The sequence below is a fragment of the Pogona vitticeps genome, chromosome 6 (assembly GCF_051106095.1).
Source record: "Pogona vitticeps strain Pit_001003342236 chromosome 6, PviZW2.1, whole genome shotgun sequence".
Taxonomy (NCBI): Eukaryota; Metazoa; Chordata; class Lepidosauria; order Squamata; family Agamidae; genus Pogona; species Pogona vitticeps.
The window spans coordinates 113684594-113745847 of record NC_135788.1 but is presented as its reverse complement, the minus strand read 5'-3'; the positions used below and the strand labels follow the sequence as shown (position 1 = coordinate 113745847).

Genomic DNA, 61254 nt, shown 5'->3' with positions numbered 1-61254 from the left:
TCAGCTGTTACACGTCTTGCATTAACCCAGCTTCATAAATTCTTATTTTCTTAGTACTGATTCTTACAATTACTTATAGTCTTTGACTGCTTAATACAAAACTGGATTTAACAATTCTTCCAGGTTTATCTCCAAGCTGTCAGGATCCATGCATATTTATAATCAAATAACTCAATGGAGTATTTAAGAATTGCCTTTCTCTACAGGCTTCCTTTCTGTTTGAGATCCAGTCTGAAGTGCTTGCAGCAATTCCATAGAACATCATCTACATGAAACTGCTGGGAGAGGTTCTCCAGAGTTTTGGGGCAAAGTGTCACCAGTATGCAGATAACACTAAACTCTATCTCTCCTTCTCATCTAATTCCAATGAGGATGTCTTGGATGTAAACTGGTATCTGATATCAGTGCTTGATGAGGGCAAACAAACTAAAAGTTAATCCAGACAAGACAGAAGTGAACCTGGTCAATTTAAAGGCATAGGAGGGAACAGGGATACAGTCTTTGCCAAATTGGGTTCTGCTCTCTCTGAAAGCTCAGGTTTACAGATCAAGTGTACTCCTGGATTCTTCCCTCAGCATCGATGCCCAAATTTGGCCAGGAGTGTTTTTGCATAGTTAAATTTGGGGTGACAGCTGTGCTCATCCCTCAAGATGTCTGATTTGACTACAGTGAAGTGTGCCTTAGTTACATCCCGCTTCCATTACTGTATCGCATGCTGTGTGGGGCTGTCTTTCTGGTTGGTTCAGAAATCTCAGCTGGTCCAAAATGGAGCAGCCAGACTATGGACTGGTCCCAGTCATAGGGAGCCTATAACGCCCCTGTTGAAACAACTGCACTGCCTACCAGTGCGTTCTCAGGCCAAATTACAAGTGTTGGTCCTTACCTATAATGCTATGTATACTTTTGGTCCAGGCTACCTGAAGGACAGTATCTCTCTGTCTGAGACTTCTCAGTCTTTTAGGTCTTCATAGGAGAACCTTCTCTCTGTCCCATTGCCAGTGCAGGCACGGTTGATGGAGATACAAGAGAGAGGCTTCTCTGTGGCAGCTCTCTGGTTATGGAAGGCTCTCCCTCGGGAGTTCAGGCTGATTTCCTCTCTTTTCTCCTTCCACTGACAGCTGAAGACCCATTTTTTGAAGCAGGCATAGGTGAGTCCCTGAATATTATTTTTAAATTCCAATAGTTTTTAATTTTTACCTGCATTTAGTTACTCAATTGTATTTTTATCAATGTAAAATTAAATTCTTTCTAATGTTGAACTTATTATGTTTTTCTTCTTTTAATAGTATGAGCCTCATTGGGTCTCCTTAGCCTTGATTTTCTTAGAAGGGGTGACAATTTAAATTAAACTTTTATGATAAAGGTCCTAGAAGAAATGGACTTTGGGGACAATTTCTTATAGTAAAGTCGATATGCACAACAGAAGGGGCACAGGTTATTGTGAATAATGAACTTACTAAAATGTTCAAGATTTGAAAAGGGAACTAGAGACGGCTGTCCACTGTCACCACTCTTGTTATATTGGTCTTAGACGTGCTAAACAGAAATATACGGAAAGATGAGAGGATGGCTGCTGTTAAAATAAAAGAGAGGTTTATAAATTGAGAGCATTTGCTGATGATGTATTTCTGAAGTTAGAGTACCCTAGATATGGAATAGCGATAGTAATGTCTAAAATAAAAAAAAATTGGGACACTTGCAGGCTTTAAAATCAACCAGGGAAAAACTAAAATATGAGTAATAAATGCGCAAGTAGAAGATCAAACAAAATTAATGCATAAAAAAGATTTTAAAACAGAGAGAAAAGTGAAATAGGAGTTGCATTGACTAATTAAAATTGTACGTTGTTTGAAAATAGCTATGTCAAGATTTGGAAGGAGATTAAAAAAGGATCTAGACAGTTGGGAAAAGCTCCAGCTATCCTTTCTCGACAGAATATCGATGATTAAAATGAATGTTTTACCACAATTGCTTTTCTTATTTCAAATACCAGAGTGGTAGAATATACCAGTTGGGCAGGATATAAATCAAATAAATAAATACATAAATTAAAATTCCCAACACTAAAATAAGAAATTCAGTTTAAAAACCAACAAAAAAGATATAGCTGATTTTCTATGGGTTAAAAAGAAAAAGAATATAAACTACTGGTGAAATATGATAGAAGAGGATGAACAAGTTAGAGACTGCATGGTAAAGTGGGCATAACGGCCACACAAAGCCCTTGAAATGGCTGAAAGGGGAAAACTCTCAGAGCTTCTCAAAGGCAAAAGTCGGGTGGAGTGAAAAATAACATGGAACCCCATATGGGACAGTTTGTTATATAAAGAAAAGATTGACCTAGGAATATACAGTGGTGCCTCGCTTAGCGAGTGCACCGTATAGCGATGTTTCCATATAGCGATCCCTTTTTCGGGATCGCTATACGGAAACTCCCCCGATCTTCGCAATGGGGAAAACCCGCATTGCGAAGATCGGGTATTGCGGCAGCCATTTTGGAGCCGCCGAACAGCTGATCGGCGGTTCCAAAATGGCCGCCGGAAGCCCGGAAATGGCTGCCGGCAGCCGTTTTCGCGCCGTGCCCTCGCTTAGCAAAGGCGCGAAAATGGCTGCCAGCACCTGGAATCTCGCTGAACGGGTAAGTAACAAACGTATTGGAACGCATTAAACGTTTCCCCTACCCGCTTAGCGATGATTCCGTATAGCGAGGGTTAATCGTATAACGAGTGCCCCATTTAACGACGAATTCGCATAGTGATGGCATTTTTGCCATCGCTTTTGCGATCGCATACCGATGTTGCCTATGGGGAAAAATCGCTTTGCGATGTTTTCCCCATAGGCACCATTTTCCCCCAGCTGAGCGGCGGGAGCCTCCGAAGCAGCTCTCCCGCAGCTCAGCTGGGGGAAAATGCCTGCGGTGGCCTTGGAAGGACCCTTCCGAAGGGTTCTTCCGAGGCCACCGCCGGGATTCCCCTTCCCCGCGGCCGGCTTCCCCGGTCATGGTCGGACTCTCAGGTGTCCGATCATGCCTGGGGTAGCCAGCCGCAGGTCGGATCCAAGCCGCGGGGGGAGGGTGGTGGGATCCAAGCCCGGGATGCCTGAAAGACATCTGGATCCCACCACCCTCCCCCCTCCCCCCACGGCTTGGATCCGACCCACGGCGGCTGCCTAAGCCATGGCTGGACTCTTCGGCAGCCGCCGCGGCTCGGATCCAAGCCGCAGGGGGAGGGTGGTGGAATCTGGCTGCCTTTCAAATATCCCGGGCTTGGATCCCACTCGCCGCGGTGGGAGGGTGCGAGGCATGGCCGGTGGGGGGGAGATCGGATCAGATTCTGCCTATCTTCGGAGCAGCCCGGCTGCTCCCAAAGGGCTGCCCCGACTGTGCTTTTAGCAGTGGAGGAGGTGCCCGGTGGAGGAGAAAGGCCAGATCAACTCCTGCCTTCTCCTCCACCGGGCACCTCCTCCGCTGCTGCAAGCACCATCGGGACAGCCCTTTGGGAGAAGCCGGGTGGTGGGGGAGAAGGCAGGAGCCGATCCTGTCTCCCCCCCCCCCAAGCTTCTCTCAAAGCACTGGGCCCAATGGTGGGGGAGAAAACCGGATAATCCGTTCCTATTAGAACGGATTATCCGGTTTTCAATGCATCTCTATGGGAAAACGTGTTTCACTTAGCGATGTTTTCCCATAGCGATGTGTTTTTTGGAAACAACCTCGCTATGCGAGGCACCACTGTATGTATAGTTTAAGTTTCTTTGATGTACGGTGGAAATACCTTATTTGTGGGTGGCTGTTTTTCTTCAGTTTGGTGTTGTTTTCTTGGTTTGATGACTCTTGTGATTTCATTTCTGGAGTAGCCATTTGCCTGTAGGGCCCAATTCAAATGATTGAGTTCAGTGCTGAGAAACTGAGCTTCACAGTTCCGATTTGCACGGTCTACCAGTGTTGTGATTATGCCTCTTTTTTGCTGTGGGTGGTGGTTGGAGTTTTTGTGTGGGTGGGTTTTCTGTAAATCTTGTGTCCCAGTCGGAGGTCAGTTTGTCACTTAATATAGCATTGAAGGAGCCATAGTTGAGCTAAGAGAGAAATCATCACTTCATTTACAATGGAAAATACTCCCCTTTGTTCCCAAATATAAACCCACTCTAAACGTATACTAAGGATGAAAGTCAGGGAGCAAAATGTTTCCTTTTTAATCTCCAGAGGAATACTTTCTTGTACATTCACTTGGTATTATGAATTCTACAGGTGGGAGTCATTGCTAGCCAAGGAGTCCAGTTTAAGAAGGATGCAAGTAAGATCCCTCAATGAGGTTACATTTATTTAAACCTATGGATGTACCTGAGGTATATTGTAGATACTGAAAATGTTGGCCATCTGCATGGAGTTTTCGGAAGTGAGCCCACAAATAGCAGCCACCACTTTCTCCTTCTTGCCACAGATGTGATTGGGGGGACGCCCTTCACTCATGAAGAGAAGATCCAGGGTATTCCCGCAGGTTCTCCAGGGATTAAAAGAATTGTCATCAATCATACATGACCTGAAATGATTGAAGGCCACAAAAATGGCCATGTGTATCCTGTGGTCCACAATCGTACCTCGTTTGTCGTGGAGTGTAGGTTTGTTCCTCAATGTTAACATGGCACACAAGAGTGTTAACCGTGAGGGCTGCAGTGCGGTCTACAGCGGCCTTCAATCAGTGATTGGTCACCAGAGAATCCAACTGAATAGAATTTTGTGTTCCTCAATGTTAACACAGCACACAGGGGTGTTAACTGTGAGGGCTGCAGTGCAACCTGCAGCGGCCTTGAATCAGTGATTGGTCACCAGAGAATCCAACTGGATAGACCTTTGTGTTTCTCAAAGTTAACACGGCACACAGGGGTGTAAACACAGTGCAGTCTGCAGCGGCCTTGGATCGGTGATTGGTCACAAGAGGATCTAACTGGATAGGCCGAGTGTTCGTCGATGTTAACACGGCACACAGGACTGTTAACAGCAAGGGCTGCAGAGGCCTTGAATCAGTGATTGGTCACCAGAGGATTTGATTGGATGGGCCTGAATTTTTCAGAAAGATGGACTAAATATTTCTGATTGGGTTTGGAGGTCTTCTTGGAAGACATCAAGGGGAGCCTCCTTGTGGAGTTCGAGCGACTCATTGGCAGGCATGGGACTTAGCTATGCTAGCCCCTATGCTGTGGCGGGTAGTGTGGAAAAAAACAGGTATTTTCCAGTGAGTCCCACTGTAAAATCGGGTAAGCTAACAGCACATCAGATCTCCCAGCACTGCGGGCTGTGCGATTACAGTGATTGGGGGAGGGATGCACTGGGCCAGTTCCAGACCAAAAGTCGTCAACTAAAGATGGCTTGAGGTCTGGGGGTGTTTATTAGCAGCTGGTCGGGTTCCTGCTGTCTTCAAGATTGTGAGAACTTGGGGCCGGGGACTCACCCATCTGTTGATTAAGGGGTATTTGTATACCTCTGAGATTTACCTGTTTCCGCAGTACAGCAGGCTCCCCTTTGCTAAATGATGGCTAATTTGAATTTTCAATCAATAAAGTGTGACCCGTTTTTAAACCCATATTATTTGTCTCATATCTTTATTCTGGGGTTGGGGGGCAATGATCATAGTAAACTGGCACACTTTGCCATTCAGACGTTTTACCATATTTCTTGAGATTTTCCAAAGAAGAAATCATTGAAGATGATGTGATTTCTCTGTCATCTGTATCTCATCATTTTCCCTACTATTTCCTTTTTGTTGTTCAAGTCAGGCCTGAGAATAAGAACATAACATTTGGGAAGGAAGATACAACCCAGCAAGCCACCACTGGAAGCCAAGATAGAGAAGACCTCCACGGCTACCATGTATTTCCCTTTAGTACTCAGGTAGGCTGGCAGAAAAGACACCCAAACACTGCAAAACATTAACATGCTGAAAGTGATTAATTTGGCTTCATTAAAAGTATCTGGCAACTTGCGGGCAAAGAAAGCCACTGTGAAACTTATGATGGCTAACAGCCCCATGTAGCCAAGGACAAGAAAGAACATGAGGTCTGAACCTTCGTTACATTGAATTAAGATTTTGTCAGTCTCAGAATGCATGTCAAACTCTGGGAAGGGGGGAGAGGTAATCAACCAGACTGCACAGATACCAGCCTGGATAAGAGAAGACACCATGATGACTGACCCTGCCAGCCGCTTCCCAACCCATCTCCTCATCCCAAGTCCAGGCCTTGTAGCCATGAAGGCCACAATCACAGTGATGGTTTTGGCTAAGACACAAGCAACAGATACACAGAAGACGATGCCAAACACCATTTGTCTCAGAAGGCAGGTGAGAGTTCCAGGCTGTCCAATGAATAAGCAGGAACATAGGAAGCAGAGGAAGAGAGAAGAGAGTAGGGCACAGGTGATGCTCCAGTTGTTGGCTTTGACCATGGGAGTGTGGCGGTACTGAATGAAAGTCCTCATCACCACGATGGTGGTGATAGAAAGCAAGACGGCGAAGCTAGTCAATATTGAGCCCAAGGGTTCCTTATAAGACAAGTAGCTTAGGGTTTTGGGAATACAACTATCTTGATTCTTGTTTGGATACTGGTCCTTGGGGCATTCCTGGCATTGTTTCGCATCTGAAAGAAAACAACTTGGTCTTAGTTTTGTAGTCACATCACTTTTATAAATTACATTAAATAATCCTTCAAATGAGTCCTGCATTTTTTTTCAAAGTTGATACTCTCTTGGGACATCCTTGTTCTTCGATTTAAGAAAATGAGGCAAGAACACCACTAGAGAGGCAAAAAAATTCCTGTATTTCTCCAGAGGTGCTTTTGGATTCCTTCACTTACCCGTCTGGATCGAAATCCTCCCGTTGGGGCACGCAACACAGTCATAGCAGCACACCTGCTTCTCCAGTTGGACAGACATGCTCTCTCCAGGGTGGCAGCTCTCCACACAGGTGGACTTGGGTGTATTCTAATGATGATCAGAAGGAAAGTCAGGAAGAAGTTAAATGATAATTAGAAGGAAGGTTATTGAATAGTTAAATGACCATGAGGAACAGGGGTCTCCAAACTTTTGAACATGAGCACCACAGCGTATATTTGCCACATTTTTGAAGGCTAAAGGAATGTGCTTGTAGATGCAGCCGCATGCACGCATCCACCCCAGTGAGCACAGACATCAGCCCACCCACATGGAGGCCCCACCACACGCACACACAAGCAGAAACCCCTGGAAGCCCACCACCCCTGTCCCATACGAGCTGAAGGCTGTGGGCAGAAGGAAACAGTCTGGATAGAATGGAAAGTTAGGCAGGATGTGGTACTCAGGCCACAGTTTGGAGACCCCTGATAAAGAGGAAGATTTATCTATCTATCTATGCGGCTCACAATATTAAAATTCACACAATTTAAATAAACACAGTATGTTATATATTAAAAGATAAATATATGATTTAAAATACAATTAAAATATTAAAACATTAAAAAATAAAAGAGAGTAAAATTTCTTCTGAAATGGGTTCAGGAATTCAGTTATAATTGTTAAAAGCCTGTCAGAAGAGATGGGTCTTTAGCTTTTTTCCAAATGATTCAAGGGAAGGGGCCATCCTGATTTCCCAAGGCTGAACGTTCCATAGCCTGGGAGCTGCCACAGAGAAGGCCCTCCCTCGTGTCCCCATCAGCTGTGTTTATGCTTGCAATGGAACTGAGAGGAGGGTCCACTCTGCTGATCTTAATTACTAAGAAGATGAATATCGGGATATATGATCCTTTAGATAGCCTGGACCCAAGTTGTATCGGTGTATAATGACCAGCACTTTGAATTGGGCCAGGAAACGGACTGGTAGCCAGTGCAGTTCTTGTAACAGGTGTGTTATATGCCCCCTGTAGCTGGCCCCAGTCAGTAGTCTGGTTGAAGTGATTTGCTCCAGCTGAACTTTCCAAACTGTCTTCAAAGGCAGCCCCACATAGAGCGTTTTACAGTAATCCAAATGGGATGTAACTGAGGCATGTGTCACTGTAGCCAGATCTGAACTCGCAAGGAACAGGCGCAGCTGACGCACCGGCTTTATCTGTGCAAAGGCACTCCTGGCCACCACTTGAACCTGGGCATCCAAGGTTAGGGATGAATCAAGGAGTACAGTCAACAGCAGACCTGAGTTCTCATTGGGGGTGTGTGTAACCTGATCCAACACAGATAGTATCCCTATTCCCTCATCTGCCTTCCGACTAACCAGGATCATCTCTGACTTGTCTGGATTAAGATTCAATTTGTTTGCCCTCATCCAGCCCATTACTGATGCCACGCACTGGTTTAGAGTCAAGACTCAAGACAGCTTCCCTGAAATTAGGCAGAAAGGAGATATAGAGTTGGGTGTCATCTGTATACAGTGGGCCCTCGACTTACAAACAGCCCTAATTACAAAGAATTTGGGTTGCAAACCCGATCTCATCGCAAGTAGTAAACCCTATTTGCGAACGCAGATCGGGTTACGAACCCAAAAGGCAGGGAGGAAGGGTGGGTTATTTGAATTTCCTGCCCTTCCTCCCTGCCTTTGGAGCTTTCAAAAGGCTTCCTCCAACATCAGAGGAAGCCTTCTAAAACCTCCAAATTAAAAAAGGCAGGGAGAAAGCGTGGGAAGTTCGAACTTCCCACGCTTTCTCCCTGCCTTTTTGGCTCTGGAAGCAAGCCGGCTGGCCGGGGAGAAATTGGGTTCCTCCTTCCACCCGATGCTGAGTCCTCTTCGCGCTGGGCTGAACTCAGCCCAGCACGAAGGGGACTCAGCATTAGGTGAAAGGAGGGAGCTCATTTCTCCCTAGCAGCCCGGCTTGCTCCCAAAGCACAAAAGGCAGGGAGAAAACGCGGGAAGTTCAAACTTCCCGCGCTTTCTCCTTGCCTTTTTTGGCTTCAGAGAGCTCCGAAGCCACACACTGCGGTGGTGGGGATCCCCAGGGAGGTCTCCCAGGGCTTGCACGCCACCGCGGGAAACCTCCAATGGTGGGATTCAAATAAATTAACAACAGGTTCTATGTCCTAATGACCGTTTGGCCATTCCCGCCTGTATGTGGGCTTTTTTCTTACCTCGCTTGCTAAACAGGAGTCTTTGGAGGGGAGTTCCGCTTGTTTTTTCCTGTCCCACCTACGGTGTTAGCACATCAATGAGCCCTAAACTTCAGATTCCTAGCTGTTTAAGACTTTTAGCTCCTTGGTCTGAGGCAAAAGATATTAGATGCTTCCAGTGAGAGACCCAGAAAGCTCCTGAGTTGGACTACATGTACTATGAGTTGTGTTCTTAGCCTCTTCTGAAAAACCATCAGCACAACCACATAGCAACATCAAAAGTACACTCACAAATGAGATCGATGATGAAGGAAAAGCATATCTACCTGATCAAACTTCTCATTCCACTTGATGGCACTTCCATTCAACACGAATCTCTGGCCCACAGGAGCCGCAGGGTTCACACTTCCAACCCGGATTGTCTGGAAGGATTCGTTGGGGAACCTGACAAAATTGATGATATCATATCCTGCTTCTAAATCTCCTTTCTCATTAAAAAATATTTCTTCACCAGCAGTGTTGTTAAACCAAATGTTTCTTAAAAATGAATGAAGCTGGACCAGAGGATGAAAAAAAAACCTTCTTTAGGCAGACTTAAAGAAATGGATAAATACTTTCCAGCATCTGAAAATTGTCCATGTAAAAGACAATGGAGGAGTTAAAATAACAACTGGTGGGATGTTTCCAGTACTTCTCAATGAACCAATGAAGCTTTTTTTTCCACCAGTAGTATCAAGTGATGTGTTTCTTGATCCATGCAAATTTCTTCTGACTCAGTAACATTAAATCATAAGCAGAAATCCTCTGGGTACTGAGGCCACGTTGGGCAGTTTACAGATTCCCACATTCTCCCCCTCTCCCATAATCTCAGTTTCTCTCTCTCTCTCTCTCTCTCTCTCACACACACACACACACACACACACACTTTCTCTCTCTCTCTCTCTCTCTCTCTCTCTCTCTCTCTCTCTCTCTCTCTCACTCACTCACTCACTCACTCCCTCTCTGTCACACAAAGAAAATTTTACATTGTTCCCGAGTAACAGATGTTGTCGGAAGAGAATATATATTAGTTAAAATGTAATTGTCATTTGAGACACAATTCATTTACTTCAAGGAAATATGGATTTTAAAAAACAAATCATTTAAACCAAATTAGGGAACTTTGGAAAGGTGTTCGATGCACTTGTGGAAGACACGATCATTGATATTTCCCTCTCTGTCACTCTTCCAGAAGAAAAGTGAAACAGTGTGTACTGCTGTGATTTTGAAGTTAGGGCTACAAATATATTTTGCTCTATTCTGTTTGGTGTTAGTACTGGATTAGTTTAGTTTTATTTATCTATTGTTTGTTTTTGAATGAGATTGATTCACTCCACAGGAGAAATGGGTCTTAATAATGTCCTGTTTCTCACATTGCACAATTTCTTTCATTTTCTCGTTCCGATTACCTGCCATGGCTGAATGTGCTGGAGGCTCCATTTCTCTCCAGGCCCCTTCCGCTTCTGTGTAGCTCTTGATGAATAGGTTGCATGGAGCGCATGAGCTACAGCATAAACAGCATTGTAGATACTGTAGCTCTGGCCAGACATGTCCATTTCAAACACACTTCCAGGAAGGCTCCTCAGCTTCTCCCTCCCACTACAAGCCTCCAGATTTGGAACATAGAGGATGCAAAGTGGGAATGAACAGAGAAATGCAGTACACCAAAACTGATGGATGAAATAAATCTGATCCTGATATGGGTTCATATTCTCCAGAAAGTTCTCAAATCCTGGCACCACGTTTGTGTGGAGTCTGAAGGACAAGGTTCCATGGAAAGATTTTGTGGTCAGTTTTATCCCAGCAGATAAAGCTGTGAAATCCCACTGAGCTGTGGTCACCCACACCCTCTTTTGAGGCTGCATTTCCCCAAACTCAAAGATGTCTAAAACTAATCGTAACCCCTCCAGAGATTGCCTGTCCCCATACACAAGAATCACGTTAATTTCACTCAGAGAAAGGATCCAATAGATTGAGCGCATCCTCTCCCAGCCTATGTCTTTTGGCAAGTACACTGTCATTATTGGGATCATCTCTGTCCAAGCAACACAAATCTGACTCTGTTCAAGCCTTGGTCTCAAGGTCTGAAGGAAGTTTTCCCCACTGTCGTCCTTGGAAACAATGACACCAATCCAGTTCCATCCAAAGTGCTTCAAGAGCTGAACAATCCCATCATACTGAGCATCTTCGTTGGGGACCATCCGGTAAAAAGAAGGGAAACGACTCTTTTCACGCAACGCAGGACTGATGGAGCCATAGCTCAGCTAAGAGAAAAAGCATCATAACTCTTACATTAAATATAAACCCTATTTTACTGAAAGATATACTTGCTCCAACTAAATATTTACCAGGAAACACAATGAGGAAATAGAACAATTGATTTCTAAACTCCAACACCTTGTTGTACAATCACTTCAAATTATGAATTCTACAGGTGGAAGTAAATGCTAATGAATCTGAGGAAGCAATAGAAGCAGGAGACAAATTAGGCCTTTCCATGAGTTTACTGTTTTCTAACCCTGTGGACATACCTGAGGTATATTGTAGATATTGAAGATGTTGGCCATCTGCCTGGAGTTTTCAGAAGTGAGCCCACCAATGGCGGCCAGAACTTTCCCTTTCCTGCCACAGTTGTAATTGAGGGGTTGCCCTTTGCCCAGGAAGAGAAGATCCAGGGTGGTCCAGCAGGTTCTCCAGGGATTAAAAGAATTGTCATAAATCTTGTAACCCAATGTGATATTGGGTAAAAAGTGAGCATTCTGGTTGATCTGATAGATGGCAAAAGCAGAGGCCAGGATGTGCTGATAGTTCTTTGGAATTACACTGCAATGAAATTTCACAAAACTGCTCAATTTTCAGCTTGAAGGAACCATTATGTTATTAATTGTGCCCTGAATTTCATCCTCAGACCAAGTTAGATGTCATCATCTATATCATGGAAAAACATTTCTTGGATGAATGATTCTCCTTAGTGTAGGACGTATGTAGAATACTAGACATAACAGTAACCAAAATATCACATTCCTCATTTTCCCTTCAATATAGATACAGGTTTAACAAATGTAGAACTAACTCTTTCAGCAGGCACCACATTCCCTCTCAGGAAAAACATGCAGAAGAATAACTGTAAAATGTCTATCAATAGAATGAGCAGTTTTATTTTTTCCTACTGCTGAACATAGTGGCTTTTGTTGTTTAGTCGTTTAGTCATGTTCGACCCTTTGTGACCCCATGGACCAGAGCACGCCAGGCCTTCCTGTCTTCCACTGCCTTCCGGAGCTGGGCCAAATTCATGTTGGTCGCTTCAATGACACTGTCCAGCCATCTCGTCCTCTGTTGTCCCCTTCTCCTCTTGCCTTCACACTTGCCCAACATCAGGGGCTTTTCCAGGGAGTCTTCTCTTCTCATGAGATGGCCAAAGTACTGGAGCCTCAGCTTCAGGATCTGTCCTTCCAGTGAGCACTCAGGCTTGATTTCCTTTAGAATGGATAGGTTTGTTCTCCTTGCAGTCCAGGGGATTCTCAAGAGTCTCCTCCAGCACCACAATTCAAAAGCATCAATTCTTCGGCGGTCAGCTTTCTTTATGGTCCAGCTCTCACTTCCGTACATCACTATAGGAAAAACCATAGCTTTGACTATTCAGACTTTTGTTGGCAAGGTGATGTCTCTGCTTTTTAAGATGCTGTCAAGGTTTGTCATCGCTTTCCTCCCAAGAAGAAGGTGTCTTTCAATTTTGTGGCTGCTGTCACCATCTGCAGTGATCATGGAACCCAAGAAAGTAAAATCTGTCACTGCCTCCATATCTTCCCCTTCTATTTGCCAGGACGTGATGGGACCAGTGCCCATGATCTTAGTTTTTTTGATGTTGAGCTTCAGACAATTTTGAGCTCTCCTCTTTCACCCTCATTACAAGGTCCCTTAATTCCTCCTCAATTTCTGCCATCAGAGTGGTATCATCTGCATATCGGAGGTTGTTGTTATTTCTTAATTCTGGCTTGGGATTTCTCCAGTCCGGCCTTTCGTGTGATGTATTCTGCATATATGTTAAATAAGCAGGGGACAATATACAGCCTGGTCGTAGTCCTTTCCCAATTTTGAACCAATCAGTGTTTCCGTATCCAGTTCTAACTGTTGCTTCCTGTCCCATGTATAGGTTTCTAAGGAGATAGATAAGGTGGTCAGGCACTCCCGTTTCATTAAGGACTTGCCATAGTTTGTTGTGGTTGATACAGTCAAAGGCTTTTGCATAGTCAATGAAGCAGAAATAAATGTTTTTCTGGAACTCTCTGGCTTTCTCCATAATCCAGTGCATGTTAGCAATGTGGTCTCGAGTTCCTCTGCCCCTTCGAAATCCAGCTTGCACTTCTGGGAGTTCTTGGTCCACATGCTGCTGAAGCCTTCCTTGGAGGATTTTGAGCATAACCTTGCTAGCGTGCGAAATGAGTGCAATTGTCCAGTAGTTGGAGCATTCTTTGGCACTGCCCTTCTTTGGGATTGGTATGTAGACTGATCTTTTCCAGTCCTCTGGCCACTGTTGAGTTTTCCATGCTTGCTGGCATATTGAATGTAGCACCTTAACAGCATCATCTTTTAAGATTTAAAATAGTTCCACTGGAATGTCATCACCTCCATTGGCCTTGTTGCTAGACAGGCTTTCTAAGGCCCACTTGACTTCGCTCTCCAGGATGTCTGGCTCAAGCTCAGTAACCACACTATCTGGGTTATCCGGGATCTCCAAGTCTTTCTGGTATAGTTCCTCTGTGTATTCTTGCCACCTCTTCTTGATGTCTTCTGCTTCTGTGAGGTCTCTCCCATTTTTGTCCTTTATCATGCTAATCTTTGCACAAAATGCTCCTTTAATATCTCCAATTTTCCTGAACAGATCTCTGGTTTTTCCTTTTCTATTATTCTCCTCTATTCCTTTGCATTGTTCATTTAAGAAGGCCCTCTTGTCTCTCCTTGCTATTCTTTGGAAGTCTGCATTCAATTTTTTATAACTTCGTTGGAAAGCCACTTTGCTTTCTTGCATTTTCTTTTCTTTGGGATGGTTTTTGTTGCTGCCTCCTGGACAATGTTACAAGCCTCTCTCCAAAGTTCTTCAGGCACTCTGTCCACCAAATCAAGTTCCTTAAATCTGTTCTTCACTTCCACTGTGTATTCATAAGGGATTTGGTTTAGATTATACTTGGCTAACCCAATAGTTTTTCCTACTCTCTTCAGTTTAAGCTTGAATTTTGCTATGAGAAGCTGATGATCAGAGCCACAATCAGCTCCAGGTCTTGTTTTTGCTGACTGTATAGAACTTCTCCATCTTTGGCTGCAGAGAATACAATCAATCTGATTATGGTGTTGCCCATCTGGTGATGTCCATGTGTAGAGGCGCCTTTTGTGTTGTTGGAAAAGAATGTTTGTGGTGACCAGCTTGTTCTCTTGACAGAACTCTATGAGCCTTTGCCCTGCATCATTTTGAACTCCAAGGCCAAACTTCCCTGTTGTTCCTTTTATCTCTTGACTCCCTACTTTAGCATTCCAATCCCCTTGAATGAGAAGAACATCTTTCTTTGGTGTCAGTTCTAGAAGGTGTTGTAAGTCTTCATAGAATTGGTCAATTTCAGTCTCCTCAGCATTGGTGGTTGGTGCATAAACTTGGATTACTGTGATGTTGAAAGGTCTTCCTTGAATTCGTATTGACATCATTCTATCATTTTTGAGATTATATCCCAGTACAGCTTTTCCCACTCTTTTGTTGACTATGAGGGCTACTCCATTCCTTCTACAGGCTCCTTGCCCACACTAGTAGATATGGTAATCATCTGAACTGAATTTGCCCATTCCTGTCCATTTTAGTTCACTGACACCCATGATGTCAATGTTTATTCTTGACCACATCCAGCTTCCCAAGGTTCATAGATCTTACATTCCAGGTTCCTATGCACTATTTTTCTTTGCAGCATCGGACTTTCCTTTCACTTCCAGGCACGTCCACAGCTGAGCGTCCTTTCGGCTTTGGCCCAACCACTTCATTAGCTCTGGAGCTACTTGTACTTGTCCTCCACTCTTCCTCAGTACCATGTTGGACGCCTTCCGACCTGAGGGTCCCATCTTCCAGCGTCATATCTTTGAGCCTTTTGTTTCTGATCATGGGGTTTTCTTGGCAAAGATACTGGAGTGGCTTGCCAGTTCCTGCTCCAGGTGGACTGCGTTTAGTCAGAACTCTCCACTATGACCTGTCCGTCTTGGGTGTCCCTGCACGGCATAACCCATAATTTCTCTGAATTACTCAAGCCCCTTTGCTACGACAAGGCAGCAATCCATGAAGGGGAACATAGTGGCTAGGTTGCTCTAAAGATTGTAAAGTAGAATCCAATGGGCCACATCCCCTCCTGCAAAACATTGATGCTGTTCTCTCTAGTGGACTGATCTTCCTTGCTGTGTTCATTGAAGATATCTTATGCCTTCCAACTGTGTAGACGGAGAACAATTTGAGGGAGATTTCCACGGGGCCCTTCCTGAACACACCCTGCCTTCAGATATTTCCCCTCAAGGTCATGGAATTATGAAGGACAATTTTCTCTTTCATCTCTGACCATCTTTCCTACTTCTTTCAAGCTTTTGGACAAACCTTCATCTCTCCAGTGTCTTTTCTCCTCTGTAGTCTGGCTCTCTTGATTTGCAACACAATTTTCCCAAGCTGTCTCCCATTCCTCTGCATCCTGACATATTCTTGCTTTCTGCATATAGCAGATTTTGTGATTCTGGGAGGTAGGGCTTCATCATAGTAAAACTGGTTGGGTTTCAGGAGGGCTCCCAAAACAGACTGGAACCCTTAGGTTTCAACCCCCTCTAGACTTGGGGGAGAAAGGACTTTTACCAGGAGAGGTGAAAGTCTGAAGCATGATAATTGAGGAGGAAATTATCTGCGAGCTATCTTGGCACTAAGCTGTGAATGCCCCTGAATAGAACTGATTTTCTTTCTTTCTTTCTTTCTTTCTTTCTTTCTTTCTTTCTTTCTTTCTTTCTTTCTTTCTTTCTTTCTTTCTTTCTTTCTATCTATCTATCTATCTATCTATCTATCTATCTATCTATCTATCTATCTATCTATCTATCTATCTATCTATCTATCTATCTATCTATCTACACACACACACACACACAAACACACACAGATACACACACATGGAACTTCGAAGGACCTAAATCATGAAAAAAGTGCGAGTAATCAGTGAAAGTGACTATATCTGACTGGATGAGCGAGTATTCCCTCCTCACTTGAGGCTTAAGTGGGAGAAAGAGAAACGAAAGGAGGGAGGAAGAAAAGAGGGGAGCAGAAATGTCTTCGTTTTTAGGGCAGCAGGACTAGATGACGACTTAAATCTATGAAGCAGCCAGAAAAAGACTCTATGAGGACCAGAGAGAAAGATTCAATTTCAAATTTTATTTGCTTCAGGGCACAAGCTGCCCTTGTGAATATCCATTGTGTCTTACCCCTCGCTGGAAAGAAATCTGGAGTTCTTTGAACTATGGAACAATTTTCTTTTAAAGCCCGGCAAAAGACTAGGCAAGAAATTTTTGTCCTTGGATTACAAGACATAAATGGAAAGATAGATCAGCTATCTGAACAAATTAAAGACATTGGGATACAATTGAGATTCGAACAGATGATGGGAAAAATACTAGAAGATCGCCAAGGGGGGGGGAATGGGAAGGACTGAGACAGAAAACAAGACATATTGAGATTAAACATCAAAAACATAAACGGTCGATAAGACAGAAGCATCCCAGAGAAATTGAGCTTTTTAATACAAACACCCAATTCACACACAATAAACAGAATCACAACATTTACTTTAGAAGCTACTACAAGCAGAGGTAAGTATTTGCAAACTATTTGTGTCAATTGCCATGAAGATTTAGATGTATGAAGACAGCCATATGGAATAGAATTTAAATGTTATCCTTAAGTTTTATCATTGAATTTTAGGAGATTTTAGCTAAAATGGTTTAAAAAAAGAATCATATTCACAGCCATTTTAAATGATTAATATTAGCAGTATTTAATGCAGTGTATTGATTTCTTTAAAAATTTGCAATGATCTGTTGATTATGCAATAAAGATTTGAATAAGATGGAACAAGAAGGATAAGAAGGTTTAGTAGTAAATAAAAAGCAATGTCTCTCTGTCTAGATTTCTAGCAGGCAAAGTGATCCTGAAGAAATTGTAAGTAGATGACATACACTTGGTCTATTTTTTGTAGATTATGTGGAGGAATGAAAGATTATGTAGTTCTAAACCTATAATTCCAATACCTATCTTGTGTACTATTACACAAAAAGTACCTAGAAAATTAATAATACTAAATTAATAGCACTGCTTTTTGTTCTAGATTTGTAAGAGTATCTACATCATCATTATAGAGAATATTAAGCAAAGTGCATGTCTTGTGATTTTAAAATAGCAAGGAGATGTTGAAAGGAAGGAAGGCTAAGAAATTGTTGGTAGTTGATATAGTTTATCTACTGTTGATTATGTAACCAAGGGCATTACTTTGAAGCTAGGCATTTTCTTTTTAAAGTCAAGACAAGTTAAAAATAAGTGAAGTTATAGAGAAGGTGGAGAAACAAGAAAGAAAAGATTCTGTGAGTAAGTAGGGGCAGAATGAGAAAACAGAGGTCAGATGGAATTCACTTTTAGAGCAGTAATAATATCTTCACTGAAGTTGACCTGATCCCATATGGAAATGTTAAATAGATCACATGACAAAATATTGGTTATGACGATGAATTAGAACAATGGATATAAAAACATGGCAGAATAATATAAAATGTTTTAAATAAGGTAATAAGCTGAAAGGCCTAAAGTAAAATTAGAAATGTTAACAGCAGACCCATGCAAAAGAGATATTTTTGAACGGTCAACCATACAGAATTTATGGAGAATAAATGGAGAAAATATCTCAAGTGAAATAGGAAAACATTTGAAAGATAAATCTGATATTCAATGTGCTCCATCTCAAAAAGATTCTGTTCAGATTGTCCTGAACAGAAACAGAGGAGATTTTCCTGAGAGAGATCCGGATCAGCTGATTTCTCTTTTGTTTTAGTTCACAGGCCTAGGACAGTTTTCTCCATGTACGCCCTCAATGTTTAGAGAGTGAGAAGACAAGCAACTGCTTTAATTAGACAATTTGTTTAATGAAGACAAGAAATGCCTTTGGCTTCACTCTACATTCTCATTTGTGAAGCAGTGAAAAAGAACTACTTACAGACCATTTAGTGCAGAAGAATCTGGGTATTTCTCAAACGTCTTCAGAGCAAAATCACCAAGTGTAATGGATACAAAGTGCCCAAAACTCATCTCATCTGAATCTTTAGGGAAAGAAGATTGAACTCTTGTCCTCCAGTCACAGATGGAAGGGCTCATATTAAAGCTGGAAGAAGGATGCACCAGGAACATCAACAAAGCTAGACAGAAGGCTGACAAATTTTGCGACTGGTTCGCTTCAGACCTCTTCATGCTGAGCCAAAGGCACCACCAATACAATCAACTCTTGGCAGAAGATTCAGAGAAGTTTGGACTGGCAGAGCTGTCCACTCTATCTCTCAAACCGAGGTGTTGTCAGTTCCTTGGAGATGAGACTTTATACAATAAGTGCAGAGATGCTAACTGAAATGGGCTGTTTTTGCTCTTATTTTGACACGGAAGCCTCTCATTTCTCAGGGGTATTGGGAAAACAGAAATGCAAAACACAGTCATTCAGAAAATTATGGGAAATTTAACCAAGGCTCATTGGATTTGTTAAATTAGAAGAACCACTAAAGGAATAAAAATGTACACAGACTCTTTCCAAATTGTCTAAAAGTGATAACTTTGGCTTCATGAAAAGTTTTGGGCCAAATCTACTGAGGTTTTCTTTCCTAATACTTATTAATTTTTTTATTCTTAATTAAATGATGTGCTACCACAACTCATAAACATTCAGTCCCATATTTACTAGTTCTCCCCTTCTTAACTTTTATATCACATCAGTGTTCATCATTAATCACTATATCCCAGACTTCTCTATACCAATCACTAAACAATATATTGTAAACTGATTTGCAGCTCCGAGGAATAATCAGTGTTATGCTGAACCTTTTTTCAGGAATTTTCCATGTAGAGGTCCTCTGGGCACTCCTTACCTGTGTCTGAATTGTTTCCTTATTATTTTCTCCCTAATGTTCAGGTCACACATAAAAAGAAGAACATAACATTTGGGAAAGAAGATACAACCCAGCAACCCAACACTGGAAGCCAAGATGGAGAAAATCTCCATGGCGACCATGTATTTCCCCTTCGTAAGGTAGTTTGGCAGAAAAGACATCCAAACACTGCAAATCATCAACATTTTGAAAGTGATCAGTTCGGTTCATTAAAAGTATCAGCTATCTGTGGTGATCACCCTGCTTTTGCTCATGTACTATGTTATTTGCATATACTACTGAGAGCCAGAGAATCTAAAAGTCAGAGAGAGGAGAGTCTGATGTGAGAGTTCAGTGAGTTTAAGTCAGAGAGAGGAGAGTCTGATGTGAGAAGTCAGAGTCAGAGATGAGAGTCTGAAGCAGAAGTTAGTCTGTGGTAGTTAGAGAGTGTGGCAGAGTTAGGAATTAACCTGTTTTGTTCAACTTGCTACTCAGCTTGCACCTCCATCTTTCTAATAAAAGGGTGTTGACAGAGGTCAACTGGTGGCAGCATAAAGAGCAAATGTGTAGTGGGCCTCAGGCTAGTGAAATAATCTGGGGACACGTAAGGGTGCATCACACCAACTTCTGGACAAAGAAAGCCAGCATGAAGCTACAAATGGCCAACAGCCCCATGTAGTCTAGGACAATGTAGAACATGACATCCTAATCTTCATTACAAAAGTGGGGAGAGGTAATTGTGGTGCTCACGTAGGTCATGAATATTAATGTACTATCTGCATGTACCAAAGAGAGTGCCGGAGAGGCAGACTCATGAGATATAAGAGTCTCTGCAGCAGGAGCAGATAGGGGGATTTGTGAATTTGGAGTTTGGGGTTGAGAGAGAAGGATGGCGATGAAGTAGCATGTTTTGTTAAGAGTTGATGACATTGATTGTACCTTTATTACCTGTAATAATAAAGAATTTCTATTTGGTTCTTTTAAAAATGATACATTGCCTGGACCTCTATCATGAATAACACACAATGTTGATGATGTCAACTGGTGCAGTGACACAACACGTAGCTTGTGCCCATTGCTTGGCGAAACAACCAAGGAACTGGCGGGAAGGTGAGAGTAATCAACCAGAGAGCACAGATCCCAACCTGAGCAAGAAAAGGCACAAGGATGACAGAGCCCAGTAACCCACCTTCAGGGCCACCATATATTACCCTTTAGTGCTCGGATTGGTTGGCAGAAAAGACATCTAAAGTTTGAAGGCTAAGCAAAAAAAAAGGAAGGGGTTTGGAGAGAAATGGAGCCTCCAGGACCTTCACCCATGGCAAGTAATGAGCAGGGAATTTTCTTCACTTACCCGTCTGGATCGAAATCCTCCCATTGGGGCACGCAACACACTTCATACCAACTTCTGGACAAAGAAAGCCAGCATGAAGCTACAAATGGCCAACAGCTCCATGTACTCTAGGACAATGCATAACATGGGATCTGAATCTTCATTACAGAAGTTGGGAGAGGTAATTGTGTCTGCCCAGGTCATGAATATGAATGTGCTATCTGCATGTGCCAATGAGAGTACTGGAGAGGCAGACCAATAAGATATAAGAGTCTCTGCAGGATTTTTGAATTTGAAGTTTGGGGTTGAGAGAGAGTGTTCGTGATTGGGAGTTGATGAAGTAAGATGTTTTGTTAAGAGTTAACAACATTGATTTTACCTTCATTACCTGTAATAATAAAGAATTTCTATTTGGTTCTTTTTAAAATGACACATTGCCTGGACCTCTATCATGAATTTTTATTTATTTATTTATTGTATTTATGCCCCGCCTATCTAGTCATTTCGACCACTCTAGGCAGCTTACAACATAAAGGATAACAAGTTCAAGAAAAATTTATAACAATTAATTAATTAAATGATTCTGCAAGATGGGAAAAATACAAAATAAAACAAATAAAGAGAGAATAAAAGGAAAGAGGACAGGAATTAACTGGAAGGGAAGGCCTGCCTATACATCCACGTTTTTAGTTGGTTCTTTAAAGTACCCAGCGAGGGTGCGGCGCAAATCTCCGGAGGTAAGTTATTCCAGAGGCGAGCAGCCACCGTCGAGAAGGCCCGGTTTCTAGTTCTTTCCTTCCGGGCCTCCCTCAGGGTCAGGCTCCTCAGCCTCACCTCCTGGCTTGTGTGGGTGACACGGGTAGAACTAGTTGGGAGTAAGCGTTCTGCCAAGTATCGAGGTCCTAAACCGTTTAGGGCTTTATATGTAAGCATTAACACTTTGAAGTCAATGCGGAAACGGATGGGCAGCCAGTGCAGCATGGTCAGAGTAGGAGAGATATGTTGGTATTTTCTCACTCCAGTAAGGAGTCTGGCTGCTGCATTCTGCACCACTTGAAGTTTCCACATCAGCTTCAAAGGAAGCCCCACGTAGAGTGCGTTACAGTAGTCTAATCTAGAAATTACGAGTGCATGTACTAAGGTAGTTAGCGCCCCCGTGTCTAGGTAAGGTCAAAATCTGCCAAAGGTGGAAAAAGGTGGTGCAGACTACTGACGCAACCTGCGTTTCCATGGTGAGCATCGGGTCCTGGTGTACCCCCAGGCTGCGGACCCCACTCTTCGTGGCCAGAGCCACCCCCCCAAACATGAGGGAGTTTCCCAAGCCACCATCCACTGGGCCACCCACCCTCAGAACCTCCGTCTTGTCCGGGTTCAGCCTCAGCCCGTTCTCCTGCATCCATTGCTGTACAGCCCCCAGACAGCGCTGGAGGGACAGGACGACATCACCTGCAGTTGGTGAAAAGGAAATATAGAGCTGGGTGTCATCAGCATATTGAAGACACAATGCTCCACACCCCCTGATGAACCCACCCAGCGGCCACATATAGATGTTAAACAACATTGGTGAGATGACTGACCCCTGTGGAACTCCACAATTGAGACTCCACGGGGCCAAGAAGCTCTCCCCAAGCTGTACTCTCTGGGGGCGGTCCTCCACGAATGAACGGAACCAGGCCAGAGCCAAGCCACCGATACCCAACTCAGAGAGCCTCCCCAGGAGGATACCGTGGTCGACAGAATCGAAGGCTGCCGAGATGTTGAGGAGAACCAGCAAAGAAATTTTAACGCTGTCGGCCTTCCCTCAACAAGTCATCGTACAGGGTGACCAATGCCGTCTCTGTACCATGGCATGGCCTGAAGCCCGACTGAAAAGGATCCAGGGTATCTGTTTCATCCACATGTGTCTGAAGCTGGTCAGCCACCACCCTCTCAACCACTTTGCTCATGAAAGAAATATTGGTGAGGGGCTTATAATTGCCAATTTCGTCTGCTGCCAAATTAGGTTTCTTTCTTATGGGCTTAATGAGTGTCTCCTTGAGGGCAGAGGGAAACCGGCCCTCAAGGAAAGACCCATTTATTATTGCAGTGGCCCATTCTGTTGTTATCGGCCTGGCTGCTTTGATTAGCCAGGCCGGGCAAGGGTCCAAGGAGGAGGTCGTGGCTCGACAGCAGTCAAGCACTCTGGCCACAGAATCAGGCGTGACAGGCTGAAAGGAGTCAAGGGTTACCGGGCAAGACGGAGTGCTGGACATCTCTGCTCGACTCACTGTGTTCAAAAAAGGAGAGAGGTCCTGTCAGATGGCCTCCACTTTAGATTTTAAAAAGGCTGCAAATTGGTCAGGTGAAAAACTAGGGGGAGGCCTATCACCAGGACCAGTTCCAGATAGGTCGCGCACTATACGGAATAACTCCGCCTGCTGGTTGGACGCTTCGCTTATCTGGTTAGCGGAGTAAGTTCGACAAGCAGCCTATGATAATCCGTCGGGTTCTTCCTCCACCTACGCTCTAGCCTTCTCCTATATCGCTTCAGCGCTCAAAGGTTCTGGTGAAACCAGGGCGCTGGACAAGCTCTACGACGGAGAGAGCGTTTAGGTGCGATCATGTCTATAGCCCTGCTTGCGAAGGTGGACCAGCTATCAACCAGAGCGTTGACAGGAGCGCTAGCCAGGTCCGCCGTGACCCCTCTCATGACGTCCTGGAATCCAGCCGGATCCAGTAGCCTTCGAGGGCGGACCATAGAAATAGGTCCCTGCCCCTTGCGAGGGGGGAGAACCACTGTGAGGTTACATTTTATTAGGAGGTGGTCTGACCATGAATAACACAATGTTGATGATGTCAACTGGTGGCAGTGACACAACACGTAGCTTGTGCCCATTGCTTGGCAAAACAACCAAGGAACTGGTGGGAAGGTGAGAGTAATCAACCAGAGAGCACAGATCCCAACTTGAGCAAGAAAAGGCACAAGAATGACAGGGCCTGGCAGTTGTTTTCCCCTTTACCTGTATCTGAACTGTTTCCTCATTCTTTTCTCCCTAATGTTCAGGCCTGAAAAGAACATAACATTTGGGAAGGAAAGGAGAGCCCAGTAACCCACCTCCAGGGCTACCATATATTTCCCTTTAGTGCTCAGATGGGTAGGCAGAAAAGACATCCAAAGGTTGAAGACTAAGCAAAAAAAGGAAGGGGTTTGGAGAGAAATGGAGCCTCCAGGACCTTCAACCATGGCAAGTAATGAGCAGGGAGGTTGGCAAGTCTCTGGGTCCAAGGGCAGAGTCCCAAGGCCCAAGTCTGAGTCCCTATTTAAAACAACCTTTTCTCCCACCAGTACAGCAGGAGTGGGTGGATGGGTTGTGGGTTGTGTATGTGTGGGCGGGTCGGAGGCTTTGTGAACTTTTCTTCCCATTAGCCCCTCCCCGGAGCCCCAGATTGTCCACAGTTTTGGCCAATATGAAAAACCTGCTCAGCTGACCTCCCCTTCCCTGACCCTTTCATGCTCCCCATTGTGACTTTCTCCTCTGTCATTTGCCACTCTTTGCCTGCCTCTCCTGCAATATGTTGTGTCTTCTTTTTTATTGTGGTCCATCCAGAGTGGCCTTGTAGCCAGATGGATGGCATAGCAGTTGAACGACCAACCAAACTGCAAAATGTCCAACCAACCAACCAACCAACCAACCAACCAACCAACCAACCAACCAACCAACCAACCAACCAACCAACCAACCAACCAACCAACCAACCAACCAACCAACCAACCAGCCAGCCAGCCAGCCAGCCAGCCAGCCAGCCAGCCAGCCAGCCAGCCAGCCAGCCAGCCAGCCAGCCAGCCAGCCAGCCAGCCTGCCAGCCAGCCAGCCAGCCAGCCAGCCAGCCAGCCAGCCAGCCAGCCAGCCAGCCAGCCAGCCAGCCAGCCAGCCAACCAACACAAAATTTCCAGAACTGCTACTTCAACATGAGGTCAGGTCAGGATCTGACCTCTGCCTCAGGAAAATCTCCTCCATTTCAGTTCAGAGGAATCTGGAAGCAATAAACCAGGTTATTCCTTCTCATGGGAAGAATACAGATTTAGAAGTCTATGTCTGTAGTCCTCCACCTGCAATGAAAAGCTTTGGGGTTTCATTTTTTTTAAAGTGTTTGAGATGGACATCTAGATACATATTTCTTTTTTTAGGTTTTAATCTTTTTGAGATGGATATCTTTTGAGATTTCATATTTTTATTTCAGGTTTTCCCATTTTCTGTAAACATATTCTCTCCATTTAGTTCTACTGTATACCTCTCAGATCATCTATGCTGTGTGGTTAACCTTTTTTGCCATTGGTCTGTTCTTACTTAAAAAATATAATCCCCCTTTAGACTAGGACTGATTTAGGGATTGATCTAGGAATACAGGTTCCAATTCAACAGGATCTGATATTTTTCATTTGACAGAGACCTGAATTTGAATATTATTGTCTGTTTAATTTATTATCCTTCATTCATTATCCTCTTACCCCAGAATAAGACACGAGAACACTGTTATGGAATAAACATGGGCCACACTTTATTGAACATTTGTATTTATCTTCAATGGAACAAGTGGGGTCCTGTTGTAGTGCAGAATCAGGTTCTGCAAAGGGGTCTCAACGGACCCCTAACAAAATATGGGTGAGTGCTGAGCCCCAAGATCATGCAGTCGTGAAGACAGTGAGAAACTGGCCAGCACTAATTTGTCCACCCCCTTTAGACCTCAGTGGCCCTTCTTCTTGTTGACTGTTGGTCTGGGAGTGGCCCCAGGGGATCTTCTCCCCCATGTACTGTAATCGCAAGGTCCGCAGCACTGGGGGATCAGATGAGCTATGTGTTACCTGTGGTTGTGAAGGGACTCACTGAAATGTCTTTTATTCTCACTCCCTACCTGTGTGATCAAATTTGACAACCTCTTATTTTGCCAGCACACCTTAGCCAGTGTGGGATAGGAAAAAATCTCTGCTTCCAAAGGCCAATCAAGACGTGAGTCAAAAATTCCTATCCGGCCCCAAACAGGTGATCAGTAAAACTCACACTAGCATTCAGGGAATAGGCCAAGGATAGGAGGAGCCTTGTCTTAAATAATTCCTCTTCACCATCCTTGCAGTTTACTCTGTGAGAGCTTCTTGTTTCACGCTATACCAGGAACTGGATAATGGAAGCCCGCACTGTCAAAGAGCTCATCAGTGGACCAGTCAGTGCCTTGAGCTTATAGGAATTATATCCAGAACAAAGAAAGAAAAGCCATCAGTATTGACTGGCCTATTGTCCTACACCTGCATCCTTAACAGAATTATCAGTTTGAGAATGAGTTCTTAAGTACAGGTGGCCAGACCTAACCAGCTCTAAGCGCCAAACTTATTGCACAAGATATTGTAGCGTAATTGAAGCAGAAAATAGGATGGTTTTGTCAAATTTAATTGCAGTCTAATTCCAAAGAATTATCAGCACATCTTGGCCTTTCCTTATGCCATCAGCAAGATCAACCTGAAGTCTCAATTGTTACTCAACATCCAAACAACATGCTGTCTAACAAAATGAAAGAAAAATACTGCATCCACGTGGAATTTAATTGTATAGGTGTGTTCTCGTGAAGGCAACAGACATTTTTTCTGCCTTAAGTAACATTAAAACAGTATAAAACCAGAACAGTTTTCAAGACGTCTAAGATATCTATAATTTCTTTCTTTGGTATGTATAGACTTTCCCCAGAGGAAGTCACTGAAGATGATGTGATTTTCTTCTCACCTCCATCTCACCTTATTCCCTACTATTTGCTCTTTGGTGTTCAGATCAGGCCTGAGAAGAAGAATGTAACATTTGGGAAGAAATATACAACCCAGCAACCCGCCACTGGAAGCTAAGATGGAGAAGACCTCCACAGCTACCATATATTTTCCTTTAGTACTCAGATAAGATGGGAGAAAAGACACCCAAATGCTGCAAAACACCAACATGCTGAAAGCAATCAGTTTGGCTTCATTAAAAGTATCAGGCAACTTTCGGGCAAAAAAGGCTACCAAGAAACTGAGGACGGCCAACAAACCCATGTAGCCTAGGACAAGGTAGAACATGAGATCTGAACCTTCATTGCATTGAACTGGGATTGTGTCAGTCTCAGAATGCATGTCAAACTCAGGGAAAGGGGGAGAGGTAATCATCCAGACTGCACAGATACCAGCCTGTGTAAGAGAAGACACCATGATGACTGACCCTGCCAGCCGCTTCCCAACCCATCTTCTCATCCCATGTCCAGGCTTTGTGGCCATGAAGGCTACTATCACAGTGAGGGTTTTGGCTAAGACACAAGCAACAGATACACAGAAGACGATGCCAAACACCATTTGTCTCAGAAGGCAGGACCGCTTCCCAGGCTGTCCAATGAAGAAGAAGGAAGAGAGGAAGCAGAGGAGGAGAGAGGAGAGTAGGGCACAGGTGATGCTCCAGTTGTTGGCTTTGACCATGGGAGTGTGACGGTACCGAATGAAAGTCCCCATCACCACGATGGTGGTGATAGAAAGGAAGAGGGCCAAGCTAGTCAATACTGAGCCCAAGGGTTCCTCATACGAGAGGTAGCTTAGGGCTTTGGGAATACACCTGTCTTGATTCTTGTTTGGATACTGGTCCTCAGGGCACTTCTTACATTGTTCTGCATCTGAAAGAAAGCAACATCATCTCAGCTTTGGTATCCCTCAACGTCAGAGGAAATAAACCTGTAATACAGTCGTGTATTTTTTCTCAAACTTGATAGTCTATTCGGACAACCTTAACTTGATAAAAATAAGGCAGAAATGTCAGTATAGAGGCAAATCAGATTCTTGTATTTCTCCATAGGTGCTTCTGGATTCCTTCACTTACCTATCTGTATTGAAATCCTCCATTTAGGGCATGCAACGCAATCATAGCAGCACACCTGCTTCCCCAGTTGGACAGACATGCTCTCTCCAGGGTGGCAGCTCTCCACACAGGTGGACTTGGGTGGACTCTAATGACAATCAGCAGGAAGGTTATTCAGAAGTTACCTTCCTTTTAAAATATAATACAAGGGTTGTATTTTTTTTGTTGTTGCTAGGATCCTGATGGGTTTTTGTAAAATTTGCTGTGCTTCTTTGGAGACGATAGACATGGTGTAAGCAGTCCCAAAATACACTCTTGCCTGAGTCTAACTCCTATTCGTATCTAGTGTAAGCAAATTGCATCAGTTACTGAATGGTGGATCCATGCATATTTATAACCAAATAACTCAATGGAAGATTTAAGGATCCTCCCAACCTCTACAAGGTTCCTTTCTGTTTGAGAGCCAACCTGAAGTTCTTCTAGCAATTCAATTTGACATCATCTATATGGAACTGCTGGGAGAAGTTGTCCAAAGTTTTGGGGTAAAGTGGACAGACAGAATTCTATCTCCTGTCCTCTGCAGATGATGGCCAGAAGGACTGACAAAAGGTTGCGAACTTCCAGAACACGGCAAAGCAGAGCAAAAAACCCACAACAACCATCGCATCGCAATCATGAAAACTTTGAAGAAGACATGGTCACCAGTATGCTGATGACACCCAACTCTATCTCTCCTTCCTGTCTAATGCCAATGAGGTTGTGTTGGTTCTAAACAAGTGCCTGATATCTGTAATGTGTTTGATAAGGGTAAATAAACTAAAACTTTATCAAGACAGAAGTACTCCTGGTCAATTGGAAGGCAGAGGACAGAACAGAGATTCGACCTTTGCCAAATTGGGTTCTGCTCCCTCTGAAAGCTCAGGTTCACAGATTGAGTGTACTCCTGGATTCATCCCTCAGCATTGATGTCCAGTTTTTGGCCAGGAGTGCTTTGCACAGTTAAATTTGGGGTGCCAGCTCTGTTCACCTCTCAAGATATCCAATTTGACTACAATGAAATATGTCTTAGTTACATCCCGCTTCCACTACTGTATCACTTGCTGTGTTGGGCTGCCTTTCTGGATGGTTCAGAAATCTCAGCTGGTTCAAAATGGAGCAGCCAGCCTATGGCTTGGTCCCAGTGACAGGGTACTTATAACGCCCCTGTTGCAACAACTGCACCAGCCAACAGTCCGTTCCCAGGCCAAATTTTGAGTCTTGGTCGTTACCTATAAAGCCATGCATGAATTCATTCATGAATTCATGAATTCATGAATTCATGAATTCATGAATTCATTCATTCATTCATTCATTCATTCATTCATTCATTCATTCATTCATTTTATCTATCTATCTATCTATCTATCTATCTATCTATCTATCTATCTATCTATCTATCTATCTATCTATCTATCTATCTATCTATCTATCTATCTATCTATCTATCTATCTATCTATCTATCTATCTATCTACCTACCTATCTATCTATCTATCTACCTATCTACCTATCTACCTATCTACCTATCTACCTATCTACCTATCTACCTACCTACCTACCTACCTACCTACCTACCTACCTACCTACCTACCTACCTACCTACCTATCTATCTATCTATCTATCTATCTATCTATCTATCTATCTATCTATCTATCTATCTATCTATCTATCTATCTATCTATCTATCTATCTATCTATCTATCTATCTATCTATCTATTTATTTATTTATTAAGTACACAGCCCATCTAGTCAATTGACTACAGTGGGTTGCTTCCATCATGTATGGTTTCGGTCCAGGCTACCTGAAAGAGTATACAGTGGTGCCTCGCATAACGAGTGCACCGTTTAACGATGAATCCGCATAGCGATCTATTTTTTTAGATCGCTAATGCGATCGCGTTGCGATGTTTTAATGGGCAAACATAGCATTGCGATGATCGGTAAGCGTTTCGCTTAGTGATCTTCGCATTTCGATGTTTCTAAAATAGCTGATTGGTGGTTCCAAAATGGCCACCGGGTGCCCAAAATGGCTACCGTAACCATTTTCGCATGGTTTCCTCGCTTACTGAGGGCGCGAAAATGGCGGCGCTATGGACGATGATCCCATAGGTTTTTATCATTTTTAATGTTTACCTACATTTAGTTGTTATATTGAAATTTAATTAGTGTATAATGTAATTGTTTCTTAATGTTCAATTTTCATTGTTCATAATTGTATTATTTTAATGTTTGGAATTGCCTTTGGTCCCCTTATGTGGAGAAAGGCGGCATATAAATCGAAGAAACAACCAAATGGTTAAAAATGATCTCTGGAAGCAAAGCTAGAATTGATAATTCAAAATACCTTTTTGTCACTCAGTGGAAATGTACCAGGTGTAATACCACGAGAGATAGCCTTGAACTGTTATCCTAGCTCTCGTAACCTTCCATTTGGACTCTTACAAAGGACTTTAAGTGAAGCAGCCTTCAGAAGCAATCTACCCACTTCTATACAAATGGCTTCTAGCCTATTCCGACAAAATATCACCACAACCAGATGCCAGCATCAAAAGTACGCTCAGAAAAGAAAATGATGATACTGCACATGCTGAAGAATAAACATATGTACCTGATTAAACTTCTCATTCCACTTGATGGCACTTCCATTCAACACGAATCTCTGGCCCTCAGGAGCCGCAGGGTTCACACCTCCAACCCGGATTGTCTGGAAGGATTCGTTGGGGTACCCGACAAAATTGATGATATCATATCCTGCTTCCAAATCTCCTTTCTCATTAAAAAATATTTCTTCCCCAGCACTGTTGTTAAACTGAATGTTTCTTAGAAATGAGTGAAGCTGGATTGGAGGAGAAAAATATAACTTTAGTAGACTCCAGGAAATGGATTGATACTTTGAGCTTTGAAGTATTTGAAAATATTCCCTCTAAAGCAGGGGTGTCCAACCTTTCACCTTCCCTAGGCCACATTAGAAGATGAAAATTTGGTTTGGGCCGCATATACATTTGGTTTGGGCCACATGGGGGGGGGCAGCCCTAGCCGTCCTCTGCAGCCCTGCTCCAAGCGCGCTTACCGGCAGCTGCGATCTCAGACAGCAGAGGCTGCCAGCTTCGACTCCGGCGGCTTTATGGGGCCGGGAGGGGGTCCACCTATTGACGGGGATGGTGCAATGCAGTCACGCAGCCCTCCTGTCCCCTCCCCTCCCACTCCTTCCTTCCTTCCCTCTCTCCCCCTCTACTATTGTGACATGCCCCGGCCACATTCTGGCCACAAGCGCCGGCAGTGTAACTTGAAACTTTGGAATTTCTTTAGAAATAAAAAATTCCTCTGGGCTGCATTACAAGCTGATTTGGGCCGCATGCAGGCCTCGGGCCGCAGGTTGGACAAGCCTGCTCTAAAGCATAATGGAAGAGGGAAAATAATATCTAGTGGGATATTTCTTGGGCTTTTCAATGAACCAATGCAGTTTTGCCCATTTTGACTATCAAGTGATATGTCTCCTGATCCTTACAACTTTCCTTTCAGTAACATAAAATCATAAGCAGAAATCCTGTTGTCAGAAGAGTAATGTTATATTATTAAAACATTTCTCTCATTTAAGAGGCAATTAATTTACTTCATCGAAACATGTATTTTAAAAAACAAATCATTTAAAACAAAATTAGGGAACTTTGGAAAGACATCTGATGCACTTGTGAAAGAGACGCTCCTTGACAGCCCCTTCTCTGTTTTCTGCTGTGATTTTGTTGTTCAGGCTACAAAGAAACTTTCCTGTATTCTTCTTGGTGTAGGTATTGGATTAGTTTACAGTAGTTACATTTATCTATTTTTGTTTTGTATTTCAATGAGATTGTTTCACTCAACAGGAGTGAATAATGTCCTGTTTCTCACATTGCACAATTTCTTTCATTTTCTAGTTCCAATTACCTGCCATGGCTGAATGTGCCGGAGGCTCCATTTCTCTCCAGGCCCCTTTCTCTTCTGCTTAGTTCTTGATGAAAAGACTCCATGGAGTGCATGAGCTACAGCATAAACGGCATTGTAGGTACTGTAGCTCTGGCCAGACATGCCCATTTCAAACATAGTTCCAGGAAGGCTCCTCAGCTTCTCCCTCCCACTACAAGTCTTCCGATGTGGGACATTGACATTATAAAGTGGCAATGAACAGAGAAATGCAGTACACCAAAACTGATGGATGAAATAAATCTGATCCTGATATGGGTTCATATTCTCCAGAAAGTTCTCAAATCCTGGCACCACCTTTGTGTGGAGTCTGAGGGACAAGGTTCCACTGAAAGATTTTGTGGTCAGTTTTATCCCAGCAGATGAAGCTGTGAAATCCCACTGAGCCATGGTCACCCACACCCTCCTTTGAGGCTGCATTTTCCCAAATTCAAAGATGTCTAAAACTAATCGTAGCCCTTCCAGAGACTGCCTATCTCCATATGCAAGAATCACATTAATTTCACTGAGAGAAAGAGTCCAATAGATTGATCGCATCCTCGCCCACTTTACGTCTTCTGGTAAAAACACTGTCATTATTGGGATCATCTCTGTCCAAGCAACACAAATCTGACTCTGTTCAAGCCTTGGTCTCAAGGTCTGAAGGAAGGATTCTCCACTGTCATCCTCGGAAATGATGACACTAATCCAGTTCCATCCAAATTGCTTCAAGAGCTGAACAATCCCATCATACTGAGCATCTTCGTTGGGGACCATCCGGTAGAAAGAAGGGAACCGACTCTGGTCCCTTAATGCAGGACTAATGGAGCCATAGCTCAGCTAAGAGAAAAAGCATCATAACTCTTACATTAATAATAAACCCTATATTTCTGGAAGATATACTTGCTCTAACTAAATATTTACCAGGAAGCACAATGAGAGAATAGAATGTTTGATTTCTAAACTCCAACACCTTGTTGTACATTCACTTCAGATTATGAATTCTACAGGTGGAAGTAAATGCTAGCTAATATGAGGAAGCAATGCAATCGGGAGACAAATAAAGCCTTTCCATGAGGTCACTATTTTCTAACCCTGTGGACATACCTGAGGTATATTGTAGATACTGAAGATGTTGGCCATCTGCCTGGAGTTTTCAGAAGTAAGCCCACCAATAGCGGCCAGAACTTTCTCTTTCCTGCCACAGTTGTAATTGAGGGGATGCCCTCTGCTCATGAAGAGAAGATCCATGGTGGTCAAGCAGGTTCTCCAGGGATTAAAAGAATTGTCATAAATCTTGTAACCCAATGTGATATTGGGTAAAAATTGAGCATTCTGGTTGATCTGGCGGATGGCAAAAGCAGAGGCCAGGATGTGCTGATAGTTCTTTGGAATTACACTGCAATGAAATTTCACAAAACTGCTCAATTTTCTTCTTGAAGGAACCATTATGGTGTTATTAACTGTGCCCTGAATTTCATCCTCAGAGCAAGTTAGATGTGGGCACCCATATCATGGAAAAATAATTCTTGGATGGATGATTCTCCTCAGTGTAAGACAGATGTAGAACACTAGACATGACAGGACCCAAAATATCACATTCCTCACATTTCCTTCACTATAGATACAGGTTTTACAAATGTAGAACTAACTCTTTCAGCAGGCACCGCATTCCCTCTCAGGAAAAACATTCAGAAGAATAACTGAAAAATTTCTATCAATAGAATGATCCACAGATAGAGCAGTTTTGTTTTTTCCTACTGCTGAACATAGTGGCTAGGTTGCTCTAAAGATTGTGAAGTAGAAGCCATTTGGGCACATCCCCTCCTGCAAAACATTGATGCTGTCCTCTCCAGTGGACTCATCTTCCTTGCTGTGTTCGGTATCGTATTCCTCCCAACTTTGTAGATGTAGAGCAATTTGAGGGAGATTTCTACGAGGCCCTTCCTGAACACACCCTACCTTCAGATCTTGCCCCTCAATGTCATGGAATTATAAAAGACAATTTTCTCTTTCATCTCTGACCATCTTTCCTACTTCTTTCAAGCTTTTGGACAAACGCTCACTACCTTGGTACATGCACATGTAATCTCGAGATTAGACCACTGTCATGTGCTCTACACGGGGCTACCTTTCAGGTTGATGCAGAAAATTCAAGTGGTGCAGAATGCAGCAGCCAGACCTCTTGGTGGAGTGAGAAAATATCAGCATATCTCTTCTACTCTGGCCGCTTTGCATTGGCTGCCCATTTGATTCCACATTGACTTCAAGGTCTTATTGCTTATGTATAAAGCCCTAAACAGTTTAGGGCCTCGATACCTGGCAGAACGCCTGCTCCCACCAAAATCTACCCTTATCACCGGATCGAGTCAGGAGGTGAGACTGACACTGAGGGAGGCCCGGAAGGAAATAACTAGAAACCGGGCCTTCTCAGCGGTAGCTCCTCGCCTTTGGAATAACCATCCTCTGGAGATTCGTGCGGCCCCTTCGCTGTGCATCATTGAAAAACAACTGAAAACTTGGATGTTTATGCACGCCTTCCGTCCAGTTAATACCTGATTTTTTCCATTTTTCTTTTTTCCCTTTTTTCTTCTTGGATAATTTGTTTATACTGATGTATATTTTGTTATATTGTAATTTTGTTAGATTGTTGTTTTATGTGTTGGAAGCCGCCTAGAGTGGTCATTCGACTAGATAGGCGGGGTATAAATGTAAATAAATAAATAAATAAATAAATAAATAAATAAATAAATAAATAAATAAATAAATAAATAAATAAATAAATAAATAAATAAATAAATAAATAAATAAAAATAAGCCTTCATCTCTCCAACATCTTTTCTCAACTGTAGTCTGGCTCTCTTGATTCACAACACCATTTTTCCAAGCTGTCTCCCATTCCTCTGCACCCTGACATATTCTTGCTTTCTGCATATAGCAGATTCTGTGATTCCGTCAGGTAGGTCTTCATCACAGCGAGACTGGTTGGGTTTCAGGAGGGCTCCCAAACTGACTGGGATCCTTAGGTTTCAACCCCCTCCAAACTTGGGGGAGAATGGAATTTTACCAGGAGAGGTGAAAGTCTAGAGAATCAGAATTCGATTGAGGGGTACTCTGGTGTTTCTTCTCTCTGAGATATTGTTTTGTTTGGTTACAGAAATCATCTGAGAGCCATCTTAGCACTAAGCTGTGAGTGCCCCATGAATAGAACTTGAAGTAAACTGCTTTTATACATATATAGAACTTTGAAGGACCTAAATCTTGAAAAAAGTGAGAGTAATCGGTGTGAGAAAGTGACTATATCTGACTGGATGTGTGAGTACTCCTTCCTCATTTGAGGCTTGAGTGGGACACAGATAAGAAGGGGGAAAAACTAGAGGGTTGCCAATGGGAATGGGAACGACTGACACAGGAGAAAAAAACATATTGGAATTAAATAACAAAAACTACAAAAAAGGGAGACAAAGATATTTTTCAATCCCAGAAACTGTCAGAAGAGAAGAGGAACAAATAAAGTTAATAACCTTAAAGATAAGAAGAAAAAGAAAGAGATGGTCCAAGGGAATAGTAGGTTAGCTAGTATAATAGGGTTTTTAAATATGTTTTCACTTTTTAATATAATTGTAATATAATTGTATAAGTGTTTATAAACATTTTTTCACTTTTAATATAATTTTATAATTAATATAATTGTAATATAATTGTATGAGGGGATGTAAGAATACTCTCCTGGATTTTTATCCTGTTCCCACCTTTTCCTTTCCCCCTTACCTTGTTCCTTTGTTCCTAAACAAACCCATATACTTTTGAAAAATCAAAAAAAATGACCCCGGAAGGGACCAAAGAGAAAACAAAGAAAGAAATGAAAGAATTTCTGTCATTCCATGACACTGAATGAACAGCAAGACATTCAACAAATGTTAGTATTCAAATCCAGTTCTCTATCAATTATGTTGAATTACAGCCTGCTTCCCTAGACCTATATATAGATCCATTCAGGCTTAAAGCAAAATTAGAAATGTTAACTAACAGCAGTCTCATGCAAAATGAGATTTTCCTGAGAGAGATCCTGATCCAAATCAGCTGATTTCTCTTTAGCTTTAGTTCACAGACCTCGGACAGTTTTCCCCATGTACCGCCTCAAAGTTTAGAGAGTGAGAAGACAAGGAACTGCTTTAATTAAACACTTTGTTTAATGAAGAGAAGAAATGCCCTTGACTTCACTCTACATTCTCATTCATGAAGCAGTGAAAAAGAACTACTTACAAACCATTTAGTGCAGAAGAATCTGGGTATTTCTCAAAGGTCTTCAGAGCAAAATCACCAAGTGTAATGGATACAAAGTGCCCAAAAACCATCTCATCTGAATCTTTAGGGAAAGAAGTTTGAACTCTTGTCCTCCAGTCACAGATGGAAGGGATCATATTAAAGCTGGAAGAATGATGCACCAGGAACATCAACAAAGCTAGACAGAAGGCTGGCAAATGTTGGGACTGTTCCACTTCAGACCTCTTCATGCTGAGCCAAAGGCACCACCAATACAATCAACTCTTGGCACAAGACACAGAGAAGTTTGGACTGGCAGAGCTGCCCACTCTATCTCTCAAACCGAGGTGTTGTCAGTTCCTTGGAGATGAGACTTTATACACTAAGTGCAGAGATGCTAACTGAAATGGGCTGTTTTTGCTCTTATTTTGACACTGAAGCCTCTCATTTCTCAGGGGTATTGGGAAAACAGAAATGCAAAACACAGTCATTCAGAAAATTATGGGAAATTTAATCAAGGCTCATTGGATTTGTTAAGTTAGATGCCCCGCTAAAGGAATAAAAATGTACACAGACTCTTTCCAAAGTGTTTAAAGTGATTATTTTGGCTTCATGAAAAGTTTAGGGCCAAATCTACATAGGTTTTTTTCTTAAAGTATATAAATTTAATTTTATATAAAATGATGTGCTAACACAACTCATAAACATTCAGTCCCATATTTACTAGTTTTCTCCTTCGAAACTTTTATATCACATCCATATTCATCATCAATCACTACATCCCAGACTTCTCTATTCCAATCATTTAACAATATATTGTAAACTGATTTGCAGCTCCAAGGAATAATCACTGTTATGCTGAACTTTTTTCAGGAATTTTCCAGGTAGCAAGTACACAGAAATGGTTTTCCATTCCCTTCCTCTGGAGCTTCCTTGGGACTGGGCAGCTTGTCCAAATCCACACAAGCTGGCTTTTCTCCCAGAAATCACCACGGGGAATCCAACTCCTGATGTTCGCCTTTGCAGCCAGTATCCTAAGTCACTGAGCTCAAGGCCAATAGGATAGCTCCAATTACTTTTCTTGTTCCTTTTTTTCCTTCTTTCTTTTCTTTTTCTTTTCTTTTTTGTTCTTCTTTTGGTTCATTAAAAGTATCAGGCAAATGTGGCGATCACCCTACTTTTGCTCATGTACTATGTTATTTGCATATACTACTGAGAGCTGTTGGGAGGTGGAGCCAGAGAAGCTAAACGTCAGAGAGAGGAGAGTCTGATGTGAGAGTTCAGTAATTTTAAGTAAGAGAGGAGAGTCTGATGTGAGAAGTCAGAGTCAGAGATGAGAGTCTGAAGAAGAAGTAAGTCTGTGGTAGTTAGAAAATGTGGCAGAGTTAGGAATTAACCTGTTGTGTTCAACTTTCTACTCAGCTTGGACCTCCATCTTTCTAATAAAAGGGTGTTGACAGAGGTCAACTGGTGGCAGCAGAAAGAGAGAATGTGTAGTGGGGACACGTAAGCGTGCATCACACCAACGTCCAGACAAAGAAAGCCACCATGAAGCTACAAATGGCCAACAGCCCCATGTAGTCTAGGACAATGTAGAACATGAGATCCTAATCTTCATTACAAAAGTGGGGAGAGGTAATTGTGCTGCTCGCCTAGGTCATGAATATTAATGTGCTATCTGCATGTACCCATGAAAGTGCCGGAGAGGCAGACTCACGAGATATAAGAGTCTCTGCAGCAGGAGCCTGTAGGGGGATTTGTGAATTTGGAGTTTGAGGTTGAGAGAGAAGGTTTGGTGATTGGGAGTCGATGAAGTAGGATGTTTTGTTAAGAGTTGATGACGTTGATTGTCTCTTCATTACCTGTAATAATAAACAATTTCTATTTCATTCTATCATGAGTAACACACAATATATTCGCGAAACCTTTCATGGCCGGGATCTCATTGTTGTTCTGGGTTTTTCGGGCTCTTTTTCGGGTTTTTCTAGTAGCCTAGAGTGGTCAAAATGACTAGATAGGCGGGGTATATATATAAGAAACAAACAAACAAACAAATAAATTAAGATGATGTGATTTCTCTCTCATCTGTATCTCATCTTTTTCCCTACCATTTGCTTCTTGTTCAGGTCAGGCCTGAGAATAAGAACAAAACATTTGGGAAGGAAGATACAACCCAGCAAGCCACCACTGGAAGCCAAGATGGAGAAGACCTCCACGGCTACCATGTATTTCCCTTTAGTACTCAAGTAGGCTGGCAGAAAAGACACCCAAACACTGCAAAACATCAACATGCTAAAAGTGATTAATTTGGCTTCATTAAAAGTATCTGGCAACTTGCGGGCAATGAAAGCCACTGTGAAACCTATGATGGCTAACAGTCCCATGTAGCCCAGGACAAGATAGAACATGAGGTCTGAACCTTCGTTACATTGAACTAAGATTTTGTCAGTCTCAGAATGCATGTCAAACTCTGGGAAGGGGGGAGAGGTAATCAACCAGACCACACAGATACCAGCCTGAATAAGAGAAGACACCATGATGACTGACCCTGCCAGCCGCTTCCCAACCCATCTCCTCATCCCAAGTCCAGGCTTTGTGGCCATGAAGGCTACTATCACAGTGATGGTTTTGGCTAAGACACAAGCAACAGATAGACAGAAGACGATGCCAAACACCATTTGTCTCAGAAGGCAGGTGAGAGTTCCAGGCTGTCCAATGAAGAAGAAGGAACAGAGGAAGCAGAGGAGGAGAGAGGAGAGGAGAGCACAGGTGATGCTCCAGTTGTTGGCTTTGACCATGGGAGTGTGGCGGAACTGAATGAAAGTCCCCATCACCACGATGGTGGTGATAGAAAGGAAGAGGGCCAAGCTAGTCAGTACTGAGCCCAAGGGTTCCTCATAAGAGAGGTAGCTTAAGGCTTTGGGAATGCAACTGTCTTGATTCTTGTTTGGATACTGGTCTTCGGGGCATTCCTGGCATTCTTTTGTATCTGAAAGAAAACAACCTGGTCTTAGTTTTAGAGTCACACAACTTTTATCCATTAGAGAAAATGATCCTTCGAATGAGTCCTGCATTTTTTCAAAGTTGATACTCTCTTGGGACATCCTTGTTCTTTGATTTAACAAAAGGAGGCAGGAACACCACTAGAGAGGCAATACAAATTCCTGTATTTCTCCATAGGTGCTTTTGGATTCCTTCACTTACCCATCTGGATCGAAATCCTCCCGTTAGGGCACGCAACGCAATCATAGCAGCACACCTGCTTCCCCAGTTGGACAGACATGCTCTCTCCAGGGTGGCAGCTCTCCACACAGGTGGACTTGGGTGGATTCTAATCATTATCAGAAGGAAAGTCATGAAGAAGTTAAATGATAATTAGAAGGAAGGTTATTTAGAAGTTAAATGATCATGAGGAACAGGAGTCTCCAAAACTTTGAACATGAGCACCACAGCGTATATTTGCCACATTTTGAATTATCTATCTAGCTCACAACATAAAACACACAGTATATTATATATTAAAAGATAAATTAAACAATATATGAATTAAAAGACAATTAAAATATTAAAACATTAAAAAAATAGAGAGTAAAATTTCTTCTGAAATGGGTTGAGGAATTCAGTTATAATTGTTAAAAGCCTGTCAGAAGAGATGGGTCTTTAGCTTTTTTCCAAGTGATTAAAGGGAAGGGGCCATCCTGATTTGCCGAGGTTGAACGTTCCATAGCCTGGGAGCTGCCACAGAGAAGGCCCTCCCTCGTGTCCACATCAGCTGCGTTTGTGCTTGCAATGGAACTGAGAGGAGGGTCCACTCTCCTGATTTTAATTACCAAGAAGATGAATATCGGGATATATGATCCTTTAGATAGCTTGAACCCAGATTGTATCGGTGTATAATGACCAGCACTTTGAATTGGGCCTGGAAACGGACTGGTAGCCAGTGAAGTTCTTGTAATAAGTGTGTTATATGCCCCCTGTAGCTCGCCCCAGTCAATAGTCTGGCTGAAGAGATTTGCACGAGCTGAACTTTCCAAACTATCTTCAAAGGCAACCACACTCAGAGCGTGTCACAGTAATCCAAATGGGATGTAACTGAGGCATGTGTGTCTGTAGCCAGATCCAAACTTGCAAGAAACAAGCACAGCTGACGCACCGGCTTTATCTGTGCAAAGGCACTCCTGGCCACCGCCGAGACCTGGGCATCCAAGGTTAGGGACGAATCAAGGGGTACATCCAAGCTACAGACCTGAGTTCTCAATGGGGGGGGGTGTAACCCGATCCAGCACAAATAGTATCCCTATTCACTCCTCTGCCTTCTGACTAACCAGTATCTTCTGTGTCTTGTCTGGATTAAGATTCGTTTGCCCTCATCCAGCCCATTACTGATGACATGCACTGGTTTAGACTCAAGACTCAGGACAGCTTCCCTGGAATTAGGTGGAATGGAGATATAGATTTGGGTGTCATCTGCATACAGTGCGCCCTCGACTTACGAACGGCCCTAGTTATGAAGATTTCAGGATACGAACCCGATCTCATCGCAAGTAGTAAATCTTATTTGCGAACACAGATACGGTTACGAACCCAAAAGGCAGGGAGAAAGGGCAGGAAATTTGAATTTTCTGACTTTCCTCCCTGCCTTTGGAGCTTTCAAATGGCTTCCTCCGACATCAGAGGAAGCCTTCTGAAAACTCTGAAGCCAAAAAGGCAGGGAGAAAGTGCGGGAAGTTCAAACTTCCCATGTTTTCTCCCTGCCTTTTTGGCTTCGGAAGCAAGCCGGCCAGCCAGGGAGAAATCGGGTTCCTCCTTCCACCTGCCGGTGAGTCCCCTTTGTGCTGGGCTGAGCTCAGCCCAGCACGAAGGAGACTCAGCATCGGGTGAAAGGAGGGAGCCGATTTCTCCCCAGCAGCCCGGCTTGCTTCCGAAGTACAAAAGGCAGGGAGAAAACGCGGGAAGTCCAAACTTCCCGCGCTTTCGCCTTGCCTTTTTGGCTTCAGAGAGCTCTGAAGCCACCCACCGCGGCGGCGGGGACCCCCAGGGAGGTCTCCCAGGGCTTGTACGCCACCATGGGAAATCTCCAGTTGTGAGATTAAAATAAATTAACTACAGGTTCTATGTCCTAATGACCATTTGGCCGTTCCCGCCTCTATGTATGCTTTTTTCACACATCGCTTGCTAAACAGGAGTCTTTGGAGGGGAGTTCCGCTTTTTTTTTCCTGTCCCACCTACGGTGTTAGCACATCAATGAGCCCTAAACTTCAGATTCCTAGTTGTTTAAAACTTTTAGCTTCTTGGTCTGAGGCAAAAGGTATTAGACGCTTCCAATGAGAGACCCAGAAAGCTCCTGAGTTGGACTACGAGTACTAGAAACCCTCGGTCATTGTTCTGTGTAGACTCTAGGACTGGTCATTCAAGTACATACTGTAACTTTTCCAACTTCTGGCTTACAATGGTAAAGATAAATAATAACCTGATAGAGAGAAAGTGTGTGGGGGGATGATGACGGAACAAGGAAGGAGCCGCGTTTCTGGGCATTACGATAGAGGGGCTGCCTCTCCCTCCTCTGGTCCACCTGCCACTCAGGTTGACAGTCACAGAAAAAGGGATCTCAGTAAAGTTCCTTTTGGTAAACTTTGCACAGTTAGGTCCAAGAGCCACCATTTTGACTTCCCTCAACATAGCATCACTCCCACAACACTGCAGAAAATTAAAATGGCAACTCTTGAACCTGGAGCCAGGTGCCTTTTCTTAAAGGGGAGTACAATGAGCAGCAGGCCCATTGTGACACTGGGTCCTGCCAGCTGCCTGTGTGCTACAGTCATGACTATACACATACCAGTACAGAAAAAGGCAAGGCTTCCACAGAGGAAGTATTATTTGCAGACACAACAGAGGTTTGGTATCCTCCAGCCTCTTGCAAATTGGTGCCCTCTAGCTGTGTGGTAGGAAGACTCCCACTGTCTCTAGCAAACACTAGGCTGAGTAGGAACAATGAGCATTTTAGTCCAACCCATTCGTGGGGGCGCGGGAAGTCAGCAGGAACCCCTCATTTGGGATCAAGCCGTACAGAAAGATCCTGCAACTGTGATTGTCATGCAAGAAAAGACTTGGCCATAGTGTGGGAAGCAATGAAATAGGGTTCGGGGAGGGTAAGGAAAGGAGCAGGCGGTTCACTCTCTCCTCTCCAAAGCGCAGAGGGAAGGAGGGAAAGTTGGCCAGGACTTCTTGCGAGAGTCCCATGCCCGTCAGCTTTGTCCTGCAAGAACACAACACGCCATTCCTCCTTCCTCCCGGTCCCGCTAAGCCGCTCTCACCTAACCCTACGAAACGGGCAGCAAGGGTGCCACAGAACCTGAGTCGAAAGGAACTTGAAGGCTGCTGTTGCCGCCAAGGCGGACATGGCTCCCGACAAGCTGGGGACTGAGGAAGCGGCCCTTACCTGCCCAGTGATGAGCACACATCCTCATAGGGGAGGCTCGAGTGTGCAGCCGGGCCTCACGGAGGAGGAGCTGCGGCCAGAAGGGAAAGAAAGGGCGGGCTTTGGGAAAGAGCGGCTTCCGCCAAGTGGCACCAGGGCACGGCAGCGGCGCTGTGGGGACAGGGAGCCAGGCTTTTAGCAAAATTCACAGGTCTCACCACAGACCAGCAGGTGTGCCTAGTGGTTACATCGAGAGGAATTGCGACATAAGCGCTGGGGACTTTCTAGATTCACCCATGTGGTGTGCACTGAAATCGGTCAGCTTTATTAATCCTGGATGCCCAGTTCACTACAACGGGAGCCTACGGGAAAGGGGAGTGGGGTGGGGTGGAGGGAATCTATCCTATAAGCCACTTCTGCTCCCTGATCTCTCCTGGGTGGGTTGGTTCCTACTCTCCACAGCAGCGCAGGAGCTGCCTCTCTCCGCCAGAGACGGACACCCATTGCAGGTTGATCCGGGCTTGCCCGCTGCTTCCTGCAACTGCCTGTTCGCGTGCTGCTGCTGCTCCCCCTGCCCCCCTTTGCTCTCTCTCTCTCCTCTACCCCCCCTTGGCCTCACCGGGGCTGCCCTAAAGGCTGAGGTGGCGGTGCCTGTGCGCCAAACGATGCAGCCACCGCCGCACCTCCCGCGCTCTCCTGCGGCAGGTCACCTGGCTCGCAGGCAGCGGCTGCCTTCCCCTCCGCCCTGGCTGACTGGGGGCACTAGTGTGGCTAAACTGGGCTTGGATCTGTCGCTCGCCCTCCCGCCCGCCCACCCTCCCTCCCTCCATTTGTGCTCCTCTGTTGCCCCCACCACTCGCAGCTCCCTTAATCCGAAAAGCCGCCTTTATCCACCAGCCATGGAGGATTCCACCCCAAAAGATCTGCGAGACATCAAGCTCAAGCTGGGGCGCAGTTCCTGAGAGCCTGATGCGCTCCTTGCGTGGGCAGGAGTCTAGTACAACAAGGACCGCCAGCCCCACCACCACCACCTCCGGCCCCCAGAGCCCCAGAGCCGCTGCCAGCAGCGGCAGCAACTCCAGCACCCTGGAAAGACTAGAGACGAAACTTCACCTCCTCAGGCAAGAAATGGCGAGCTACCTTGCGGGCAATGGTGGGATTTAGCAGGCTAGCAAACGGTTCTACAGAGCCAATAGTACCTTAGGTATCGGTTCTGTTGAACTGGTGTGAACCGGCTGAATCCCACCACTGGAAACCTCCCTGGGGGTCCTTGCCGCCGTGATCGGTGCCTTTAGAGGTTTCAAAGGGCTTTCCCCAACATCGGAGGAAGCCCTTTGAAAGCTCCAAAGGCAGCCGAGCCAGAGGAGGTCCGGGCGGCTAGAGCAGGCCGGGTGCCTGGATGCTCATCCCCGGCCGCGTGGAGCCAGTGGAGGGACGGGAGGCTAGAGCAGGCCGGATGCCTGGCCGCTCGCCCCCATCCGCGCCGAGCCAGCGGAGCACCGGGAGGCTTCAGACTGGTAAGTCCTTTTTTAAAAACTTTACTTTGTGGGTTTTGGAGGGTGGGTTTGGACTGGGGGTTATGTTTCTGTGGTTTTTGTGTGTGTGGGTTTTTTTGCAGTCCCAACAAGGGACTTGATCTTTTTATTTTGTTTTGTTTTGATTTGTTTTGTTTTTTGAAATGCTGGAACGGATTAATTCTGTTCCCATGCATTTCAATGGGAAATGGTAGGTCCATCCAGCACAGAAAGTATCCCTATTCCCTCATCTGCCTTCCGACTAACCAGTATCATCTCTGTCTTGTCTGGATTAAGATTCAATTTGTTTGCCCCCATCTAGCCGATTAGTGATGCCATGCACTGGTTTAGAGTAAAGACTCAGGACAGCTTCCCTGGAATTAGGTGGAATGGTTATATAGAGTTGGGTGCCATCTGCATACTGGTGGCACCCAACCCCAACACTCCAGACAACCTTTCCCAACGGTTTCATGTAGATGTTAAAAAGCATGGGTGACAAAGCAGAACCCTGAGGAACACCACAGGCCAATGGCCAGGGTGTTGAGCAGGAGTCACCCAGCAGCAGCTTCTGAGGTCTCCCCTCCAGGAAGGACTGGAGCCACTGTAAAATTGTGCCTCCAGGTTCACATCCCAGAGAGACCGCCCAGAAGGATAACGTGGTCAATTATATTGAAAGCCGCTGAGAGCTCCAGCAGAACCAACAGGGACATACTCCCCCTGTCCAGTTCCTGGCCTAGGTCATCTGCCAATGTGACCAAAGCTGTCTGTGTCCCATTGCCAGGCCTGAAATGGGTCTAGATAATCTGTTTCCTCCTTGCAAATATAATGCAGGGGTTGTTTTTTCCTTTATTTTTTTTTTTGCCAGAATCCTGATGTTTTTCCATAAAATTGGCCTAATTTGCTGTGCTTCTTTGGAGACAATAGACATGTTGTCATCACTGGTCACAAAAGACACTCTGGGCTGAGTCCAACTACTGTTCTCATATGGCATAGATGGTGGATCCATTTATACCCAAATGACATGGTTCAAAAGGGAAATATTATAAACAAAGGGAAATGGAAGCGGGAGAATTTAAGGTGAAGGCAAGAGAAGAATCAATAGAATACACTTAGGAATTTCAGTGTTTTGCATATGTACAGTTAACAGAAAGATTTAAAGACAAGAAAATTGTGGAATTTGAAGCAGAAAAGTCTATCTTTGTAGAAGAATTATCTACCAAAGAGGATCATCTGTATTCCAGAATATATAAACTACTTCTGAAATATTATACAGAGGATGAAAAAGATTGAGACTGCATGGTAAAGTGGGCGTAACGGCTACACAAAGCCCTTGAAATGGCTGAAAGGGGAAAACCCTCAGAGCTTCTCAAAGGCAAAAGTCCAGTAAAGATAAAAATAACAGGGAAAGCCATATAGGACATTCTGTTAGATAAAGAAAATATTGATCTAGGGATGTGTAATTTTGAGTCTTAGAATATCCAATCACAATATGTATAGCTTAGTTTTCTGTCTTCTTTATGCTTTATTAGTTGTGTAACAAACTCAACAATAAATGTTCATAACTAATGAAGAAGAGATTCTGAGAGGAACTGGGAAAAGCGTGCGAAGATCTGATCCCCACCCCGGATCCCTCCTTTCCACACTTTTTTTTATTTCTGTTTGTTCCTCTTTCTTTTTTTCTCAGTATGTCCTTATTGGATTTGAAAATTAATTAATCAATCAATCAATGGAAAGCAAAGCTAGAATTAGTTATTCAAAAGACCTTTTTATCCTTCTGTGACAGTATACCAGCTGTGATACCAAATGCTATTCATCCTCTAATTACCTTCCATTTGGACTCTTGCAAGGTATTTTAAGTGTCTCAGGCTTCAAAAGCATTCTGCACATTTCTCTATGTTGTGTTCTTAGCCTCTTCTGAAAAAATATCAGCACAACCACATAGCAATATCAAAAGTACACTCAGAAATGAGATTGATGATGAAGAAAAAGCATATTTACCTGATCAAACTTCTCATTCCACTTGATGGCACTTCCATTCAACACGAATTTCTGGCCCACAGGAGCCGCAGGGTTCACACTTCCAACCCGGATTGTCTGGAAGGATTCATTGGGGAACCTGACAAAATTGATGATATCATATCCTGCTTCTAAGTCTCCTTTCTCATTAAAAAATATTTCTTCACCAGCACTGTTATTAAACCGAATGTTTCTTAGAAATGAATGAAGCTGGACCAGAGGAGGGAAAAAAACACTTCTTTAGTCAGACTTGAAGAAATGGATAAATACTCTGTGCTTTCCAGCATCTGTATAGCACATTGGAAGAGTTAAAATAACAACTGATGGGATATTTCCAGGACTTCTCAATGAACCGATGAAGCATTTTTTCCCCACCAGTAGTATCAAGTGATGTGTTTATTGATCCATGCAAATTTCCTCTGACTCAGTAACATTAAATCATAAGCAGAAATCCTCTGGCTACTGAGGCCACATTGGGCACTTTACAGATTCCCACATTCTGTGGCTCCCAAAGGAAACCTCTCTCCCCCATCCCATAATCTGTTTCTCTCTCTCTCTCTCTCTCTCTCTCTCTCTCATACACACACACACACACACACACACACACACACACACACACGCACTCACTGCCCACACAAAGATAATTCACTCAGCAAGAGAAATGGGTCTTAATAATTCCTGTTCCTCACATTGCACAATTTTTTCATTTTCTAGTTCCAATTACCTGCCATGGCTGAATGTGCTGGAGGCTCCATTTCTCTCCAGGCCCCTTTCGCTTCTGCTTAGCACTCGATGAAAAGGCTGCACGGAGCGCTTGAGCTACAGCATAAACGGCATTGTAGGTATTGTAGCTCTGGCCAGACATGCCCATATCAAACACACTTCCAGGAAGGCTCCTCAGCTTCTCCCCCCCACTACAAGTCTTCCAATTTGGGACATTGAAGTTATAAAGTGGCAAGGAACAGAGAAATGCAGTACACCAAAACTGATGGAGGAAATAAATCTGATCCTGATATGGATTCATATTCTCTAGAAAGTTCTCAAATCCTGGCACCACATTTGTGTGGAGTTTGAAGGACAAACTTCCACTAAAAGATTTTGTGGCCAGTTTCATCCCAGCAGGTAAAGCTGTGAAATCCCACTGAGCCGTGGTCACCCACACCCTCCTTTGAGGCTGCATTTTGTGAAATTCAAAGCTCTCTAAAACAAATCGTAGTCCCTCCAGTGACTGCTTGTCTCCATACACAAGAACCACATTAATTTCACTCTGAGAAAGAGTCAAATAGATTGGTGCCAGGATTACCTGAATTATTTCTTTTGGTGAAAATTCGGTCACGATTGGGATGACCTCTGTCCAAGCAATGCAAATATGATTCTGTTCAAGCCTTGGTCTCAAGGTTCGAAGGAAGGTTTCCCCACTGTCATCCTTGGAAACGATGACACCAATCCAGTTCCATCCAAAGTGCTTCAGGAGCTGAACAATCCCATCATACTGAGCATCTTCGTTGGGGACCATCCGGTACAAAGAAGGGAACTGACTCTTCTCACGCAATGCAGGACTGATGGAGCCATAGCTGAGCTGAGAGAGACAGCATCATTACATTTACATTAAAAATAAACCCTATATTTCTGAAAGATATTCTTGCTCTAACTAAATATTTATCAGGAAGCACAATGAGGAAATAGAATGTTTGATTTCTAAGCTTGAACACTTTGTTGTACATTCACTTTGGATTATGAATTCGACAGGTGGAAGCAAATGCTAGCAAATATGAGGAATGGAAGTGGGAGACAAATAAGGCCATTCGATGAAGTTACTGTTTTCTAACCCTGTGGACATACCTGAGGTATATTGTAGATACTGAAGATGGTGGCCATCTGCCTGGAGTTCTCAGAAGTGAGCCCACCAATAGCGGCCAGAACTTTCCCTTTCCTGCCACAGTTGTAATTGAGGGGATGCCCTCTGCTCATGAAGAGAAGATCCATGGTGGTCAAGCAGCTTCTCCAAGGATTAAAAGAATTGTCATAAATCTTGTAACCCAATGTGATATTGTTTAAAAACTGAGCATTATGGTTGATCTGGCGGATGGCAAAAGCAGAGGCCAGGATGTGCTGATAGTTCTTTGGAATTACACTGCAATGAAATTTCACAAAACTGCTCAATTTTCTGCTTGAAGGAACCAAAAGGGTGTCATTACTTGTGCCTTGAATTTCGTCCTCAGACCAAGTTAGATGTCTTCATCTATATCATGGGAAACATTTCTTGGATGAATGATTCTCCTTAGTCTAGGACGTATTTAGAATACCAGACATAACAGTAACCAAAATATCATATTCCTCATTTTCCCTTCACTATAGATACAGATTTAACAAATGTAGAACTAATTCTTTAAGCAGGCACCACGTTCCCTCTCAGGAAAAACATGCAGAAGAATGACTGAAAAATGTCATCCCCAAGTGGGATGGGAAGGACTGAGACAAGATATATTGAGTTTAAGTATCAAAAACTACAAAGAAAGGAGGACACTATTTTTAGATCCTAGAAACTGTCAGAGTAGAAGAGCAAAAATACAGTGCAATGGAGAGTGAATTTGTCGACCCCTCTTATGGAAAAGTCAGCAGCAGAAGAAAAGTGAATGGTCAACTTATCCAAAAAAAAAGGGAGGGGAAAGGAGATGATGGGTTACAAGTGTGTCAGACAGGAGAAAGGAGTCAGCAAACAGAATTGAAGGAGCCCTCAATAGCAGAATTAAGTAAACATAAATGGTCAATAAGACAGAAGCATCCCAGAGAAATTGAGCTTGTTATTACAAACACCCAATTCGCATACAATAATAAACAGAGTCACAACATTTGCTTTAAAAGCCACTATAAGTAGAGCTAGGTATTTGCAACCTATTTGTGTCAATTGCCATAAAGATTTAGATGTATGGAGACAGCTATATGGAACAGAATTTAAATGTTATCCTTAAGTTTTATCATTGAATTTTAGGAGATTAATATTAGCAGTATTTAATGCAGTGTATTAATTTCTTTAAAAATTTGCAATGATCTATTGATTACACAATAAAGATTTGAATGAATGATAAGATGCAACAAGAAGAATAAGGATTTAGTAGTAAATAAAAAGCCATGTCTTGCTGTCTAGATTTCTAGTAGGCAAAGTGATCCTGAAGAAATTGTAAGTAGATGACATACACTTGGTCTATTTTTTGTAGATTATGTGGAGGAATGAAACATTATGTAGTTCTAAACCTATAATTCCAATACCTATCTAGTGTGCTATTTTATGAATATTAGTGTTAAAGATATTATATTGATGCTAGCTATCTCCTTTCTGCAAAAAGTACCTAGAGAATTAATAATACTAAATTAATAGCACTCCTTTTCGGTCTGGATTTGTAAGAGTATCTACATCATCATTATAGAGAATACTAAGCAAAGTGTATGTCTTTACTATAATTGTAATTTAATTGCCCAAGTGGATGTAAGAATACTTCCCCCCCCCTCTGGAATTCTATCCTGTTCCCACTCTTTCCTTTTCCCCTTACCTTATTCCTTTGTTCCTAACCAAAACCATATACTTTTGAAAAATCAATAAGAAATCCTGGAAGGGACCAAAGAGAAAAAAAGAAAGAAAAGAAAGAATTTCTGTCATTCTATGACACTGAATGAACAGCAAGACATTCAACAAATGTTAGTATTCAAATCCAATTCTCTATCAATTATGTTGAATTACAGCCTGCTTCCCTTGACCTATATATAGATCCATACAGTACTAAAGCAAAATTAGAAATGTTAACTAACAGCAGACCCATAGAAAAAAGATATTTCTGAACGGTCAACCACAGAGAATTTATGGTCTCAGAAATAAATGGAGAAAAGATCTCAAGTGAAAAAGGAAAACATCTGAAAGATAAATCTGATATTCAACATGCTCCATCTGAAAAAGTTTAAAATCTTTTATGAATAACCTGCTCCTTCCACCGGATTATCTTGAATAGAAACAAAGGAGATTTTCCTGGGAGAGATCCTGATCCTGATCAGGTGATTTCTCTTTTGCTTCAGTTCACAGGCCTAGAACAGTTTTCTCCATATACTGCCTCAACGTTTAGAGAGTGACAAGACAACCAACAAAATACTTTGTTTAATGAAGAGAAGGCATGCCCTTGGCTTCACTCTACATTCTCATTTATGAAGCAGTGAAAAAGAACTACTTACAAACCATTTAGTGCAGAAGAATCTGGGTATTTCACAAAGGTCTTCAGAAGAAAACCACCAATTGTAATGGATACAAAGTGCCCAAAACTCATCTCATCTGAATCTTTAGGGAAAGAAGTTTGAACTCTTGTCCTCCAGTCACAGATGGAAGGGCTCATATTCCAGCTGGAAGAAGGATGCACCAGGGACATCAACAAAGCTAGACAGAAGGCTGAAAAATGTTGGGACTGGTTCCCTTCAGACCTCTTCATGCTGAGCCAAAGGCACCACCAATACAACCAACTCTTGGCAGAAGACACAGAGAAGTTTGGACTGACAGAGCTGTCCACTTTATCTCTCAAACTGAGGTGTTGTCAGTTCATTGGAGATGAGACTTTATACACTAAGTGCAGAGATGCTGACCTAAATGCGCTGTTTTTGCTCCTTGTTTTTACACGGATGCCTCTCATTTCTCAGGGGTATTGGGAAAACAGAAATGCAAAACACAGTCATTCAGATAATTGTGGGAAATTTAATCAAGTCTCAGTGGATTTATTAAGTTAGAAGCCCCACTAAAGGAATAAAAATGGACACAAACTCTTTCCAAATTGTCTAAAAGTGATTATTTTGGCTTCATGAAAAGTTTAGGGCCAAATCTACTTAGGTTTTTTTTCCTTAAAAGTATTAAAATTCATTTTTTTTCTAAAATGATGTGCTACCAGAACTGATAAACATTCAGTCCCATATTTACTAGTTCTCCCCTTCTTAACATTTATATCACATAAACGTTAATCATCAATCACTATATCCCAGACTTCTCTATACCAATCACCAATGCTGAACTTTTTTCAGGAATTTTCCAGGTAGCGAGTACTCAGAAATGTTTTTCCATTCCCTTCTTCTGGAGCTTCCCTGGGACTGGGCAGCTTGTCCAAATCCACATAAGCTGGCTTTTCTTCCAGAAGCCACCATTGGGAATCCAACTCATGATGTTCGGCTTTGCAGCCTGTAACCTAAGTCACTGAGCTCAAGGCCAATAGGACAGTGAAGATGACGTGACTTCCCTCATTACCTGTGTCTGAATTGTTTCCTTATTATTTTCTCCCTCATATTCAGTTCACACCAGAAAATAAGAACAAAACATTTGGGAAGGAAGATACAACCCAGTAACCCACCACTGGAAAGTAAGATGGAGAAAATCTCCATGGTGACCATGTATTTCCCCTTCGTAAGGTAGTTTGGCAGAAAAGACATCCAAACACTGCAAATCATCAACATTTTGAAAGTGATCAGTTCGGTTCATTAAAAGTATCAGCCAACTGTGGTGATCACCCTGCTTTTGCTCATGTACTATGTTATTTGCATATAATATTGAGAGCCAGAGAATCTAAAAGTCAGAGAGAGGAGAGTCTGATGTGAGAAGTCAGAGTCAAAGACGAGAGTCTGAAGCAGAAGTTAGTCTGTGGTAGTCAGAAAGTGTGGCAGAGTTAGGAATTACCCTCTTTTGTTCAACTTTCTACTCAGTTTGGACCTCCATCTTTCTAATAAAAGGGTGTTGACAGATGTCAACAAGTGGCAGCATAAAGAGAAAATGTGTAGTGGGCCTCAGGCTAGTGAAATAACCTGGGGACACGTAAGGGTGCATCACACCAATTTCTGGGCAAAGAAAGCTAGCATGAAGCTACAAATGGCCAACTGCCCCATGCAACCTAGAACAATGTAGAACATGAGATCCTAATCTTCATTACAGAAGTGGGGAGAGGTAAGTGTGGTGCCCGCCCAGGTCATGAATATTAATGTACTATCTGCATGTACCAAAGAGAGTGCCGGAGAGGCAGACTCACAAGATATGAGTCTCTGCCGCAGGAGCAGATAGGGGGATTTGTGAATTTGGAGTTTGGGGTTGAGAGAGAAGGATGGCGATGAAGTAGCATGTTTTGTTAAGAGTTGAAGACATTGATTGTACCTTCATTACCTGTAATAATAAAGAATTTCTATTTGGTTCTTTTTAAAATAACACATTGCCTGGACCTCTATCATGAATAACACACAATGTTGATGATGTCAACTGGTGGCAGTGACACAACACGTAGCTTGTGCCCATTGCTTGGCGAAACAACCAAGGAACTGGCAGGAAGGTGAGAGTAATCAACCAGAGAGCACAGATTCCAACCTGAGCAAGAAAAAGCACAAGGATGAAAGAGCCTGGCAGTTGCTTCCCCCTTTACCTGTCTCTGAACTCTTTCTTCATTCTTTACTCCCTAATTTTCAGGCCTGAAAAAAAAACAACGTAACATTTGGGAAGGAAAGGAGAGCCCAGTAACCCACCTTCAGGGCCACCATATATTCCCCTTTAGTGCTCGGAATGGTTAGCAGAAAAGACATCCAAAGGTTGAAGGCTAAGCAAAAAAAGGAAGGGGTTTGGAGAGAAATGGAGCCTCCAGGACCTTCACCCATGGCAAGTAATGAGCAGGGAGGTTGACAAGTCTCTGGCTCCAAGGGCAGAGTCCCAAGGCCCAAGTCTGAGTCCCTGTTTAAAACAACCTTTTCTCCCACCAGTACGGCAGGAGTGGGTGGATGGGTTGTGGGTTGTGTATCTGTGGGCAGATTGGAGGCTTTGTGAACTCTTCTTCCCATCAGCCCCTCCCTGGAGCAACAGATTGTCACCACAGGTTTGGCCAATATGAAAAACCTGCTGAGCTGACCTCCCCTTCCCTGAACCTTTCATGCTCCCCATTGTGACTTTCTCCTCTGACATTTGCCACACTTTGCCTGCCTCTCCTGCAGTATTTTGTGTCTTCTTTTTTATTGTGATCCATCCAGAGTGGCGTTGTAGCCAGATGGATGGCATAGCAGTTGAACGACCAACCAAACTGCAAAATGTCCAACCAACCAACCAACCAACCAACCAACCAGCCAGCCAGCCAGCCAGCCAGCCAGCCAGCCAGCCAGCCAGCCAGCCAGCCAGCCAGCCAGCCAACCAACCGAGCCAGCCAGCCAGCCAGCCAGCCAGCCAGCCAGCCAGCCAGCCAGCCAGCCAGCCAGCCAGCCAGCCAACCAACCAACCAACCAACCAACCAACGAGCCAGCCAGCCAGCCAGCCAACCAGCCAACCAACTAACCAACCAACCAGCCAGCCAGCCAGCCAGCCAGCCAGCCAGCCAGCCAGCCAGCCAGCCAGCCAGCCAACCAACCAACCAACCAACGAGCCAGCCAGCCAGCCAACCAGCCAACCAGCCAACCAGTCAGCCAGACAACCAACCAACACAAAATTTCCAGAACTGCTACTTGAACATGAGGTCAGGTCGGGACCTGACCTCTGCCTCAGGAAAATCTCCTTCATTTCAGTTCAGAGGAATCTGGAAGCAAAAAAATAGGTTATTCCTTCTCATGGAAAGAATACAGATTTAGAAGTCTATGTCTGTAGTCCTCCACCTCTAATGAAAAGCTTTGGGGTTTCATTTTTTTAAAAAAAAGTGTTTGAGATGGACATCTAGATACATATTTCTTTTTTTAGGTTTTAATCTTTTTGAGATGGATATCTTTTGAAATTTCATATTTTTATTTCAGATTTTCCCATTTTCGATAAACACATTCTCTCCATTTAGTTCTACTGTATACCTCTGAGATCATCCATGCTGTGTGGCTGACCCTTTTTGCCATTGGTCTGTTCTTACTTTAAAAATGCAATAACCCTTTAGACTAGGATTGATTTAGGGGTTGATCTAGGAATGCAGGTTCTGATTCAACAGGATCTGATGCTTTTCATGTGAGAGAGACCTGGATTTAAATATTATTGACTAATTTATTATCCTTCATTCATTATCCCCTTACTCCAGAATAAGACACGAGAACACTGTTATGGAATAAACATGGGCCACACTTTATTGAATATTCGTATTTATCTTCAATGGAAAAAGTGGGGTCCTGTTGTAGTGCAGAATCAGGTTCTGCAAATGGGTCTCAACGGACCCCTAACAAAATATGGGTGAGGGCTAAGCCCCAAGACCATGCAGTTGTGAAGACAGTGAGAAACTGGCCAGAACTAATTTGACCACCCCCAGACCTCAAATCCCCTTCTTGTTGACTGTTGGTCTGGGAGCAGCACCAGCTGACCTTCTCCCCTAAGCACTGTAATGGCATGATCCGCAGCACTGGGAGATCAGATCAGCTATACATTACCTGTGGTTGTGAGGTGACTCACTGAAACCTCTTTTATCCACACTACCTAGGTATGTGACCAAATTTGACCACCTCTCACTCTGCCAGCTCACCTTAACCGGTGTGTAATAGGCAAAAATTTCCCAATTCCAAAGGCCAATCAAGATGTGGGGCAAAAATTCCTCTCCGGCCCCAAACAGGTGACCAGTAAAATTCGCACTAGCATTCAGGGCTGGGGTGGAGGGTGGGCTGCCAAAAAGGAATAGGCCGAAGATAGGAGGAGCCTTGCCTTAAATACTCCCTCTCCACCATCCTCGCAGTTTACTCTGCGAGAGCTTCTTTATTTATTTATTTATTTATTTATTTATTTATTTATTTATTTATTTATTTATTTATTTATTTGATTTATATCCCGCCCATCTGATAAATCTATACCACTCTGAGTGGCTAACAGCAACATATATAGAATTGTAGTAACATAAATCCAAAATATCAATTAACTAAACATAACATAAATCATAAATAATAGATAGATAAGAAAAGATCTCACACTATACCAGGAACGGGATAATCGAGGCCCACACTGCCAAAGAGCTCATCAGCAGACCAGTCAGTGTCTTGAGCTTACAGGAATTATGTCCAGAACAAAGAAAGAAAAGCCATCAGTAATAACTGGCCTATTGTTCTACACCTGCTTCCTTAACAGAATTATAAGTTTGAGAATAATTTCTCCTTAAGTACAAGTGGCCAGACCTAATCAGCTCTGAGCACCAAACTTATTGCACAAGATATTGTAGCGTAATTGATTAGTGAAGCAGAAAACAGGATGGTTTTGTCAAATTTAATTACAGTCTGATTCCAAAAAATTATCAGCACATCTTGGCCTTTACTTATGCCATCTGCAAGATCAACCTCAATGCTCAATTGTTACCCAACATCCAGACAACATGCTGTCTAATAAAATGAAAGAAAAATACTGCACCCACTTGGAGTTTAATTGTGTAGGTATGTTCTCGTGAAGGCAACAGACATTTTTTCTGCCTAAAGTAACATCAAAATAGTACAAAACCAGAACAGTTCTCAAGACTTCTAAGATATCTTTGATTTCTTTCTTTGGTATGTGTAGACTTTCCCCAGAGGAAGTCACTGAAGATGATGTGATTTTCTTCTCACCTCCATCTCACCTTATTCCCTACTATTTGCTCTTTGGTGTTCAGATCAGGCCTGAGAAGAAGAACATAACATTTGGGAAGAAATATACAACCCAGCAACCCGCCACTGGAAGCTAAGATGGAGAAGACCTCCACGGCTACCATGTATTTCCCTTTAGTACTCAGATAGGATGGGAGAAAAGACACCCAAATGCTGCAAAACACCAACATGCTGAAAGTGATTAATTTGGCTTCATTAAAAGTATCAGGCAGCTTCCGGGCAAAAAAAGCTGCCAAGAAACTGAGGATGGCCAACAAACCCATGTAGCCAAGGACAAGGTAGAACATGAGATCTGAACCTTCGTTACATTGAACTAAGATTGTGTCAGTCTCAGAATGCGTATCAAACTCTGGGAAGGGGGGAGAGGTAATCATCCAGACCGCACAGATACCAGCCTGAGTAAGAGAAAACACGATGATGACTGACCCTGCCAGCCGCTTCCCAACCCATCTCCTCATCCCAAACCCAGGCTTTGTGGCCATGAAGGCTACTATCACAGTGATGGTTTTGGCTAAGACACAAGCAACAGATAGACAGAAGACGATGCCAAACACCATTTGTCTCAGAAGGCAGGTGAGAGTTCCAGGCTGTCCAATGAAGAAGAAGGAACAGAGGAAGCAGAGGAGGAGAGAGGAGAGGAGGGCACAGGTGATGCTCCAGTTGTTGGCTTTGACCATGGGAGTGTGGCGGTACTGAATGAAAGTCCCCATCACCACGATGGTGGTGATAGAAAGGAAGAGGGCCAAGCTAGTCAATACTGAGCCTAAGGGCTCCTCATAAAAGAGATAGCTTAGGGCTTTGGGAATGCAACTGTCTTGATTCTTGTTTGGATACTGGTCCTTGGGGCATTCCTGGCATTGTTTCGCATCTGAAAGAAAGCAACCTAGTCTTAGTTTTGGAGTCACACAACATTTATTTATTACAGAAAATAATCCCCCAATTGTGTCCTGCTTTTTTTTAAAGTTGATATTCTCTTCGGACATCCTTTTTCTTCGATTTGAGGCAGGAACACCACTAGAGAGGCAACAAAAATTCCTGTATTTCTCCATAGGTGCTTTTGGATTCCTTCACTTACCCATCTGGGTCGAAATCCTCCCGTTGGTGCACACAACGCAATCATAGCAACACACCTGCTTCCCCAGTTGGACAGACATGCTCTCTCCAGGGTGGCAGCTCTCCACACAGGTGGACTTGGGCAGACTCTAACGACAATCAGCAGGAAGGTTATTCAGAAGTTACCTTCCCTTTAAAATATAATACAAGAGTTGTATTTTCATTTTTATTTTGGCGAGGATCCTGATGGTTTTACATAAAATTTGCTGTGCTTCTTTGGAGACGGTAGACATGGTGTAAGCAGTCCCAAAATACACTCTTGCCTGAGTCCAACTCCTATTCTTATCTAGTGTAAGCAAATTGCATCGGTTACTGAATGATTGATCCATGCATATTTATAACCAAATGATTCAATGGAAGATTCTGCCAACTTCTACAAGGTTGCTTTCTGTTTGAGAGCCAACCTGAAGTTCTTGTAGCAATTCAATTTGACATCATCTGCATGGAACTGCTGGGAGAAGTTGTCCAAAGTTTTGGGGTAAAGTGGACAGACAGAATTCTAGCTCCTGTCCTCTGCAGATGCTGGCCAGAAGGACTGGCAAAAGGTTGCGAACTTCCAGAACATGGCAAAGCATCCCAAAAAACCGACAACAACCATCGGATCGCAACCATGAAAACTCTGAAGAAGACATGGTCACCAGTATGCTGATGACACCCAACTCTATCTCTCCATCCCCTCTCTAGCCGCCTAGAGTGGTCCTCGTTTGACCAGATAGGTGGGATATAAAATAAATAAATAAATAAATAAATAAATAAATAAATAAATAAATAAATAAATAAATAAATAAATAATGCCAAGGAGTTTGTGTTGGTTCTAAACAAGTGCCTGATACCTATAATGTGCTTGATGAGGGTAAATAAACTAAAACTTTATCACGACAAGACAAAAGTGCTCCTAGTCAATTGGAAGGCAGAGAACAGAATAGCCATTGGACCTTTGCTAAATTGGGTTCTGCTCCCTCTGAAAGCACAGGTTCACAATGAGTGAACTCCTGGATTCATCCCTCAGCGTCCATGTCCAGTTTTTGGCCAGGAGTGATTTTGCACAGTTAAATTTGGGGGTGCTAGCTCTGTTCACCCCTCAAGATATCCAATTTGACTACAATGAAGTATGTCCTAGTTACATCTCGCTTCCATTACTGTATCACATGCTGTGTGGAGCTGTCTTTCTGGACGGTTCAGAAATCTCAGTTGGTTCAAAATGGAGCAGCCAGACTATGGATTGGTCCCAGTGATAGGGAGCCTATAACGCCCCGGTTGGAACAACTGCACTGGCCACCAGTCCATTCCCAGGCCATATTTTGAGTCTTTGTCGTTACCTATGAAGCCATGAATTTATTTATTTATTTATTTATTTATTTATTTATTTATTTATTTATTTACTTACTTACTTACTTACTTACTTACTTACTTACTTACTTACTTACTTACTTACTTAGTTACTTAGTTACTTAGTTACTTACCTACCTGCCTGCCTGCCTGCCTGCCTGTCTGTCTCTCTGTCTGTCTCTCTGACTGTCTGTCTCTCTGTCTGTCTGTCTCTCTGTCTGTCTATCTATCTATCTATCCATCTATCTATCTATCTATCTATCTATCTATCTATCTATCTATCTATCTATCTATCTATCTATCTATCTATCTATCTATCTATCTATCTATCTATCTATCTATCTATTCAGTCAGTCAGTCAGTCAGTCAGTCACTTATTTATTTATTTATTTATTTATTTATTTATTTATTTATTTATTTATTTATTTATTTATTTATTTATTTATTGCATCCATACCCGGCCCATCTAGTCAATATTTTACCCTGGGTGGCTTCCAGCATGTATGGTTTCGGTCCAGGCTACCTGAAGGACTGTATCTCTCTATCTGAGCCTTCTCAGTCTTTTAAGTAATCAGAGGGGACCCTTCTCTCTGTCCCATTGCCAGAGCAGGCACAGTTGATGGGGACATGAGAGGGCGTCTTCTCGGTGGCAGCTCCCAGGTTATGGAAAGCTGTTCCTCTGACGATAAGGCTGAACGATGAGAACTCATCTTCTCAAGCAGGCTTTTAGCATTCATAATAAATACTTAAATGTCATTTTAAAGTTTTGATCATTTTTAATGTTTACCTACATGTAGTTGTTATATTGTAATTTAATTAGTCTATAATTTAATTGTTGCTTAATGTTCAATATTCATTGTTCATAGTTGTATTATTTTAATGTTTGGAACTGCCTTTGGTCGCCTTATGCGGAGAAAGGCAGCCGATAAATCAAAGAAACAACCAAATGGTTAAAAATGATCTCTGGAAGCAAAGCTAGAATTGATAATTCAAAATACCTTTTTGTCAGCCAGTGGAAATGTATGAGGTTTAAGACCACGAGAGATAGCCTTGAACTGTTATCCTAGCTCTCGTAACCTTCCATTTGGACTCTTGCAAAGGACTTTAAGTGAAGCAGCCTTCAGAAGCAATCTGCCCACTTCTATACAAAGGGCTTCTAGCCTATTCCGACAAAATATCACCACAACCAGATACCAGCATCAAAAGTACGCTCACAAAAGATACTGATGATAGTGCACATACTGAAGAATAAACATACGTACCTCATTAAACTTCTCATTCCACTTGATGGCACTTCCATTCAACACGAATCTCTGGCCCAGAGGAGCCAGAGGGTTCACACTTCCAACCCGGATTGTCTGGAAGGATTCGTTGGGGAACCTGACAAAATTGATGATATCATATCCTGCTTCCAAATCTCCTTTCTCATTAAAAAATATTTCTTCCCCAGCACTGTTGTTAAACCGAATGTTTCTTAGAAATGAGTGAAGCTGGATTGGAGGAGAAAAATATAACTTTAGTAGACTCCAGGAAATGGATTGATACTTTGAGCTTTGAAGTATTTGAAAATATTCCCTCTAAAGCATAATGGAAGAGGGAAAATAATATCTAGTGGGATATTTCTTGGGCTTCTCAATGAACCAATGCAGTTTTGCCCATTTTGACTATCAAGTGATATGTCTCCTGATCCTTACAACTTTCCTTTGAGGAACATAAAATCATAAGCAAAAATCCTGTTGTCAGAAGAGTAATGTTATATTATTAAAACATTTCTCTCATTTAAGAGGCAATTAATTTACTTCATCGAAACATGTATTTTAAAAAACAAATCATTTAAAACAAAATTAGGGAACTTTGGAAAGACATCTGATGCAGTTGTGAAAGAGACGCTCATTGACAGCACCTTCTCTGTTTTCTGCTGTGATTTTGTTGTTCAGGCTACAAAGACACTTTCCTCTATTCTTCTTGGTGTTGGTATTGGACTAGTTTAGTTTCATTTATCTATTTTTTTGTTTTTCAATGAGATTATTTCACTCAACAGGAGTGAATAATGTCCTGTTTCTCACATTGCACAATTTCTAGCATTTTCTAGTTCCAATTACCTGCCATGGCTGAATGTGCTGGAGGCTCCATTTCTCTCCAGGGTCCTTTCTCTTCTGCTTAGCTCTTGATGAAAAGACTCCATGCAGTGCATGAGCTACAGCATAAATGGCATTGTAGGTACTGTAGCTCTGGCCAGACATGCCCATTTCAAACATAGTTCCAGGAAGGTTCCTCAGCTTCTCCCCCCCACTACAAGTCTTCCAATTTGGACCACTGAGGTTATAAAGTGGCAACGAACAGAGAAATGCAGTATACCAAAACTGATGGATGAAGTAAATCTGATCCTGATATGGATTCATATTCTCCAGAAAGTTCTCAAATCCTGGCACCACGTTTGTGTGGAGTCTGAGGGACAAGGTTCCACTGAAAGATTTTGTGGTCAGTTTTATCCCAGCAGATAAAGCTGTGAAATCCCACTGAGCCGTGGTCACCCACACCCTCCTTTGAGGCTGCATTTTCCCAAATTCAAAGATGTCTAAAACTGATCGTAGCCCCTCCAGAGACTGCCTGTCTCCATACGCAAGAATCACATTAATTTCACTCAGAGAAAGAGTCCAATAGATTGATCGCATCCTCGCCCACTTTACGTCTTCTGGTAAAAACAGTCATTATTGGGATCATTTCTTTCCAAGCAATGCAAATATGACTCTGTTCAAGCCTTGGTCTCAAGGTCTGAAGGAAGGATTCTCCACTGTCATCCTCGGAAATGATGACACTAATCCAGTTCCATCCAAAGTGCTTCAAGAGTTGAACAATCCCATCGTACTGAGCATCTTCGTTGGGGACCATCCGGTAGAAAGAAGGGAACCGACTCTGGTCCCTTAATACAGGACTAATGGAGCCATAGCTCAGCTAAGAGAAAAAGCATCATAACTCTTACATTAATAATAAACTCTATATTTCTGAAAGATATACTTGCTCTAACTAAATATTTACTAGGAAGCACAATGAGAGAATAGAATGTTTGATTTCTAAACTCCAACACCTTGTTGTACATTACCTTCAGATTATGAATTTGACAGGTGGAAGTAAATGCTAGCAAATAGTTGGAAGCAATGGAAGCAGGAGACAAATAAGGCCTTTCCATGAGGTAACTGTTTTCTAACTCTGTGGACATACCTGAGGTATATTGTAGATATTGAAGATGGTGGCCATCTGCCTGGAGTTTTCAGAAGTGAGCCCACCAATAGCGGCCAGAACTTTCCCTTTCCTGCCACAGTTGTAATTGAGGGGTTGCCCTTTGCTCAGGAAGAGAAGATCCAGGGTGGTCCAGCAGCTTCTCCAGGGATTAAAAGAATTGTCATAAATCTTGTAACCCAATGTGATATTGGGCAAAAATTGAGCATTCTGGTTGATCTGGCGGTTGGCAAAAACAGAGGCCAGGATGTGCTGATAGTTCTTTGGAATTACACTGCAATGAAATTTCACAAAACTGCTCAATTTTCTTCTTGAAGGAACCATTATGGTGTTATTAACTGTGCCCTGAATTTCA

General features: G+C 43.0%; 4 protein-coding genes across 4 annotated transcripts; all 4 read right to left on the bottom strand.

Moving 5' to 3' along the window:
- Positions 1-5480: 5480 nt before the first annotated feature.
- Positions 5481-6922, bottom strand: LOC140708092 (vomeronasal type-2 receptor 26-like). Its single transcript, XM_073003002.2, has 2 exons — positions 6844-6922; positions 5481-6627 (listed from the first exon to the last, which is right to left on the bottom strand). The coding sequence occupies exons 1-2, from the start codon at positions 6920-6922 to the stop codon at positions 5717-5719; spliced, it is 990 nt and encodes a 329-aa protein (XP_072859103.2). The 3' UTR covers positions 5481-5716.
- A 19097-nt stretch (positions 6923-26019) lies between these two features.
- Positions 26020-32681, bottom strand: LOC144583726 (vomeronasal type-2 receptor 26-like). Its single transcript, XM_078378235.1, has 4 exons — positions 32538-32681; positions 30100-30327; positions 27473-27599; positions 26020-27269 (listed from the first exon to the last, which is right to left on the bottom strand). Exons 1-4 carry the CDS (start codon positions 32679-32681, stop codon positions 26359-26361), a joined length of 1410 nt encoding a protein of 469 aa, XP_078234361.1. The 3' UTR covers positions 26020-26358.
- A 1855-nt stretch (positions 32682-34536) lies between these two features.
- LOC140701352 (vomeronasal type-2 receptor 26-like) lies at positions 34537-40276 on the bottom strand. Its single transcript, XM_078377138.1, has one exon. The coding sequence runs from the start codon at positions 38798-38800 to the stop codon at positions 37778-37780; it is 1023 nt and encodes a 340-aa protein (XP_078233264.1). The 5' UTR covers positions 38801-40276; the 3' UTR covers positions 34537-37777.
- A 13072-nt stretch (positions 40277-53348) lies between these two features.
- LOC140701351 (vomeronasal type-2 receptor 26-like) lies at positions 53349-56200 on the bottom strand. Its single transcript, XM_072976932.2, has one exon. It carries the CDS (start codon positions 56198-56200, stop codon positions 55175-55177), a length of 1026 nt encoding a protein of 341 aa, XP_072833033.2. The 3' UTR covers positions 53349-55174.
- Between the last annotated feature and the right edge of the window lie 5054 nt (positions 56201-61254).

Excerpts from the sequence above, each read along its gene's own strand:
- LOC140708092 (XM_073003002.2), bottom strand. The coding sequence starts at position 6,922 with ATGTCTGTCCAACTGGAGAAGCAGGTGTGCTGCTATGACTGTGTTGCG. Across the intron at positions 6,628-6,843 it reads GAGGATTTCGATCCAGACGG|ATGCGAAACAATGCCAGGAA; the intron begins GTAAGTGAAGGA and ends GTTTTCTTTCAG.
- LOC144583726 (XM_078378235.1), bottom strand. The coding sequence starts at position 32,681 with ATGGATCTTCTCTTCATGAGCAGAGGGCATCCCCTCAATTACAACTGT. Across the intron at positions 30,328-32,537 it reads GTATCTACAATATACCTCAG|CTTCACTCATTTCTAAGAAA; the intron begins GTATGTCCACAG and ends CCTCCAATCCAG. Across the intron at positions 27,600-30,099 it reads GGAATGAGAAGTTTAATCAG|AGTCCACCCAAGTCCACCTG; the intron begins GTACATATGTTT and ends GATTGTCATTAG.
- LOC140701352 (XM_078377138.1), bottom strand. The coding sequence starts at position 38,800 with ATGTCCCAAGAGAGTATCAACTTTGAAAAAATGCAGGACTCATTCGAA.
- LOC140701351 (XM_072976932.2), bottom strand. The coding sequence starts at position 56,200 with ATGTCCGAAGAGAATATCAACTTTAAAAAAAAGCAGGACACAATTGGG.